The 72089-nt window shown below is 36.8% G+C and overlaps 2 protein-coding genes across 2 annotated transcripts; both read left to right on the top strand.

The window, feature by feature from the left end:
- The first annotated feature begins 41725 nt into the window (after window positions 1-41725).
- LOC140160061 (von Willebrand factor-like) lies at window positions 41726-53820 on the top strand. The gene is made up of 9 exons (XM_072183331.1): window positions 41726-41731; window positions 41815-41922; window positions 42726-42878; window positions 45156-45309; window positions 46661-46837; window positions 47786-47997; window positions 50139-50319; window positions 52594-52710; window positions 53576-53820. The coding sequence occupies exons 1-9, from the start codon at window positions 41726-41728 to the stop codon at window positions 53818-53820; spliced, it is 1353 nt and encodes a 450-aa protein (XP_072039432.1).
- A 1379-nt stretch (window positions 53821-55199) lies between these two features.
- On the top strand, window positions 55200-70737 carry LOC140160060 (IgGFc-binding protein-like). The gene is made up of 17 exons (XM_072183330.1): window positions 55200-55214; window positions 55650-55812; window positions 56809-57002; window positions 57642-57975; window positions 58177-58224; window positions 58726-59022; window positions 59866-60024; window positions 61352-61531; window positions 62035-62240; window positions 62859-63045; window positions 65102-65215; window positions 65974-66182; window positions 66712-66819; window positions 67643-67798; window positions 68479-68632; window positions 69181-69360; window positions 70514-70737. Exons 1-17 carry the CDS (start codon window positions 55200-55202, stop codon window positions 70735-70737), a joined length of 2928 nt encoding a protein of 975 aa, XP_072039431.1.
- The last annotated feature ends 1352 nt before the right edge of the window (window positions 70738-72089 follow it).

Raw genomic sequence — 72089 nt, 5'->3', positions numbered from 1 at the left:
CATGGATTATGTTATGCCATAAAATGATGAACTTGTGTAACACTTTATGTATAAATCCAGATGTGCTGTTAACCCTTCAATGATTTTTTTATGATTATTATTTTGACTATCTACTGAAGATAGCAATTACGGCGAGTTTATATAACATAAAGAAGAAAATATATACGAAAAGATGTTTTAACAGATTCCGCATGAAGTACTGATTATTTTCTTTGTAGAGCCTAAATGCTATTTTCAGAACAGAAGAAAAAACCATGAAAATAATAATATTCCAAATGGACATTTTTAGGCCTTAAAAACGTTTTATTCTGATTTTGTAATCGGCTGTGCAATAAATACTTAAGTTTCATTTTTTCATTTTCCTTCCTTCCTTCCTTCCTTCATTCATTCATTCATTCATTCATTCATTCATTCATTCATTCATTCATTCATTCATTCATTCATTCATTCATTCATTCATTGTATTGTTCTTTCTGGTAGGTTTCCTTTCTTTCTTCGTTCATTCGTTCAATATTTCATCTTTTTTAAACATTTTAAACTGGTATGAAAATAATTAAATAAGTTTGGCAGTGATGGTACATGTATACCGTAAACTGGAAAATCAATTTAGGTTGGTATTTTGATTTTGCACTTCTTGAGATTCATTTTTGAAAGTTTTCTGTTCATATTCAGCATATCGAGTTTTCTTTATAGTTTACAAGTTGTTCAGGGGCGTTGAACTCGTGTATTCGTATTATGACAATACAACGTGAAAGCAATGGCAACAAAATACCAAATGATGCACATCAAATATTATTATTGAAATGAAATGAACCGATCATTTGTAAAACAAATATAGTAGTAATTTGTCTGGTAATTATCAAGGTCGTGAGTTCAAGTGTATTCGGACGTTCATCCTAATTAGGCCTATCAAGTTAATGTTCACATAATTTACAAGCGCATGATTCGACCGATCACCGTAGTGATCAGAATGTTGTGGGTTCGAGCCCCGCCCCGTAACGTCAGTGCCAACATGTCGTGTTGTGTCCTTACCTTTTCTCACTCCACCCAGGTGTAATATGGAGCTGTTCATTGACAGCCGGCCATGTGATCGCATGATAGTGACAGCGGAATAAGCATTATGATATATTTATTTATATAAGGGCAGCAAGAAGAAACGTTTACATAGGCCTATGTTGCACGGCATCTAAGCAAATTATAGTAAGTACAAAAAAGGTGCCACAAAATGTGTAGAGAAATGCATTTCCCCTTTCGATCCGCCAAAAAGTGCTTACCGTGCCTTTTTGCCTGGCCACAAATGCTCGCGCCATTCTTTAAATTCATCCAATTTTGTATCAGATCTTGATCGTTTGACCCAGTTTAATAACAGAATCGCAATGTCACAATTTCCTATAGTCCAATATAAATCATGTGTATATTATGCATATTATGCATGAATGGTGGTATGAAAATAATTTTTTAATTATTGTTTTTATTATTTTTCCTTAATTTTTTTCAGTCGATGCATGTATATAGGTCAGGTTAGGTCCTTTATGGGTCCTCTATGTGCTCCTTTATGGGCGTTTCAGGCTACTGGCATTAATCATGAATTCAATGATCACAAAGGAGAAACGTGATACACTCTACATGTAGGGTTATCATTCCTATTGAAAACTTGGACTTCCCAATTTACCTGTATTGAATTCCCATCCATTGTATTTATTCACCATGTTCATTGCACAGCCCGTTCAAGCAGAACCAATTTTTGCTTAATTTGTCAATATTAATTATACACTCTAATTTCACACTTTCATTTTTTTTTAAATAGAATCCCTACTCAATTATTTTTGATCCCACGTTCAGATGGATGTACTGTTCAAGTGAGATATACGAGAAATAAATTGCCATCCTCCCTGCGGGAAATATACATGGAAAAATAGTGCCACGATCGACGGGGAATATATAAAATAAACATAATTTTTCACCAGGTTCGTCGATAAATTAAAAAAGATCGCTTATGGGTTCGTATTTCAGCCTGGCTGTCTAATCACGCTCCTGTGGCTGTGTGCTTAAGGCACAGAACTAATAAACACGAAGTCCCGGGTTCGAATCCCTGGCGGGATCAATTTTTCTGATTCATTTTGATTCAAATATTTGAATAGATGCTTTTGAAAAGATTCTATTAACACCCTCGGAACAGTTATACTTGTCCAATTTGAATAGATTCTATTAATTTTTGAGGAGTTAATTTTAAGAGTGTACATATTTAAAATAGTAGCAGCACGTTCTGTGCAGGGAAGTGAGAGTAAGTAACACCCCGCTGTCACGCTTTCTTTCAGAAGTTCCCGTATGTTCCTCAATTAAACCGGGTCTGCACTATAGGTCAAAATGATTGAGATCGGATATTGGTGTTAGAACCTGGTTGCAAACCAAAAAGATCATAATTTTCTTAAAACTCGGACCTGCAATCGTTAAGGATATACTTGGCACGTTCGAACCCTACACGAGATGGGGACGTGTGGGTATTTGTTGCTACTTTTTACGGGTGTAATATTGGTGGTAGATTTTGCAACCGCCAGTCACTTTCGAGGAGTAACTATGTCTTGGTTGATCGCTGGGCCACCCGATGCTCAAAGTTATGTACCGGTAAGTGATGGAAATGATAAGTGTTATACGCTGTCGGTTATCACAGTACAGGTGCAGCCGATCCCTGTGTGAGTGGTCGATCTTTCGTCAGATGTGTCTCAGACTTCATTAGGACTATGATGACTAGGAGACACATCTGACGAAAGATCGACCACTCACACAGGGACCGTCTGCACCTGTACTTTGATAAAGGGTGCAACCCGTCACTCAGAAGACCCGGTATATATAGTCAGAAGACCCGCTATTCAGAAAACCAATTATTTAGAAGATCCGCTGGTCAGAATTTTCTGAGTATAGCGGTCCTTCTAAATAACGGACTTTCTGAACAGTGGGCTTTTTGTTGTATTTTATGTAAACTTTGGTCCCGCTTCTCAGAATTTTGCTGACTAGTGGGTGTTCTGGCTAGTTGACTGTATCCGTTACCCAGAAGACCCGCTACTCAGAATGCCCACTGTTCAGAATTCTGACTAGTGGGCTGTTTTAATCATTTGGAAGAACTGATTTAGCCCTAACCCTAGCCCTAACCATAACCCTAGCCCTAGCCCTAACCATAGCCCTAACGCTAACCCTAACCATAGCCCTAACCCTAAGTTCATAACCATATCCCAAACCCTAGCCCTAACCCTAACCATGCCGGAGAACTGGGGATTTGTGAGTGGCGGGTTGTCTGAATAGAGGGTGTGAATCTGCAAAGGGCCCGTTAATCAGAAGGCCCGCTACTCAGACAATATTTTCTGAGTAGTGTGCCTTTTGATTAAAGGGTTTTCTGATTAGCGGGTCTTCTGATTAGCGGGTCATTTTAAATGAAAACAAGCCCGCTATTTAGAATCCTGAATAGCGGACCTTCTGGGTGACAGGTTAGTGGACCTTCTGGGTGACAGGTTAGTGGACCTTCTGAGTGACGGTTGCCCCCCCCCCTGATAACATAACCGACCTGGTTTACTCACTCGCAGAAATGAAATATAAAATAATGAATTCCCGACGAGAAAGTCTGTGATGATGATGAAGTTCATATAATGCTGCTGCTGTTGCTGTTGCTGTTGCTGCTGCTGCTGCTGGTGATGATGATGATGATGATGACGATGAAGTTCATAATAGTATTTCATTTAATCCGATAAAGAAAAAACCCGCGGGGAAAACAAAGGCTTCTTATCTTAATAAAGAGAGTAATATAACGTGTCCTGATGGAAAAGTGCAGTGTTGACCCTATAAAGTAACATAATCATCAACTTAAAATAATTGTACTAAAATCTAAGATGTAAGTCAGGATATTTTGATTTTCCAGACAATTTTCAACTGACATTTAACCGGATTATGATATAAAAAGTTCAATAATTATGATCAAGATCTGGTACATGATATTTTTTCTATTGAACTAAATTTAATGTTGAAGTAACTGGAAAGAACAATAGTTGAACCCAATGACTTTGTTGGCTAAATATTAGATTTGTGTCGTGTGAGCGACGTGTCAGCAGAACCTTCAGTTCAAATTCGTCTGAACACGTACATTCGAGAGCTTTGAAATAACAGGAATTTTCTTAATGTAGCACTTTTTTGCGACTATCCATGTGGTTTATGGTACAAATTTTGCGCTCGAAGCACGCAAAAAATGGCATATTGAAGCTAAAGTGGTGAAATATGATGCAAAAGTGGAATAAATTCGCGCACTGGGCACTTTTTAGGCTAAAATGGCCAAATATGAGGTTAATTTATTCGAAAACCACATACAGGCATCAACATGGGGGGTGATTGTATGGACCATCCCCCATCAAAATATTGGGGGATTTACCCTTCACCACCCTCCCCACCCCGGATCTACGCCTATGATTAGGGGTAAATGTTCGGTAAATAGTCAAAATGATCTGCCAAACATTGCTGGCCGCCCTTTTGACGTGCCAACCAATCCCTTCGACGTGTCATCTTTACCCCTTTTAGCTTTATGTCATTGGTTACCCGAACTTAAAACCTTTTAAAAATGGTCTTTGCATATGACAATGCGCAGAAAATTATTTGAATGGTTTCTTACTGTTTTTCTACATCTTATTCTTAACTTGCCAACAAAGGTGTCCCTTTCCACCTGGCATAACTCAAGTGTAATGGGCAATTAACGCGTGAACAAACCATAAAATGTTAGTAAATTAATTGCCTAATTAACTTTTGGAATTTCATGCTTAAAATAAGTATTCCACCCTAGTTTTCAAATCAGTTTGACTAATAATGTATGTACGCTTCATTTCTTTGCTATTCAGTCGACTGTGCTGGGCTGTAACCGGCATGTAAACCTAAAGAACCTTAAATATTTGAACCATTGTATGCAATGCTATGTCAAAAACGACTTAAGGTCGAGGACACCACTTGTACAATAAGAGGCCCGTCGAGAATCCTGTAGCATTTTCTGCCCATTTTCTGCAATCGCTTAAAACTGATAGATAACTCGGGAAAATACCCTTCAACTATTTTCTTTTCTGTAATATCGGCAAAATATGCAGAAAACTGCAATGAAATGTTATACGTCCGTTAGGTCGGTCGTACCCGGAATTTAAAAATACAAAAAATTCCACCACCCCCGGATTTCGGAAATAAAGGTGAGTGCCTGGTATTTGCACGAATGTCTTTATGTACGGGTATAAAGAATTAAGATTTGTCTCTCTGAACAGAAAATGCAGTTAAAAATTCTTTTTAAAAAAAAGAAGAAAAAAAAAGACATTTGTGGAGAGTACCGTAAAATGGGGTAACTTTGGGCACTTTTCAGAGTTTTTAAACCACTGCTTCCAAACAAAACCAATTATATTGCTAATTATCTCTTTTTTATGACAATAGGGTTCCCTTCTACACCATGAAGTTGAAAAAGATTTTCTAATAATTTTGTAAGGGTGCCCTAGGGGTTCAAAATAGCCTGACCAAAGTTACCCCGCATTTGGGAAAACTTTGGTCAGAGCATACATTCCATGAAGAAAAAAAAATCAAAAAAATTGATCTTCGCTGTATAAGGGCAAGTTGTTGTTTTTTATTACATTTGACCCCTTGCAAAATTAATTCAGCACACATCCTTGCTCACAAATATCGATATTTATTTTTTCTGAAAAAAATGTAAAAAATGCTAATTTTTGGTCAAAAATCCCGATTTTTTCATAAATTTCGAGGAAATTGGACATGAGCGACTAATATTTCTTCCAAATATATTTCTGAACAAATTGACACCAAATATGACTAAAAACAATATCGCTGTACAAAAATATGACCATTTAAAAAAATATATTTGACCGACCAAAGTTACCCCGCTGACCGAAGTTACCCCATTTTACGGTAGTGAAGGGCTGACGGATCTCTCAATGTCACGTTAAGGGTAGACGAGGTATTGTTGGTCGAAGCAGCCAAAAAAAAAAATCGATTTTCATTATATTAAATCATGTATGTATTTTAAGGGAATACGATATTGTTGGGAATGGTAGTGAGCTTTAGCAAAAATTGCATTGCTCAATTCATATATAGCGAGCGTGTATAGAAGAATTCAAATATCACAGATATACTTTTGTAGATGTGGTTCTTGAGTTATGTTGTAAAGAGTGCTGAAACCACAACACTTTTATAAAACGTACATAACTCATTAACAACAATAAATTAAGCAAGTTTTCAAAGTATATGATTTGTAGAATGGACTTTTGCAAAACACCAAAGTGTTATTTTGCAAAAACATATTGATTCGGATAATGAAAATTTTTTTTTTTGCTGCTTCGACCAACAATACCTCGCTTATGTTTTGCAAAAGTTCATTCTACAAATCACATATACTTTGGAAACTTGCTTGATTTATTGTTGTTAATGAGTTATGTATATATACGTTTTACAAAAGTGTTGCTGTTTCAGGCTCAGCCCTCTTTACAACATAACTCAAGAACCACAGGACCTACAAAAGTATATCTGTGATTTGAATTCTTCTACACACTCGCTATGAAATGATCAATGCAATATTTGCCAAAGCTCACTGCCATTCGCAAGATGCTGTAAACTACCAAATCGCAACAGTTTAAAATAGTTGCTAACCTTAAATCCAATCCACTCGAATAACAACTTCATTTAGAGGCCCATTTATGATTTTTCTTATTCCTGGCATTTATGGCACACTGTTGTTTATTAGTAAGTATGGTAAGCATCCTATCATTCTCAGATTCAACTCCGTATCCGATACAACTGGCGAGGTAATCATAACATAGCTGCTCCGTGTAAAGCGGGAGATTCGAACCCACAAGCATGGCCGGATGCTGTGACTCTGGAATGTCAAAGTCCCAACTGTGATGACGTCTTTGTACCCAGTCAGTCATTCTTCTGTACAGATCATGCGCAGTCACCTGGTAGAGCGGGAAATGCGAACCCCCAAGATATATGGGCTTCTACCGAGGAAATTTTTGACGTTATTGATGATGTATTTTTGGAAGGACATATATATGACATCGGGTAAGTTTTCAGTTCCAATAATGTGTTAAGGCTGTATTCTTGAGTGTTCACTGATTTTACGAATGTAATTTAGGCCACACGTCACAGGAGGTCAAAGTTGACCAAATTGTCCAAAAACGTCTGACATTTCGCAACATAATGTTGTGTAAAGTGGTCCAAAGCTGCATAACATTGCCATAATGAAAGATTTTGGACAACTTAGCAAAATCCGTGCTGGCTTTACGCAATTGTACGCAGGGTGGAGCAATTTTGAATAATTTTGAAACTTTTTGAGCGTGTTCAGCAACTTTAGTCAATTTTGAGAAAATGTTAAGCAATTTTGTGAAACTTGAATAACTTTACGGGATTTTGAGAAAGTTTAAAGTAAGTTTGTGAAACTTTGAATAACTTGTCGTTTGTGGGTTTCTTTAAGAAAAAAATATTGTAGAATCATGATATTTTAATGCACTTACTTTGTATTCGTGGTCACGTCATGATGCAAAGGACTAAGGAGAGAGGGTCCCAAATATACGGGGTCATAATTATTTTCGATAACAATAGAAGGGGGTCATAAAATTATCTAAGGACGTGAACTTAATGTCATTCAAAACTATACGGCCGAACTGCAGTCTCCATACAAATTTTCGCGAGCATAAACGAGTGCACTCTTTCAAAATAAAATAGGACAGGGGGCTCATTAACACATTTTCTGACCTTTTTGAATAATTTGTCATGTTTGTTTTTGGGTATGTGTGCGGAAGGGGATAATATGATTATTAATTTTGTTTTAATTGATTCTGGTCACTAACATATTTTTTTTCTGAATCTAAATTTAACGTCATTACATTAAGTTTAAGACCGAAGAGAGAGTTTGAGACTAGAATGCAGCTTAAAACGGGAAAGAGAAGTTTAGCTGGGAAATATACACGTCAAAACATAATTACAACAAACAAAAACCCACCAAAGCAAACAAACAAGCAAATTCACGGAAATGTCGGGTATCTTCAACTCTGTCGACCCTGTCACGTATTTATAAGATATAACAGATAAACCGCATTGACTTAGAAAGATTTTCAACATTTGGGGGGGGGGGAGGCTGAAATTTGAAGAAAAAAAAACATTGGTGGGCCATCCTGGAGTCAGAAAATTTTGCAAAATATAGGGCCAAAACACCCATTTTCCCATTATTTTATTCCAATTCTTTGACTTCACCTGGGATTATTGGGGGGGGGCTGAAAGGTATTCCAGCTCCCGCACCAAAAATTATTGAAGGGGCTGAGCCCCCCAAGCCCCCCCCCGGTTCTTAAGCCTATGAACCGATACAATATTGCGACCATGATGCAGTCATGTCTACAGTAGAATTCACCACGACCTTTGCAGGACTTAAAGGGGCATTTCGTGATCCACGGCCTCATCCCCCCACTTTTCTCAAAAAAGTTGAGATTTTTATATCACTGGAAACCTCTGGCTACATAATGTTTATGTACAAAATATTTCTTGCAGATAAATTCGTTCAGCAAAGATATCAGGAAATTTGAATTTCGTTCTGGTGCACCAGAACGAAATTACAACGCATTGTCTATGGAGCAGTGTAATACACATAATCATGCATAACTCGCGAACGCAAAATCGGAATCAACTGACATTTTGGGAATAGGTTTTTTTCGTGGATATCTAATGAAAAATGACATAAATAGAGGATGCTAGGATCACGAAATACTCCTTTAAACCCCATTAAAAGCTATTAAACCAAGATAACACTCATTGAAAACAGCTCAACTGATTAAATCAGATCTTCTCTGGTTAAATCCACACTACACATGTTTCTGTTTTACCTGTGCAATGAGCAATGAGCTGATATTATAGTTTCAGTTGGCTGAACGATTATAAAGCGAACGCAAGATAACACTATTGTGTGGGCTTTTGTTTACGAAATGAGACAATAGTGTGCTTATTGTTAACCAGCGTTCTTGAAAATGAGAAGCATAATGGTTTGCAGACTTAACACGGTTTGGAAATAATTTCTTCATATTTTTGGTGTTATCTGTCGTTTACATATCCTTCCTAAAACACAAAAGTGCGAATATTTCCAAACATCTAAATTAGCTAAAAATTTAGGACATGTTACAAAACTATATTTTCTAGAATTTCAGAGAATACTTTAAATATTGGCCGGTTACTTTTCACACAGTGACGTTAACTAGGCAATGTCCTATTACCTATAACATACACTAAAACACCAAAGTGCGAATATTTCCAAACACCTAAATTAGCTAAAATTTAGGACATGTTACAAAACTATATTTTCTAGAATTTCAGAGAATATTTTAAATATTTGCCTATACTACTTACACTACTTGTAAAGGTCACGCGACAATTGTGAGAGCTTAGTGTATTGTGTATAGGAAAACGGGCAGTAACTGCAGTATGCATTCTTGCAAGGTATCACATACACGCAGTAAAGTAAATCATTACAAAAATATGTTTAATCATAATTGATCAATTATTGTTTGTTTATTTGTTTTTTCAGATTGTATGCTTGTTGCTGGTGGTTTGATGGCGGGAGCATCAATTTCTTTACTCGTATAAATCTACAATCTTTGGATCTTAATAACTTATATTCTCCCCAAACACTGATGGCACCAATTGTACGCATTAAAAGGAACTGTCCAACTTCTTTTGACATACCGTGTAAGTATAGACGAATCCAACGAGCCAAGTCATGGTCAGGATTTGGTCGGGCATGTTTGGGTCCCCGCAGCACCAAACCGATGTTGTGACTGCCCATTCGGGTGGATTAAAGCCGCTTAAAATTCGATGTTAGATTCTTTTGTGTTGTAAACTGTCATCATTCTTTTGTCTACGTGTAACACGGGTGATAGAATGCAGTTTAAAATACCCTCCAAGGCCGCATCATTTCACATTTTAGGTGAGATGGAGCCGACGGGGACCCAAATATGGCTGCCATTGACGTGTAGGAATGCGTGAAATTTGATTCGTCTATAGCGCCGCACCGATAGCCACTGTGACCGATCGAACTGTCACAGCCAAACCATGACAGACCGGTAAATTTCACTGCCCCGATATTATCACGTATAGCACCGGTATGTAATACTGCATGGGTTCATTCACTTCATTGTAATGCGAATTTACCACTTCCCGCGTTATCCTGCAGTGCACCTGGGTGTGGTGGGTGTGTGTGTAGGGGGGTGAGGTGGGGTTTAGGGGTGTGTATGGTATCATGACACAATACGGTAGGCCTAAATGTCATACTGAAATGAAAACAGGTCCCAAGTTACCCTCTCTTCAGTCTCACTGCGGTAAAATTTCAAATGTTACATTTATACAAATATGAAATATTGACGATGATCTGCATTGATTTCTCTGTAGTATTTGATCTGGACGGAGGAGCAGTCACCTGTCGTTGGGCTGATAGCTATGAGTGCGGTAGCTTTTGCACGTATCAGGCATACTTTACTTTATCTCAAGTAAGAACAGTTCATTTCGTCCGTTCCCTCTCTTGCTCTACCCCCCCCCCCCTCACTCTCTCCCTCTCTATCTCCTTCCATCTGCCCTCTCTCCCCCTTCACTAAGAAAATTAAGCAAATAATTTGTGTAAGGATGTGGGGGTGTGTGTGCGGGATGGGGTGTGCGAGCCTGCGAATTGTTATGTAGGGGGTGTGCGTGTCGTGATGTGTGTTGTGATGCATGATACATGAGGAAATCTTGTGCGAGGACATCCATAAACTGGAAAGTCTACTTTGCTGTCAATGTTGCTTTTTCGCATACAGAGAACTTGGAATGTTTAATTCGTTATGTATTATTGTTTAATTACCGTGGAAAGAAGATGGGTTTGTTTGTGGGGAAGGAGAGGGTTGCTCGCTCGTATGTGTAACTAAGGGTGGTGTTGGGTGCCGTGCCGGGGTTGGGTGTCTCCGTGGGTGGTGTGTTTGAAACACGTGTGTTGCTTATCTTCGAGTTTCGAGTCTCGAGTCAAATTTTCGAGTCTCGAGTTTCGAGTCTAGTCGAGTTCGAGTCTCATATTTCGAGTTTTATATTTCGAGTTTCGAGTCTTATATTTCGAGTTTCGAGTTAAATTTTTCGAGTTTCGAGTCTTATATTTTGAGTTTCGAGTTACATTTTTCGAGTTTCGAGTCTTATATTTCGAGTTTCGAGTTTCGAGTCTCATATTTCGAGTTTCGAGTTAAATTTTTGTGGCGATGCATGCTCCCGTGTATGCTATAATTGATCAGGATTGTTACTGTGAAGGCATCCATAAACAGGAAAAGCTACTTTGCTGTCACTTGTGCGTGCATGGAATGTACGTGTATATAAATAGGGCGTGAGGTATATGTTTTGTGTGTCTCTAAAATATGATTCGGATCATGTTCGGATCGGGTCAGGAGTCAGGACTCTGTTTCTTCGTTTCCCTTCAGTGGGTCTTTGGGCCTGCTCATTGTCTGATTTTTCTAATTAGGATTTTGAAATGGAGTCTTGACCTTTGGTTCTAATTGTACATTTTCCTGATTGTTTTATATGCTTTATCTCCCCAACAGCTCCAAGTACAGATAAAATACCAAAAAAAGAAGAAGTATTTTGTGTGTCTTTCGGGACGGTGCGGACGGTTCATTAGGGGATTTATACATAATTGGAAGTAAGCTATTAAAATAGGGAATATACCAACACTGACTAAGTTACAATTTAATATATGTTACATTGTAGGATGATGATAGCACCTGTCAAATCACGAGGCGGAGCGATGTAACATTGCCGTCTCAAGATGATTACGGAATAGCCATCATGGTGGGAGATGAGAGTGAATACACGGTACCACTGCAGTTTGTCATTCAGTATTACACAGATACTGTTGATGCTGAGTAAGTATTTAGATCTAAATGGCTATTAATTGTATTTTTTTTTTTTTTTTTTTTGGTGGGAATATTATTCTGGGAGGTTCCGAAAATTGGCTTACAAAATGTCTAGGCCTATCGTTTTTTGCCAAAATTGTGTAAGTATCCAAATTTCCTGTTTTTACTGAAGAAATGTGTGGGGTTTTTTTTGCAATGGGACTATTTACAACATTTATTCGGGGCGTAACCAGGAGTGGGGACAATTTGAAGAAAACGTGACCAGTACATATTTTGACATAAAGTCCATTTCCGATGCTGTCGCACGCCTGGACGTTGTTATTATTTAAGTGAAAGTGTGTTTCTATCTTCACGAAATTGTAATTATCTTTCCAATTAATAATTGAAATACGATTTGTTTTTTAATCACAGGTGCTCTGTTATTCCTACATTAGTAAGTCCGACACCGACTAATGGGCAGATTTTTAACATTGCAGACAATCAAGACGATATCAGCGATTTTTATTTTCAAATTCAAGCGAGAAGCTCAGTAGCTTTTACTCGAGCTGGGTATGGACATTTTATATTTTAATATAATAGTTTTTTACAGGTTTGACAGAATATACCATCCACACTGGATTTAGGCCTATATTTATATTTTATTCCCCATGAAGCAAGTCGGAATAACTGTAATACTATTTGAAGTCAAGTTGGCAAAATTATAACTTTGATAAATATATTTGGTGCGGTTCTCGCGGCTTGCTGGAATGAGGATTTTAAAAGGCTCCATTAGGTCTTCAACCTCGATCTATCATTATGCTTGAAATTCCTCAATTCAGAAAACGATTCCACTCTTTTATGGGTCATATCAGTGCGTTGTGAAGACCTCGTACCAAAAATTGTCGCTTCATTTTTACCATATATTAAACTTGAACCCTATGACATGAAATTTTCTTGAACTCAGAAGTCAGTGCCACTAGTAACCCTGCAAACACAAAATGTTTTACAAAAAAACCCGTTTAAATGTTGAGTTATATAAAGGGTATATAACAAAGTTGTTGTTTTTATAGCATTCAAAAAAACATTTTTGAAAACTTGATACAAAACATTCTAAACAGAATGTTATTTAAGTGTTGACAAAATATTTTGCAAAAATGTTTGTCCAAAATATTTTACAATAACGTTTTAAAAACGTTTTCATGATCTGAATATATAACCCGACATTTAAATGTTATTAAAATGTTCTGAATAAATGTTTTAAGAACATTTTTTGTATTTGCAGGGAGCATAAGTTTTCACTTGTTTATTCAACCATTTGTATGTTTCTTTTAAGACTTACAATAAATACCATAACAGCAACTGAAATCGAGAGAGATGGTGATATCCAACAAGTCTCATCAACTGATGTGATCCTGACATTGCAGTTTGACACTGGTTTTACTTTGTATGGTCCCTCTGCATATCAAGCATGCTTCTATGCTGAGGATGTATATGGGTAAGATCAAAATAATTTTAATTAACATCTTAAAGGGGCATTTCGTGATCCATAGCCTCATCCCCCTACTTTTTACAAAAAAAGATGACATTTTATACCACTGGAAACCCCTGGCCCCATAATGTTTACAGGTACAAAAAATTCTTGCAGATTGATTCGTTTATCAAAATTATCGTCAAATTTGAATTATGTTCCGGTATACCAGAACGAAATTGCAACACATTGGCCTCTGGAGCCGCGTAACACGTAATTGTGCAAAATCGGAATCAACTGAAATTTTGGGAATAAGCTTTTTTCGTGGATATCTACTGAAAAATGTCGTAAAAAGAGATGCTAGAATCTCGAAATACCCCTTCAATAGAACATAAATAAAGCATATCCTTGTGCTTGTTCATGTCTTAAAATAAATTTCATCATCAATAAACAGAATCAAATGATTATGCCTGTAATTTTAAGATTCAAATCTTAAACCAAACTGTATTAAAAACGACCATGAATGAGACATGAAATATGTATACTATAAAACTTCATCGTCATATTGAAAGTATCTTTGGACTTCATTATATATTCCGATAGATGTTATTATGTAGGCCTATGCATTTGTTTTCTTGTTTGTTTGTTTTTAAACAGTCGTGCAAGTGAAGTTAGATGCGTGACACTTGTTATAGGAGGTAAGTAAGACATCAATGTCATCGTCCTCATTGTCCTCTCCCTTCCTCCCCTTTAGAGTCCTCCTCGTCTTCCTCCTCCCTTTCATCATCACCATTATGGCATCATCCTCGTTACCGCCGTCATCCGTTTATCATCATCGCCGGGAAATACATAACATGTTTAATGACAAAAATTGCTTAGATCAAAATATTAACAAAGAAACAAATAAATACATATTCAAATAAGCAAACAAACAAAATATTTAGTAACTATCTTAAGAGAAGGGTATGAACGTTTGGACAGTATTTATTGTGGGACATTAGAGCACATCAGACATATCGAATTGCATTCTGAATACGAAGAATGTCCTTCTGATATCAGATAATTTTGGTTTTTTGAAATTCACAATGTAATACACATTTTATGGCAAATCATTAAAAATTGATATTTTTGATATTTAACAGTACTTGAAGTAAACTTTATAAATCTGATGATTTAGACTTAAAGTGTATGTAGGTGGGATGAAAAGCCGACGATCAATTGAAAATTTTGACCTTTCGTATTGAAGATATGGATTTTTTCCCAAAACACCAACAACAAAAAAGGTCTTTTGGGAAAAAAAATCCATATCTTCAATATAAAAGGTCAACATTTTCAAATGATCGTCGGCTTTTCCTCCCAGCTACATACACTTTAAGAATATATCATTAGATTTATAAAATTTATTTCGAGGACTATTATATATCAAAAATTTGAAAAATATCAAATTTTAATAATTTGTCATAAAATTTATCGTGAATTTCAAAAAATGAAAATTATTTGATACCAGAAAGACATGCTTCGTATTCAGAATGCAATTCGATACGTCTGAGCACGTCTGAGGTGCTCTCATGTCCCACAAAAAATACTGTCCAAATGCCATAAACGCTCATTCTAGATCGATTTGATAGTTCACCTCATCTTGTGAATGGTAGCGAGCTTTGGCAAAAATTGCATTGATCATCATGATCATTTCATAGCGAGTGTGTAGAAGAATTCAAATACCCGTTCAAATATCACAGATATGGTTCTAATTATCTTGAGTTATGTTGCAAAGAGGGCTGAAACAACAACACTTTTGTAAAACGCACATATCTCATTAAAAACAATAAATCAAGTAGAATGAACTTTTGCAAAATATCAAAGTGTTATTTTTCCAATAATATATTAATTTAGATAATGAAAAGCGATCAATTATCAATTATCATGTATTTTTTGCTTTTCAGACACTGCATTGTCTTGTTCACCAAATCCGTGTGAAAATGATGGTCAGTGCGTTGATGATGGGCAAGGATTATTTGTTGAATGCAATTGCATTAATGATTTTAGTGGAACATTCTGCGAAATAGGTAACACTTTTTAGATTGCTTAAACTTTTGGTCTATTTCTAATCTTTCCCATTCCCAGGCTTTCATGTTTTCTATTAACCTTGCCTTTTTGATGAAATGTGTTTTATATATTTAATTGTTATTTGTGCTCTTTTTGATGTATAACCTGCATGGGTTTGGGTAGACTATGCCATAGTCGAATTTTATTAAAAATATGTTATTATTAGTCATGATGAACCCATTTCGTTGAACTCAAAATTATACTGATGTTTATTAAAATTAAAGTATTCAATAGTGCAATGGTCATAAAGAGTTACAAATATCAGATGATTAGTGACAATAAAAGTAATTGAATGCAACATTATCTTGCATAATTATAATGGCTCACTTTAATACTGAACAATTCTGATTTTGGAATCTACCAGTTTATTGATAGCGAACCCCGAAAATTCACTTGGGAAGCTAACAAAGAGAGGGAGTAGACTGAAAAGATCAGATGTGAAAATCTATCAATTGTGCACACATTAATTAAATCAGAGTTTTAAGCTTAAATACAATATCCAGAGTATGCATGGGCAAGTGGACTACGGGGTAGTCTAGGGTTTGGGTCTTCCCAAACCCTGTCCTGGGTTTCATGTTTCCATTCTTTGTGTTTTTAATGAATAAAGAGTGATATATAATTATCTGGAGTGAAATTATGCGTATTTGTATTAATTAAGAATTAAGACACAGATAACGTATCGTGCCCCCCCTAAACATAATCCGTATTTCGGGTTCCTATCCAGAATTTGTATGCAATCTTATCAATTCGATAAAAAGTGATCCTGCATGCTCAGTACACAGTCCCAATGTGAAGAGTTTGTTTCCAAAAGGCGCTAAATCCAATAGGTGCCTCGTGTAACATTTTTTTCCAATGCAAAGTTTCAAAATGGCTGCCATTGGACTTAGCTCCTTTTGGAACAAAAACAAATTTCTCTTATATTTATATTATTTTCTTCTCCGTACGTGGAAGGTTATAGAGATTTACAATTATTTTTTAAAGATAACCAAAAAACTTGTTATAATTCTAGTGGTCCAAATTGGCAAGGTTACTGCTACTCTTAGGAATATCTTCAAATGAATTTTACACAAAGCACAAAGCAGCCTTTGTAATTAGCACCTTTTGAACCAAACTCTTCATACATACTGACTGTTGATCGTGGCTCTGAAAAGAGCCGTTCAACTTAGTCTGAATGATAAAAATAATTTTCCCCTTAAAATGTATGTGCGTGATTCCTCTGTTGTTTGAAAGCATTTTGCTCTGAAAATCAATTCATTAACATGACAAATTCTAAATTTGTATTACGTTTTCAGACAAATAGATTTTGTTTTCAGAAAGTATGTAAATTTACAGTGGTTGTTCTGTTGTTTGGAAGTATTTTTCTCTGAATACCATTTCATTGATATGACAAATGTTAAAACTGTCTACTATTCACTATATTTCCACAAAAGCTGATGGTTGTGATCCCAATCCATGTCAGAATGACGGTGTATGTGAATGGACAGCCACTGGAGCATTTGATAAATGTGACTGTATCAATGAATGGACAGGGACACATTGCCAAACTGGTAAGTCATGCATCAAATAATTGAGCATTCAGCTGGAATTATTTAATTACACGCGAATTATTGTTTTGTTTAATACTTGTTATATCCTATTGATTTATTTTCTTTATTCAGTTTATTTGTATAAAAAGTTCGTAAAAAATATTTGAACAAATTACTTGTACAAATCAAAATAGTAATATTAAAAAATCATTATCTAGAGGGAAGAAAGTTACTACTCTCTTATTTTAGGTATAAATCGATTTAAAGATTTATAACAAAATAGTTAATAACATATAATAATTAATAACAAATTTTTAAAATTTGTTTAATGATCAAACCATACACAAGTCCTAGGGCCTATGAAAATGTAAAATTTTTGACCATTCAAATAATAGGCCTACTACAGGCCTAGTACAGGCCTACTACAGTGGTAACATATTAAAACATCTTAGATTTAAATCACATGTTACTTATGTTGAATATTGTACAGTTGTTTGTTTATTTGTTTAAACGGTCGCTCTGTGTGGAAACACGCTTGGGTCCTGATGGGACCAGACTCAAACAAAATGCTCAAGCCAGGCTAATAAGCCAAAAGCATTTACTACATATGTACGAACATCTGGCTATGTCAATATCGTTGTGATACTATTAGGCCTACTAAATAATAATCATAAGAAAAGGATAGAACAGAGATTCTAAAAATGGGAGGTGAGAAAAATGTAGAAGTTGAACAAGAAGTGCATGAAGACGGTTGGAGAAGAAGCTAGGAAGTAGATCGAAGAGGAAGGTCGAATATAGGCCTACTAGAGGAAATCGAAGACGAAGATCGAGAATAAAGGTTGAAGAATACCAGTGGCGTAGCTGGGATTTTTTTTCCGGGGGGGGGGAAGGCATTATGGGGCGGGGCCCAAATCCACCAAACAAAAATGGGGGTAGGTGCGGGTGGTGCGACGCACCCCAATCGAAAAGAAAGTGTACTTTCGGAATAAAAATATCAAAGAAAAATAAAAAACAAAGGAAATAAGTTTAAATTTTGCAATACAGTAGCCCAAGAGGGAAAATGGTAAACTGGGTTATTAATTACTTTTTCAAAGAAATTGTGCGCTCCACAAAAAAAATTGCTTTATTACGGTACTAAAGGAATTTTGGCCATAATTCTTACTAATTTCCTGGCTAAAGTGCGCACGAAGCGCGCTAAAAATTTCCAATTTCAGACAATTTTAGCCCAAAATGAAGGTAAATTTTCCCGGTAAATTTTATGTAAAGGCCATTCTCCTATCTTTTTTTTTTTTATAGTGGAGTGTGCCCTTAAAATTAAAAGTCCCGGGTCTCTGTATATGCAGCCCGTAGTACAAACAGCGGCGTCTGCAAAACTCGGATGCAAAATTGGTAGGCAATATTATTTGGAAATAATTTATCTTTTACTCCTTCATTTCTGCAACCTTCATGGTAGCAATAGTTACTTATAGTGAATTGACACTATCTCATGTCAGAGTAAACATAAACTTGCCTGTGTTTTTAATCATGTAATTTTTGTAATTTGTAAAATGTGTCTGAAATTTAAGCTTACCTAGTAGTGGGGATTATATGCACTTTTAGTTTCCCACGTTTTTGAATGGGAATTACTTTGCCCGGGGGGGGGGGGGCACTGCCATTACAAGGTGGACACCATGCTCATGTATGGACTTTCAAAATGGACCCTAAACAAGTAATTATCCTTCGATCTCAGAATACCCTAAACAAGTATTTTGTCATGTTTTCCACAAGAGTATTTTCAAATCAAGTCTGAAATTATACCCTTTTCAAGTAAGCCTTCATTAATGTTTTGCAAGATGTTCTTAGCAATTATATAGGCCCTACTGCCCTTTAACAACACATTTGCTATCTATCACTATCATGCATTTCATTTCACTGTAAGGTCCTTCGCACTTGATTATTAGTTTCCTGTTTACCACCCGCATCCAAAATTGAAAATCTCAAAATAATTAATTATTTTATTTTTATTTCTAATTTTCTCCTTTAAAATAACTTTCAACTACTTCTACTTTCCATTTTCTGACTTTAATAATATCAACAATAATGATGAATGAACAAAGAGTACAACTCCACCTTCACTTATTTATAAAATCAAATATTGTTGTGAAATAATTAAATGCCCGCTCTAGTCAAAACGAGTCAATAGTTGCTTGTATTAGTTCAAACTAAATAAAGAAAACAAAAGATAATTAATAATTAAAAGTCACCTCGTCCCTTTTTCAAAATCTTAAACAGGAAACTAATAATCAAGTTTGAAGGGCCTAATGGTTAAGATATCTAACTGTACATGTCAATAAATGCTTTCTACACATGTATACCCTTTACACGCAACCAAGCTGTTGTAAAAGTATACCCTTTTCCCCCGATTTTGGCAATTTTGACACCCTTTGCACTGTACGCGCGTACCCATCGCCCGTCCGTGAAAAACTACCCTTTTTACACGTTTTTGTACACGAGCATGGTGTCCACCTTGTAATGGCAGTGGCCCCTCCGGGTTACTTTGCCTACTCGCCACAAGTTTAGGGAGCAAATTTCTCCAATATTTTGACAAGTTGACAGCGAATTATCTATTCTATAGTGTTTGGTAATGTCTTTTGCCAATATTATGTTTGAAGTTGTAATTTTGTGTTTTTGATAGCAAAGATCGGATACTTTTATTGGTATGAGAGTGAAACGTCAGTTAACACATTTGCTAGTCAGCCAAAATCACAGAATTAAAACCAGAGAACCAGGACTCGACCGCCATCTTGATACAGGCATGGATCAAAAATTGGGGGTATTCGGTTTCCCTTCGGAATACGCTCGAGGCATTCGTTTTCATGCAAGCGCGCATGCATGATGGGCGATTTGAGAAACGCACTTTATGCGACCTGTACGCGAAAGTACCAAGACGCTTCAGATGAGATGCAGAATTGTTTTCGTTCGTCTCCGCAAGACAGTCGGCAAGGACCCGAATACCCCAATTTTCTCCCCATAGCTGACGGCGCGATTGTACGTGGCGGTATAGGGAGTCCCGGTTCTCCTTCTCTAATTCTGTGGCCAAAATGGCCTAAACCGGCAATACAAATTTACATTGAAATTTAAAAGAACCGCTTGCTCAAGGAAACCTACATAAATATGTTGTCTATACTTCACTTGACCCAAATATATGATTATTTTTGGTGATGAGAGACTCGCACATGGAATTTCAAAGGGATTTTGATAGCAGTTCCATTAAAAAAAGCTGCTATCGTCATGAGACGAAGATCTAGAAACACCCCCGAAATGCTTTTTTGGGGAATTTTGCTAGCTGAATCTTTTTGATGAAAGTCAATGACTAGATGTAATTTTGCTACGGAAAGTGCTATGACAAAAAGGTTTTCAGTGTTGGCTTTCTTTAAGGGCTTTAATTTGATATATAAAATGATGCAGTTTGATGGCAAATTTGAATTCACCTGGCATACCTAATTTTTATTCCGGATTCAAATTCTGAACCCTTCGCAAGGGTTCAGAATTCGGCAGAACTTTAATTAATGAGTAAGGGGCTGTGCAATAATTATGAGCCCGGGGGAAAATTTCCAAATGGCTCGCCAAAAACCCTTGCCCCCCCCCTCTTTGCCCGCCAAAAATCGCTTGCCCCTTCCCTCTCTCTGCCTGCCAAAAAATCTTTGCCCCCCCCCCCCCTTTGAACAATTTGTAAACTTTAAATGGTCTATATGCATGTTGCGAGCGCAGCGAGCAGGATAATTTGCATATTTAAGCGTTTCCGTACTGTTTTTCTAAGCCTTTTTAGAGCGTTTTATTAAAAAGGTGCCCTGTGAATGTGTGCCAAAATTGCTTGCCCCCCCCCCTCTCGGCTTGCCAAAAATTGCTTGCCCCCCCCCCTTTTCTTGCCCCCTCCCAATTTTACCCTCCCCACAGGGCTCATAATTATTGCACAGCCCTCTTACATGTACCTAAGATTGTACCTGCATATATAGGTAAAATGTGTGTAGTTAAAAAAAAGAGGGCTACCTGATGATTCCTGCCTGACTGGATTGGTACACATTGTTGATTGTATTTTGACTTGCGTTATATTTACCCAAACTCATAAACAATTATATGACTTGGTACAGACAATAACAAAGTTTGTTGTTGTAGTCTCCTAGAGGTCCAGTGTTGACATGACATTGTCAATCATCTTTTTTGTTTGCATTTGCTGAGTAAGTTGAAAGTGCTTATTAAATTTGTGATTTGAGGGTATCAACTCTGATGTGATGCAGGTACCTGTTTATTCAGAGGATTATAACGTCCAGATACAGATAAATATTACAGCCGCATTCCTACCCCTCTTCATTCTGGCCAAAAGCAGACCTTCACACCTTCTTTAATTGATTTATGGAGCCAATAATTTACACAAATTTCACAGAAAATTTGTTATTTGGGGGTATATTTATCTTAAAATTTTGTCATTTTTTACAGACAAGGAAGATCTTTTGCCAATTTATGTGGGGTGTGTTGCACACCCCATGCCTCCCACAGTGGCGTAGCGTGGGTCATCACATTTGGGGGGCACCAACCATGATTGGGGGGCACCGGGTCTGATCGGGGGGGGGGGGGCACAAGCCGTTTTTTGGCAATTTTCCTATGGGATTTTTTACAATTGCAGATCGATTTGGTCCCCCGTGCCCCTTCTTCTTCTTGGTAAGTGTGTGCTTCAGGAACTGAATATAGTCACACTGCAGTTGTACATACCTGCTATGACGAATATGGCTGCAGGTAGAATCAGGTGCAAAATATATACAAGGTGATGTGCGATAAAAAGGAAGGATGCCGGCTGGTTACATGGAGACTTCGCTCAATGCTGCCTTGAAGGCATCGAGCGAGGTGAAGTCTCCTGGGTCCTTCCTGAGAGCGTTCCACTCCCTGCTGGTGTGTGGGAAGAAGGAAGCCAAATAAGTATATACACGAAAAGCATAATGTTAACACCAGACAAGCTGCGACAAATTTATTGGCTCTTCCGCCTTGCATGAATGGTTATGATACTGAATATTTTAAATCATCTTTTTCGTACAGTGGGGTTGAAGTTTGGAACAAGCTGAGTAATGAATTAAGAAGCTCAACAAATATGCAGACTTTCAAGCAAAGATTCAAGTCCTAAAATTGTGTGCATATACTTGTAAATGATGTGTTTTATTTACTTTGAAAATTGTATGTATTTTAAATTTGTATCTAGAGTTGTATATACTATATAAATTGTATGTTGATAATTGTTGATTTTAAACTATTGTATATATGTGTAGCAGGGCCCCATGTTAGACCAGCTATTTGGCTGAATTGGGCTACCCTGGATAAATATGATTAAAATAAATAAAATAAATAAATAAATAAGTCTGGGAGCTGCAGTATGGTGTCCAGATGTTAGATGTTGCTACGGTTAGATGTTGCGCCCAGTTGATGGCGTAGCCCCTATGATGCTACGCCACTGCACCCCACCCCCCACTGTCCTTCTGGCTACAGGCATGGGGTGGTTGAAACACATTCAAATCAAAACTGATTGTAACAAACCTGTGATACATAGCACAACATGTATGTTGATTTTGGCTAATGGAGGTGGGACAAACCTTTGCTTTTTAGTTGCAAAGCGGGTTGCAAAGATAACAACTTGTCTACCAAAAATACTCATGGACCAAGTTCAGATCTGTCAAACATATTACTCAAGGATTTATTTATATTTCAGCTCTTGGTTGTCAAGGTAGTCCATGTGCAAATGATGGGCAGTGTATGTTTAATGAAACTACAGGTGCTTTTATGAGATGTGAGTGTACAGCACAATGGTCTGGAGATGACTGTACTATTCGTAAGTTGACTATATTTTATATTCTGTATCGGTGTGGGGCAAAGAGAAAGAGAGAGTGAAAGAGAATAGTTTGCACTATTTGTGATGTTTTGTTAATGAGTTAGTGGAAAAGAGATGAATTATAAGCCCACATATATGTGACACGATCAAGGGAAATGAGTCGGATGTTGCTAATATTGATTTTGAGATATTGGCAAAGAAAGTGTTAAAATTCTTTTGTTTTATATTGTTTTCAGCGATTGACAAATTGATGCAACTTTGCAAAGAAAAGTTGTATCAACATGGCGTTTTCAGTTTCAGAAAGCTCTAAATGTCCTCTATAGAAACATGTAAAACTCATTTTCGACCAGGGTCGACATGTGACTCATTCCCCTTGATCATGTCACATATGTCAATATATTGAATATATTTAAATTACCATTGTCCATTTTATCTTCTTCCTTGGTAACTTACCATCACAGCATCCCTGAAGTGAAGTGAATAATTTGTGTCAAATTTTATAACAATCTAAACAACTTGTAATTTTTGACTCCTGTGCAACCTGAAAATTGACCTTGGACCTTATTTTGAAACATGACTCCTCAACCAAAGATCATACATGACAAACTTGACATTTTTGTGATTCTTGGAATTGGGCAAATTATAATAGGGATATTTTGGCGAGTTTAATGTTTGACCCCTGACCCTGTATATTACCATGCACAGATTTAGAGGGGGCACAGCCGGCCTGTGCCCCCCCCCCCTTTTGGTGGATCCAAAAAAATAAAAAAAGAAGAAAAGAAAGAGAAGGGAACGAGGGAAAGAAAAGAGGAAAAGAAAGAAAAGAAAGGGAAAAAAGAAAAGAGAAAGAAAAAAGAAAACGGAGCAACGTAAAAAGAAAGAAAGAAAGAAAATCTTCGGGCCTAGAGCCTAATAAATCTGTAGTGAGTAGGCCTATCATACACCGGGGTGGCACTCTCCAGGCGCGGATTTAGGGGGCAGCGCATACATTTCCAATTTTACTAGAAATGAATGAAACTGTTTTGTTGCAGCATTGGGTTGTGCCGATATTACATGCCAAAATGGAGGTGATTGTGTGCCAGATAACAATGGAAACTATGATTTCTGTGATTGCCAACCCGAATGGGCTGGGGAATTCTGTCAAATAGGTAACGAGTGCAGTGTTTCAAATCTTAAAGGAGAATTTTGTGATCATAGCATCCACTTTTTATGACATTTTTCAGTAGATATCCACAAAAAAGCTTATTCCCCAAATTTCAGTTGTTTCCGATTTTGCGTTTGCAAGCTATGCATGATTATTATGTGTATTACACTGCTCCATAGGCCACTATAATTTCGTTCTGGTATACCAGAACAAAATTAAAATTTAACGATATTTTTGCTAAACAAATTAATATGCAAGAAATTTTTGTTACATAAACATTATGTAGCCAGAGGTTTCCAGTGGTATAAAAATCTCAAGTTTTTTTGAGAAAAGTGGGGGGATGAGGCTGTGGATCACGAAATGCTCTTTTAGTACTATTATTCAAATAATATCAAGAGAATTAATACATTCTAAATTCATTTTCAAGATGAATACAAATGTAAAAGGCAAATATTAAAGTATCAAGGGGGTAGAATTGTAGCATTAAATATACAAATATTGAATGTTTATGAGTTCAATGGTAAGAATATATCCATGCAGTGAAATATGGACTGTTCCATTCAACAAGGCTTTGCCAAATTGAATGGAACAGTTCATATTTCACCTCATGGAAATATTCTTTCCACTGAACGAATGTTTGTTTTATATAACTCATATATAAGTTCTGTTTCTTCCACTTCAGTTTATAAATTACCAAGAAAACAAAATAAATTTAAAAATAAATTTATTTTATAAGAAACACCCATAGCTATAATTGGCGAGTCGAGGTGGAAACCTCACGCTGTACGCTCGCGCCATGATCTGTCAGCGTTGCTATGGTAGCTCTGTGTCAGTGCAATAGCAAAATGACTTTTGCATGGGCACTGAGTTCAGTAGTCTGGCCACTAAAAACAGCAGAAATAATCAATAGTAATTGGCCAATCAAATGACAAGAAACTTTGTGAAGTGTGCTGAGGCTTGTGGAGCACTATAAATCACTGCGCATTACGTAGGTTATTCTATCTACTTTCCTCTGTAATCTTTGACACAAACTAATTCTGATGTACTAAAAAAAAAAAAAAAGCGCAGTGATTTATAGTGCGCTACGCACAGGCACAACGCCTAGACGTTGATCCACAAGCCTCAGCACACTTTACAGGTTGTCGCTGACCACTACGGCCCCGCATCATTCCACAAACCATTAAACAACAAATCAGGGACTTTGCTGCTTCAAGAGCGCACACCCTAGACATTCCACAAATAACCATCGCAACCAGGATCAGCTCCCGAGTTTCAGTGCGGGTTACAACGAGACAAATTAGCAGTGAGTTCCTTGTCCAGGGAATTTCAAGCTAACTCAATTTTTCCACGTGAGCGTATAGGCACCGCCAGGGTTCGAACCCGCAACCTCTCGTACCACAGTCGAACGCCTTATCGATTGAGCTAACTTGACTGCTATGTACTCCTTTTATTTCCAGGAATTGGTTGTAATCCTGACCCATGTGATCAAGGAACCTGTGAATTTGATGATGCAGATGGCACCTTTATGAGATGTGATTGCCTTGAAGGTTGGACGGGAACATATTGCACTATTTGTAAGTTTTGCCCTCTTAGGGAGAGTATGAGTATATAAATGGACCTGCGTTCAATCTCTAGCAGTGACAACATGCTGGTTGCACATACTGCGATCTTGTTCATATATTATGCTCTAGTACGTGCTACATACCATGATACTCATGCCTCAACAAGTGTCTTCCCAGTTGCTACCATCTACCATGTGGTAGACAGCATGCAGAAACCAATGTTATTCAGCGCTAACAAGCTAAAGCCACATCCACTGACTAAGAATTATTAACATATTCTACATTTTGAATTGTAAGAAAAAGTTACCGCGCTGAATTCATATTCAGATCATATATTTTGCTTTCATCTTGTTTATGAAATAACCTTTCAAACTTATTGTTCTTTACAGCTCCTGGCTGCAACCAGGATCCTTGCATGAATGGTGGTGTATGTGTACCCAATCCAGATGGTTCATATAGATGTGACTGTACGTCACAGTGGACTGGCACAAATTGTGACATTGGTGAGCAGACTATCTCATATCTCAGATGGTTCAGTAAATACCAAGCGAATGGACAGGGGCCCAGATCAAAAGTGAAAATGAAATAAGCAGGGATAAAGAAGATGTTAAAAGGACCCCACATGGCTCCTTGTCCATGGACACCCATGCGCTTGCTATGCCTCTGATAAAATGATTCAGTTTATTAAACCATTTTTAAACAACTTTTGAAATGCCACATAACCTTTTTGAATGGTTAAAGCTGCTATAATCAAAATATTTAATTCTTGATCATGAGAGCTTGTACCTACTGCATGTACTACATCAATCGCACTTTCGGGGAATGACATGATCACAACTACACCCTTGACGGCCATTTTGACGATCCTAATTGGTCAGTTGTCAAATAGCCACATAGCTTATAATCATTGCATTTGACACAAATATGCGTGCATACCGAGTGGGCTCAGATGATCCAGAATTAGATATTTTGATTTAGGTTTATTCTTTTATTTGATCTTGAGAATCCCTCAGGAAAACAATGTTGATTTACTTGCTTTCTTTGTATGTGATCAGCATTGGTTGTGATCCTGACCCATGTGATCAAGGAATCTGTGAATTTGATGATGTAGATGGCTCCTTTATGAGATGCGATTGTTTTGTAGATTGGACAGGAACGTATTGCACTATATGTGAGTTGTGTTGTCCAAAGAAAGGGCGAGTGGGCGGGCAGGAAGGTGGGTATTTGGTTGGTTGGTGTGTGGGTTATTGAGGGATTGGTTTGTGGGTGGGTTGATCAAACTACAATGCGAACGCATGACCTTGGATACAATACTAATCAATCACAAGTATGTTGGCATGGTTGGATTCACTTCTGCGTTACCCACGCACAGTCGAACACATGCTGGCGTACATCATGCAGTGTACGCAATAAATCGTCATGCTATGTCAGGCTGTGTTCATTCAATTGAAATTTCCACTGTAAGTAAGTGGATGACTTACTGATCGCCTGCCTGATTTATATATTTTTGAATATATGGCATCTTTGTGTTATCCATACAGCATCTGGATGTGATCCTGATCCATGTTTAAATGGAGTGTGTGTACCTAATACAGATGGCACATTTGACCGATGTGACTGTACAACAGGATGGACTGGGACGTACTGTACTGAAAGTAAGATAACACTTGCAAGAGAAATTCATACCTCAAATGACAAAAATGATGTTAAAAAAGATCAGTTTCTGTCTGTACTTAATCACATATAAACTACGTATCAGTAAAAGTGGGTAATGGTGAATCCAACGGACAAGGACATAAAAGACATCAAGGATCAATAAATGATACAAGAGGATACATTGAATATGAACAACTGGAAAGAACGAGAGCAGGGTACACCGACTTGACGTGGGGAAACAAGTAAAATACAGACTAGACGGTATGCAGACGGGGAACAAAACAGCAAATGTAGGCATTGGAAGAAGGTAAAGTTTGATAGCCAAAAATTACCAGTTCCAAGGCCCACAGAAGTGCTAAACCTATAGAAACCTTTGAAACCTGTGAACTTTACCTTCTTCTATGCATACTGTTGCTGTTTTTGGCCCCCCCCCCTCTGTGTACCGTCTGCTCTGTATTTTACTTGTTTCCCCACATCAAGTTGGTGTACTTTGCTCTCTTTCTTTCTACGTATCAGTAGGTTGAAAATTCTTCCAACATGTTGTGATATGCCCTATATGTTCAAAATTCTGCTTAACCCTTTTCTAACTTGTTTCAATGAAATGGATTTCTTCATGTTTCAGTGATACTTTGTTAGATGATCCTGTGTAGGCTGTAATTTGTAGAAAGATCTCTCATTTCATAAGTTCTCATAGAGATATGCAAATAACAAGTGAAAATACATTTTGTCAATAGAGTCTCAGTAAAATTATACTTGATGTAAATTCTGTCAAATTAACAGTTTACACATTCAAAAATAACAGCATACCCAGCAAACACAAATGTGTTTTTAAAGCATTATAAATTGTTTTGGTTTTGCTCCAAATGTTTTAAAAACATTCAAATGTTGGGTTATATTGTGAAGGAAGTGTTATAAAAAAAACCAACAACATTTTCAAAATATTTTCAAAATGCTATTGTAAAATATTTGTTGGTCTGTGATCCTCAATATCCCGTACAATATGGGGGCCTTCCCAGCCGACTACTGCTCCCCGATATAAAATGTCCCCAGGATACTGAATACTGGAATATGAAACATTTTTGGAAAAGTGTCAGTTTCCTGATTAAGTCTGATGTTATGATATGCAATGTAGCAAGTTGTAAAAGTAAGTTCAGGTAAAAGATTTAATTCTAACTTTAAAAACAAAGGATTGTAACGACTGGATGACTGAGCATATTTACTATTTTGTGATTTTTGCAAAATGTTAGTACGTTAGAATATTTTGCAGCAATTTTTCAAAAATGTTTTTGAATGTTATTAAAACATTTTTCAACATTATTAAAACATTTTATACCCTTTTTATAAACCAACGTTTAATTCAAACCTTTTCTGTAAAATGTTTTGTGTTTACTGGATCAATTTGATTTTAGATTTTCAAGCACAGATTTAAAAACTAAAAACTAAATTTTTAATGAACTTTGTACTAATTTGTATGTGTTTTAGGTGATGACTGCACACCCAACCCATGTGCATATGGTGGTGTCTGCAAGGCCAATGTAGATAGCACATTTGATTACTGTCAGTGTCCTTTAGGATGGACTGGGATATATTGTACGGAAGGTAGGTGGAAAGAGTGTAATGGGTTATTCCATTTAAAAGCCACACTACCCCTGTGAAAGATTTTGGAAATATCTTCCACAGGAGGAGTATGAATTTCAAATGGAATGAGCACATTAGGCAGTTCCATTTGAATTTTATACTCCCTCTGTACAAGATATTTCCAAAATCTTCCACAGGGGTAGTGGAATAGCCCAATGTGGATGGTGCATTGGCAGACATGCATATCCTGCAGGGTAAAGTAAATATGTGATCTGCTCCCACAAAATGAGCGTAAAGATGCAGGTTGAGAGTTTTGAGACATTCCAACTGTTGAATTGATGTTGTTTGAAGACACCTGTATTGGCTGTGGTATGTCCTATGTGAATGGGGACAAACTTGAATACAGAGTATAGCATATTATGTATCCATTCACAAAGGACATACCACTTACCTTAAAACAAAGAACATCAACTCAACAGTTGGAACATCTCAAAACTCCCAACTTAACGAGTTTGCACTAATTTCGTGTGCGCTCATTTTGTGGAATAGGTCACATGTTGTAGGTACAGGAAAATACTAAGATAAATGAAAATACTCATACTGTTTTCAACATCAGAGGTGCAATTTCAATTTCATTGCAGCAAAACATGACTCTCATCAAAGAATTTTGGGAGAATCAACTGATTTTCATCTAATTACCCAATTTTACCTAATTACATAATTGTTGTTTATTAACATTTTTACACAGCTCAATTTTGATTCTCGCCAATCAATTTTAAGAGAATCATTGGGAGATTTGATTCTCCAATCCTTGTCGAAATTATGTTCCTGGAACTACCTTCAAGTAGTTTGTTGTTATTCTTGTATTTTTTTCCGGCAATTTGATTCCCTATAGTTAGAGCTGGTGGTGGGAGAGAAAACATACAACATTGATCCACCAGCTCCCAACACTCTAAGAAGGTCTAAAAAGTGCAATGCGCAATGCGTTTTTAAAATTTTATTTTAGAATACAAAAAACTGAAACATGCAATGCTGTATTTTTTTAATTTGAATAAAACAAGAAGGAAAATTAAGAAGGAACAAATTAAATGATTGGTATCCTTTTAACATTTATTAAGAAAATAAAACAGAAAAAAAGAGCTAGATTTTGCAAATTGTAACGCGATCATTCCTGGTTAAACACAGCTGATCGTAAATTATTTCTAGCTTTCTTTTCTTTCCTTTTTTTCTGGTTTTAATAAATTTTTGAACACAAATATTACAAAAAAGCAATATGCAAAACCTGTTTCATCAAGATCAAGCTTCTTTCTTGGCCTAAGCTTGAATTTTTTATTATATGTATATATTTATATATATTGTAATTGAATCACCATTAAACAAACAGGCGATCGCCCTCAAGTTTGCGGCATGTCACAGACGAACACTGCATAGGTCTAAAAACTCGATCCTCAGTTCGTCACCACTAGATGCTGTAATAGCTCAGTGGTAGAGCGCGGCGACTAGTAATGCCGAGGTCGTTGGTTCAAGTCCTCCTGTCAGTAAAGTTCATTTTTATGATTTTCATGCTACGCTACGATTTGTTCAAATTTCTTTCGTCTTTCTATTTATTAACGTATGAATATATAATTTTGATTGGATCATAGTTGTATGAATGTGCTTACTAACCAGATATATTGTGTGTTGTGGTTGCAGCTGTATCCTGTGGTGTGGATAATCCATGTCAGAATAATGCACTCTGCTTTGCTGATGAGAATGGAGACTTTGCTTATTGCAGATGTCTGGAAGGCTGGACAGGAGACCACTGTGATCAAGGTAGTATTAATCTTCATCTGACTCAGCAAAACTTCACTATGGGCTATTCCAGTTGAAATCTATACACCCTCTATGTATCGAGGTTGGCCAAGAATGACGTAATTTACCTATTGTAGGTCTTGCATGGGCAGGGGCGGATTTAGAGGGGGGCGCACCCGGCGCGCGCCCCCTCTATTTTTTGCAGATCGGCGTCTGACTATGTGCATTTTGCAGGGCGGCGCCTGACTTTGTGTGGGCGCCAAGCCGCGGCGGCGGCTTGGCGCCCCCTCTATTGAAAATTCCTGGATCCGCCCCTGATGGACAAGATAAAGACTGTATAGAGATGAAACCGTATAAGGTTGCTATAAAACCATAGGCCTATATATATCTGTGTAATCAGTGCAGAAAGAATAACTTTACTCTGAAACTAAATTTCACAACATTGTAATTTTACCAACAGAACGAGGATTGTGTATAGCCTGGGGTGATCCTCATTTCATCACCTTTGATGGTGTCTCCTTTGACTACCAGGGTGAATGCCAGTATGTCCTTGCAAGAGATTGTACCAATAGTATAGGAAATCGAGTCTTTCAGATCATTCTACAAGCTGAGAAGTATGTGGAAAACCCTGCAGCTGCTACCACTAAGGAACTCTACATCACTGTGAGAGATCAGACTGGAGTCACATGGGTATGTAAACAACAATAGCAATATAATATCAGGAAATGTAACCAGAACTGTACAACAATATTTATATAGATTATTTTAATGATAGCAGGTAGAACCAATAATTGTTAGACGTTCCTGGTCTGACTGCAAAAATTACTTATATGAACATTAAATTGTAGAAAGGGACATGTGAAGTACTCTCTAGTAAGCCATTTATTTTTCTCCCTTGATTGTTGGGCCTTATTTTTACTAGACTTATGATCATTAATACTAAATTATACTGTCTTTGTCCATATTGAAAGTGTTAGCTGCTGCTAGTTTCATACTTTCCTGCTGCTTTAATTGCCACTCTGACAACAATTTTGGTTCACGCCCAGTCGCACCAGAAATGCTAGTGGTGTCCAGCGGCAAGCCAGTATATCAATCACTCCTCCGCTTTGCCTGAAAGTGGCAGATCGCTAGGAGTCAACTCGGGAGCGGCGTCACTCTGACATATGAGAACAGGAAACAATTTTCTGTGGTGATGAGCGGCTACATTCGCTTTCATAGTCATGCCGCTGCTGCTCAGCGGTGTTCTGCTCCGCTTGCAGAAAAGTACAAGCAGAACGAATAAGCGTCACACCGCAGTTGCAAGCGGCAGAAAGTTTGAAACCAGCATAACTCATGAATATTAATATGGTGCAAAAATTCTTTGTTGTACCATGTAGAGACCTAAAGGCAGCCTAAAGATGGCTTTGAGACCAAAAGGTGGCCTAGAGACCTAAAGACGCCAAGTTAGCTCAATCAATAAGGTGTTAGACTCGGATGCATTAGTGTGATCTAGAATCCCTGGGTAGAAGTAAGTCCCGTCCCTAATTAGTATTTTGTATAGTGTGACAATTAACCTATATTTCTGTGTTGTCTGTTTAGAAATTTGATTTTCTGCAAGGTAGAGGTCTTAGGGTGAATGATGCTGGAACACTCACCACACCACCATTTTATGAAGAAGATATAGCAATTGAGCATTTTGGACATTTTCTGGTAAGATATTCATACAGCCAAAATTTTCACATAATAAGCATACATTTTCACAATGGTCTTGTTGTTATTCCTCATAATAAGCTGACTAAAGAAAGTTTTTAAGATGTTACAATTATTTTGTGATCATGAATCGATCTAATCCCAAACGGCATCATTTTGTTGGTGCACACAATCGTGGATTGCTCAATTTTCCTTAAGGGGATTTGCCATTTGGTCTAATGCCATTTGGTCTAATATCCATTTCGACTACTTCCATTTCGTCTAAACCCATTTGGTCTATATCCACTACGTCCAATAATCATTTGATCATTTAACCATTTGGTCCGATAACAATTTCGTCCGATAACCATTTAGTCTAATAACCAATAAGTCTAAAACCATTTAGTCTAACAACCATTTAGTCTAATACCCATTTGGTCTATAATCAATAGGTCTAATAGTTATTTGGTCTAATACTCATTTGGTCTACAAACCATTTACTCTTACAAGCATTTAGTTTATTAATAAATAGACGAAATGGTATTAGACTAACTGGTTATTAGACCATATGAGTATTAGACATAACGGTTATTAGACCAAATGGGTATTAGACCAAATGGTTATTAAAGAAATATTAGACCTAATAGTTATTAGACTATATGGTTAGTAGACATATTGGTTATTAGACCAAGCAATATTAGACTAAATGGACATTAGACTATATGATTATTAGACTACGTGGCAATTAGCCTTTCTGGTAAAAGACCAATTGAATATAGACTAAACGGGAATTAGACAAAATGGTATTAGACCAAATGGCAATAGACCTTCCTTAATATCATTAAACTTGAATGATTGAATTGTTTTATCGATGGCATACACCCCCTATGGAAGATGTGGCCTTAATCATCCACAGAGATGTGAATTCAAAAGGGGTTATCTTAATGGGTGACTGTATTAATCTCTTCCATAGGAGGTGTATGAATTTCAACTGGAATAACCCATTCCAAATTCCACCTGGTTTATTTGGTTTAAACTAGCAAAGATGTTTTTACATCATTTTAATAAGCACTTTAGTTCCTTTTATAGCATGAAAACCTACTACAGTCAATTGATGGAATTCAGATTTACAAACTGTCAATTATCAAGTACCGTATTCATCCGAGTATAGTCCCACGTTCGAGTATAGTCCCACCCCCCATTTTTCGAAAAATTCCAGAATTTTTTTTTATTTATTTTTTATTTTTTTATTTTTATTTTTATTTTTTTTTTTTATTTTTTTTTAAATTCGAGTATAATCCCACCCCCAATTGTGAAAAATTTTCACCTAAAAACGGGTGGGACCAATACGGTAATTTGTATCCACCATATATTTGTGCTTTTGATGAACATGTATAATAACAAGACCTATTTTCAATTCCCAAGATATTTAAGCTAGGCTCCATACTTGAGGTTACCTGGGATGGCGTCTATAATGTTGAAGTACGCATCAGTTCTACTTGGAAAGGCAATGTATGTGGATTGTGTGGCAACTATAATGAAGATAACACAGATGATTACTTGTCTCCCAATGGGGTTCTTGTAAGTATAGAAGGATTAAATTTAAAAAAAATTGTGATTCTTGCAGTTTAATTATAGTGGGAATTTCAGTTGAATGAACACAGCTTTCAACAGCTGTACTCGATCCAATCGCGATCGTATATTGCGTATTTCAAACAGCAAAGCAACCGCACAACCTTGGATACAATACTAACCGATCACGAGTGCATTGGCATGGTTGGATTCGCTTCCACGTTACTCACGCACAGTCAGATAAGATGGCGTACATCGTGCAGTGTATGCAAAAAATCGTCACGCTATATCAGGCTGTGTTCATTCTATTGAAATTTCCACTATAGTTGAATGAATTATTAATATGAGATGGTAATATAGGTATCCATAAGTACAATTACATACAAATGTTCTTGTCAGTGGATACTTCATTGACTTTGTGATGTGATCATTGTGATCGTGGTTCTGAATACAGATAGTGTGAACCAGTTGACCTGGCAACAATAAATTTTGACATCACACTACGACAGCGAATACCCTGCTTGCCATTAAACAAGTTGTGAATTGAGACTTTCAAGAAATGGAAATATTTTTAAAACTTTTCTTTGGCAAACTAGTACAACAAATGAAATTTATATTTTAAATATAACTGCACAATATTTTGTACTCATAGGAATATTCCCTTTCCGGCAAGTCCAAGATAGCCACCATGGCATAAGCTCATTTATGTGCCATGTGCAAAGAAAGTGTTAAATGCATGTACCTCCCACTGTATCCTGACCAGGAGGCTAAGCAGGGGGTGGCAAATGGGATAGGATGCTCCTTCCTCCTGATTTTGTTACGGGTAAAATTGGGATGGGAATGTGTTTGCTCATTATGCAATGTTTTTGTTTTCGGCTATTCTCTTTTTTTTTGTTTCTGTCCAGTTTGCTGATGCATCTGATCTTGGCAATAGTTGGACTTACAACACCCATGAATGCACATCCAATGAGGACCCAGTAACTGACCCATGTGACAGTGATGCTAAACAACAGCTAGCAGAGTTGGTGTGTAACTTTATTATAGATACAGGAGGTATGTCTAAAGTTGACTCTAAAAGATCTGAATTTTAGTGAAAACAATGGATCTTAAAGAATGTTTTGGGTGTAAAGTAATGTCGTAAGGAACTAATGTTGAATGAGTCTGTGAAAGCAGTTGTCTTACAAAGTTACTATTCCTGGGTAAAGTAAAATGTTATCTTCAGAGAAATATGCAAATCAGGGTTTTTAGAATTAAATAAAATCACAGCTTTCTATAAAATGCTGCTTAGAGGTTTAACTGAATTTTGCTTAAATATAAAACTTGGAGCTTATTGGACTATTCAATTTCATTTGAACTCTACCATACCCGTATGGAAGATTTAAGAAAAGTCTTCCACATATGGAGTTTGTTTTTCAAATGGAATTGGCTTGCCTTAATTATTATAATTTGGTTCACCTCAAGTTTGGTAGTGACGTCAATGCCCTTTCGCGGTTGCGCCGCAAGCGTGCCGACAAACGGCCCATGTACGCGTGCGTGTACACCCAGGGCGTTTAACTTTACGCGCGCGATTCGATATTGCGGCGAGCGAAATACGCACGTACGTCACTACCGAACTTGAGATGAACCAAAATATAATAAACCATACTCCTCCAGTATGTGGCTTTCATACACTCTTTGATAGCAAGAACCAATCAGAGCAAGCGTTAGAAAAATCCAAAACATGCATTGATTGTGTATATTGTGCACTCCGCCTACTACTACGCAGTGTTGATGCGTCTAATGCACTCCCCTTCGGCCTTGTGCATTAGGCGATCAACATCAGCGTGTGCATTATTTTGTCTAATTTCTCTTCCAACAAGTAATACGCGTTCATTAACCTATAATTAACCACATCTTGCATAACTGGAGTATTTCAAATGGAAGTTACCTCTATTCTATTTGAAACCCATACTCTCTCTGCAGAACTCTTTAGCTAAATCTCCCATGGGGCGATGTGAATTTTAAATGGAATGGCCCATTCCAATTTTTAAACCTGCATCAGTCAGAAGTCCTAGTACTTGCAGAGAGGTACAAAATGGGAAGGTTGGAGCATTGATTGCTGCATGTGTAGCCTATCATTCAGTGAGTGATCTTATGATGGAGTCATTCAGAACCTTCAATGCAATAATTTATTCCCTTAGGTCTGTATGCACAAAACAGGTTAGACAAGGTCTAACTTTAGACCTGGTCTAAACAATGAGGTAAAGCAAAGAGTACCAACTTCACATGTTTGTTTGTCACTTATGGAGAGCAGAATAGTGCACCTCCAGATTATTTTGCTATTAGTTGGGTAAATATTCCGGAGGTGCAATTTTTTGCACTCCATGAGCATGAGTACTACTCATTGAGTAGTGACAAACAAACATGGAAAAGTTGGTACTTTTTGCTTTACTTCATTGTTTAGTCCAGGTCTAAAGTTAGACCTGGTCCAACTTGTTTTGTATATACCAGTCTTAAGGTTTTCTTTATTATATGTGTCTGTTGGTGTTATGTACCTATTGATGTAATTTGTTTTAATATGTTTGTGTGCATTTTTTACAGATGTTTATTTATTTACTTGAGTCACTTACACAAATTTTAATTTTTACTGTGATCTTACAGGACCATTTGGAGTTGGTGCTAATTTAGCACTTGCAAACCAATATTTTCAGAGTTGCATATATGATTCTTGCACTACTCAAGAGTTTGCTGATGATGGTCATTGTGAAAGTATAGCTATATTTGCACTGTATGTGTCAGGACAAGGTCTTAACTATGACGATTGGAGGGCAGCGCATCCCGAATGTGGTATGTATTGCTGGTTTTAAAGTTTGATCTTGTAATGTTCAAACAAGTGCTAGATATTTCGTAATATGATGGTGAACAGTTTTAATCTTTTATGTTAAACAAGAGTGTCATATGCAGAAGTTGTATTCATGATATTCAATTTCTACCATTTCTTTGTGTGTTTGTATATTATTTTATACTTCTCAATCTAAGCTGTTGAGTGTCCTGATGCTGGAACCATCTACACACCATGTGTCAATACCTGTCCTGCAACCTGTGATAACCCAGACCACACCCCCTGCTCTCAAACCGGTATCTGCCGTGAAGGATGCAGATGTGAAGATGGGAGGATTCTTCAAGGAGATGAATGTATTCTGCTCAGTTCATGTGGATGCAATGTGAATGGACAGCTCTATCCTGTAAGTTGATGTAGTAATGTTATTAATTGCAAACTGGTAGCTTTTTCCCGGAGGGAGGTACTCAAGTGCTGCTAAAAATTTTAAAGTAAGGGCATCTATATACCCATTTTTCATGAAATCAAAGCAAATTGCCAACATTTTTTCAGTTAGGCAAACTTGGGCTATTATTTTTTTTTAAAGGGGGAAAATTTAAAAAAACTGACCCATTCATTTGCCCAACCATAATATCTGAAACAATATTGATGTGAAACAAGCATACATAACTGAATGTAATAATGAAAATGATGATGGTATTGAAAATAACAATTGTAATAAATGATAAATAGATTTTGAGTACATCCATTATACTGATGCCTGATTAATTAATCACATCTTTTATAGTCTGTATATGTACCTCGAGTCACCGGCACAAGCTTTGATGTTCAGCGTGTTCTGCATTAGCTTAGCGTTACTTGGTGCGTGTACATACTTTTATGCGTGCGATCAATGTTCTGCATATGTACCCGCAAGAAACCACGCTAAGCCAATGCAGCATACGCTGAACTTCAAAGCCAGTCCCGGTGACTCTACATAGATATATAGACTATAAAAGGCATTTAATTTCATTCATTTGTTTTACATGTATTAAGTCTGGATCAGTTTGGACTACAGCAAACTGTGTAGAAGAGTGTAGTTGCTTTGGTGGTGTTGTTGATTGCCAGGCGATATCATGTCATGAGAATGCAGTATGTGAGCAGAGAGATGGGGATTGGGATTGTTTTTGTAATGAAGGATTCAGAGGGGATGGAAGGCAGTGTACACCAGACATGTGTCCAGTTGATTGTGGTAAGAAGACTTGGCTATGACTGCTTACGTTAAATAAGAAATAGTTGTTATTGTTTGCTTCATCCATGGACCATGAAAACATACTGCCAACTTAATTTTATTTCATCAAATTGCACCTAAATTTTACACTTACAAGTCATTTTTACCAAGATCCCTGTTTTAATACAGGCTGTATCAAAATGATTGGTATTGAAAAGCCTGCATCTTTCAAAAGTAATATAGGATACTTTTTAAATGACCAGAATATATAGTTTATGACTTTTTATGACAATTAATCTATGAATTATTATAAGAGTTTGGTTTAGGACAACCGGGATACCGAGTTTCCCCCCAAATCTAGGTTTGAAGCTGAGCTAAAATAGGTTTGCATCAAAATCTTGAGACAAATTCAGCCAAAACCTATAGTATAGTCATGTACAGTCTGCCAAGTATGTTGAGAGTAGCATTTTTGAATTTTGGAACTAGCCCAATGAAATTTAACCCAATAAACCCAGACTATGAATTTCAACAGAATGGATATCTGCATTTATAGAAAATCATTTGCACACTTTTTAGTCCTGCCGATACTAAATCTTGTGTTATTATGACAGGTTACGATACAGTAGACGAATGCATTGGTGCAGAATGTTCACAGGGATGTTTTCAATCCATCAACTATCCTGAGCCGTATATCTCTGCTAAAAGCGCCCTCTATCTGGTTGAAGTCCCTGAAGCAAATACCATCACATTTAGATGCAATGAGCATTTTGAAATTGAGGAAGGCAAAGATGTGCTGTTTGCTGGTGCTGGGTTTGGACCACCAGGAGATTTGAATTCAGCAGGGATGCATGCATATGATGGGTATGATGCTCCATCTTTTACCATAGATGGCAATGCAGCTTGGCTGGTGTTTGAGTCGGATAGGAGTGTAAATTTGGCTGGATGGAAATGCTGTTGGTTTGCAGGTAAGGCCTAAAAAAATTGTTTGATTGGAAAAAAAAAAAAAAAAATTAGGGTAGGTCGGTCGATAATTGTTTAAAAAAAAAAATTTTTTACACACATTTTCAGCTGAAAATCATGATTTTTTCTTTTTTTTTTTAAATTTTAATCTTTTTGGATTTTTTTATTCATTTTTTGCACAAAAATAAGAAAAAAAAAGTCTAGGGTCGGGCCTATTTTTAGGGTCGGTCGGGTTACGCCAATCAAACAATTTTCTTTTTTTAGGCCTAAGAATTGTCAATGGGCTATTCCAGTTGAAATCCATACACCCCTATGAAAGACATGACCATAATCTCACACACAGGGAGTGTAGATTTCAAATGGAGTTGCCTATTTAGGTAACCACATTTGAAATTCGCACTCCCTGAGATGATGGTCATGTCATCCATAGGGGGTGTGTGGATTTAAATTGGAATAATACAATATTAAATTGCTGCTTAATATAGCTTTGTTCTGTGTGATTGAACAGAACATTTTGGTTGGGTCCAGCAGAAGACTGTGGCAAGATAGTCTTGCCAGTAAAATGCCAATGTCACATCAACAGAGCTACCTTGACATCTGTATGACTGAATTAAGGACTGAGAGTTTTGCAGAGGATCAGTGGTTTCAATCACAACCCTGTCAAGATGATCTGATCAGATTAACTATAGACTATATTTAATTGCTATATGGGTCCTGCAAAGTGACATTCTTTGGTGTATAATTTAAGATTTCCAATATCAAAATTTATATAGGGTCAAAATTGAGAAGTGATCACATTTTGGGAGGACACAGTGGCTCAGTGGTTACGACCTTACATTCATCTGAGAGCTTGCTCGACATGTGTGGGTTTGAGTCTCTGTCCCACCACCGTGTTGTGCCCTTGGGCAAGGCGCTTTGCCTCACTTGCCTCACCCCACCCAGGTGCAATGGGAAGCTGTTAGGAGTAGTGACAGTCGTTCTACTGATGAACCCTGCACCATTTGTAGGCTGCAAACATGGTTCCTACATATTCTAATGATGGTGGAATAAATGTAAAGCGCTTTGAGGCTGTTTATGGCATAAAGCGCTATAGAAATGTGTACATTTATTTTATTTTTATTTTGTGTAAATCCATACCAAAGTATTCCTGTGATCATAAGGATACATGTGTAATATAGTTGGATGTGTCTTCAACTGTTCCAGAGTTTTGAGTAAAAAGGTAAAAAGTTAAATATGCGTGTCCACAGGTGCATATTACCCCATTCATTATTCATCTTCTGTTAATTACTGTATTGTTTTCAGATGATCCTTGCATAGCAAATCAATGTGAAAACAGTGGTACATGTGTCACTCTGGATAATGGTGAATCAACATGTGCTTGTACTGATGGATGGACAGGAGACATGTGTGAAATAGGTAGGTTTACAATCAAAAAGAGTCCCATAAAGGGATGGCATTTTCTTCGGAAAGGGGGGGGGGTCCCAAATATGTTGGGGGTCATACATTTTTGGGAAGAAAAATAGGGGGAGTCATAAAATTTTTGATGACCAAAATGTAGGGAGTCACAAGATGACGACAGATAGTGTGTTTATTTTATTCAAAAAGACTGATTTCGATACAATTTTAGCCTGTTTAGGGGGTTAGTTGGGGGGTCATAAAATTTTATTGACGCCAACTTTTTGTAAATTTGGGACCCCTCATCCGAAAATGCCAGCCCCCTAAATCAATTTCCTGAATAGCAATTATAATACTGAATTGTAGCAGAGCAACTCAAGAATCTTCCGTTTATAGTATTTCATCCTTTCTGTGTGGAACCTTGCCTCTTGTGCTGTGGTAAGCTTGATTTTGACTCCTTGCATCTGTTGTATTCATTGTTCTGAAAAGTACAATAACAGTAATAGAAATCACACTTTTTGCAACAGGAGCAAGAAATAAAAGTTACAACAGATGGTTATCTCAGTCAAAGGTTAAATTTCTGTTAAAGCTAGTCAGTAATAAACTATGACTGGAGAGGAATAATGATGTTGGTAACCTCATCATTTCACCATTAAAATCACTTATCACTGAGATACTGTAACTATTAGCCTTTGCATGGATCGTCTATCTTGCCCACAAAACAAGGTTCTCTCCCTGAATGTGCATGTGCAAAAAGCATGTTTCTAGTAACACCCCAAAACGCTTTGCAAAGTGTACATGGTAATTAAGCATGCATATGAAAGGTGAACGCACACACAGCACACACTTTGGGGGTTGAACCTTGTTTTGAGATGACATATCAACCCATCATTTAAGTTGTCAGACCTATCACTAAATTATGTAACTATACATATCGACCTACCATTTTATTTCACCTGTCCAGAGTAAGTAGCTCCTCTAGGTTTCCTAAAATCAGACAAGTGTAATTATTATAAGTACATGATAGTAATGAATGTAAACCCATCTTTTAAGCTGCCTCGGACACAACACCCTTTCAGGAAAATATCTACCGTGTCAGGTCTATTCATTTAAATCTTTAATCATAACACATGAAAAGTATTTCCCCCACTTATTTTAAGAGTCTTATAAGAATTGTTACAATTCTTATGTTTTTCTTTATTTTTTTTGAAAATTCCCTAAATTTTTGCTTATGTTCCAGAACGTTGCAAGGCAAGTGCCAGTGGAGACCCACATTACAGAAGTTTTGATGGCAAGAAATATGACATCATGGGTGATTGTGAATATGTTTTCTGTCGTGGATCATCACAAGATGATAGTTTTCAGTTTGAAGTTCTGATGCAAAATGAAAAGTTTACGCGCAATCCGAGGGCAGCTGTCGCTAAACACATCACTGTCAGGGTCTATGGCTTTGTAAGTATTATATTTCATAATAGTAGCAAATTATTTTGTAACCACTTAGTCAGAAGATGATGACTGTTTTCTATGCATCCTTATAATGCATCCAAATACACAGGGTGCAGAAATATATCCATTATAAATTTTTTTTGTCCTTTTACAGGAAATCCGACTGGAAAGAAACAACTTAGTATTTATTGATGGTATTCAAGTCGCCTGTCCTGTCTGGCCTACATCAGATTTGCATATAGTGTTTGATGCTAATGATATGGTATGTATATTCAACTGCTGCCGGTTTTCACACTTTAGCTTAACTTGAGAATCTAGAGCACAGGTTTATAGTAGACGGCATCATTAAAACACCAGATATGACATCCAGTCCACTCAGGTTAAAGTCATATTTTTTAAATTATTTTCAGGTTTACATGAAATAAAAAATTCCCTTTCTCAGTACAAACGTCATGTTTATAACTGATTTGGTTGTGAAGTTACAACATTTTTACATGTTCATAGTCTAACTACGACTAACTATAACCCTAACCTATTTCTGGCTATATCTCAGTTTTGTATTTGCTAATATTTGTGGACTAAATCAGGTCACAAATGATCAATCTAACTATAATGAAGTTTCAACTTCAGTGTTAGTAAATGGCAAATTGATGCTAATATTGATATTGATGCTTGTTACAAATGAATTTTAACAATAAAATGCATTTCTGAAAAACAATTCAGATCTGAATAATTTTATTACAAAACTTTTAGAATTAATCATTATTATCCCCAAATCTGTAAAATAGTATAAAATTTCCTAGGAATGGCAAAATTGCATGGTCTTGTCTTGCATGGTAGTCCACTTCTGGAATTACCTATGCTGTGCAATTTTTATACTAATTTTGACCGTTAGTTTGGCCTATAATGAGGTACATTTTTGTCTTGAATTGTTCTGAAGGGAGATGAGCATCACAATTTTGGTCAATTTGTCATGTCGCTCCCTGCTTAAGCCTTTGTATCCCTTGTACCTAACACACTGAGTTTGTCATAGATATAATGTTACTTGTTATTGTGTTTTCATAGGTTGTTAGCACAGCAGATGGCTTAGAAGTAAGATGGGATGGCCGGTATGATGTGGAGGTATACCTACCTAAAGATGGCTGGCAGACTGAAGGCTTATGTGGAACATGTAACGATAACACCCAAGATGAGTTTATGATGCCTGATGGAACAGTGGTAGGTAACTTACCGGGTGAGGGGGGAATTAAAAAAAAAATTAGTATTTGTAATTTCTAAGAAATGTGATTGCTACTATTAACTGATGTTCTGATGTTAAGTACTGGTCTGTGAATGTAAGATCACTTTGAAAGTGTGCTGTGCAGGGCATGTGATCTGTTTATGTATATGACCTGGGGAATAAAGCTGTTGTCCCGGGGGGGGGGGCACTCACATTTCCCAGCTATACGGGTATGTGCCGCGGCGACGACCCCCTTTTTCAGAGCCGCTGGCCGTTCCCTAGACCCCCTGAATTCATTGATTGCCGCTCTTGATGACCCGATGTTTTTTCTAGCCGTTCGCTAGACTCACAGAATTCATCATCTCAGCTCTCATTGGCATGTTTTCCGTTACTACGCTTACAAGCCCAAAAGCTACTTTTTTGCAAGCCCAAAAGCTTCCTTCAATGGGGATTTTCCATCATTTTCTTCCCCATTTAACACATTGTAAGGAATAAAGTGAATTTTGGGCTCCTTTTTAGGCAACACTGGGCCAGTTTGTGATTGTTTTCAAAATGTAAACATCACTCGACCGAGCGAGCTGTGTGTGTGGTCATGACATTGAAAATCATCGGACTTTTCGGCTGATGGTGACATGAACATTTTGATGAATTGAGACCATCATTGGGAATTAACTGGAAGTAAATATTATGACTGTAGTACCTCAAATATGTACACTTCATTGGCTGGCCCGAATAGTGAATTTAGAAGTGATTTTCGATCTATCAGCCTGGTGGAAAGACTGCCGAATTCTGCACACTTGACATTCATGGCTCCATTCATTCACATAAAAGTAATCATGTTTTTCTTCGCGGCAATATTGAGAAGGAAAAACAGTATAGATGGGTTTGCTCATCTTAATTCTCAGGTTTGCTTGTAGGCCTACTGCTATAATTATTCAGTATGAGAAAGTAGGGCTATTTGGCATTTTTTTATGATCTGGATTTTATAGTAGGCCTACAAATCATACCTAGAATATGTTCTCAATTTGAATTTTATCCTTTCTAGATGATCCACCCAAAAATAATCATCGTATAGAATAGATCCCTGTACTAAGGGAGCGATCGTTATTTATGGCAGGGGGTAATGGGAAAATTTAGGGGAACACAAAATTTTTGGGGTCTTGAGAGGGGGAACCTGAAATTTTTAGTTGAACCAGGAGCTAGAAGGGGGATTGTGAAGTTTTAAATGGAGAAATTGGGAAAACAAGGGGGAACGCGGACATTTTGAGCGGACGGGAGGGGGGAACACAAAATTTGTTGTCGATATATTTTTTCCAAAACGCCCATTCCCCACCCTGCCGTAAATAACGATTGGTCCCTAATCTGGATTCAAGTGTGATGCCCGGTGTGATGCAGACATTCTGCTTGGAATGATCCAGGTCCAGATGTTGAGATAAATTTTATTTATTTTTCATCCTGATATACTTAATTCGATGCACAATTTTTGACAAGAATCGAAATTTATTCTTTCGAAAATCTGTGGCAAAAATGCAACCAAAAAAAATTGAAAATTACCCTGGATCAGTTCTCGAGACCCCCATTGGCGGCTGATCAGTTCCCAAGACCCCTTTTTGACCGGCCAATCAGTTCCCTAGACCTCCTTATTTGACGGGCGATCAGTTCCCTAGACCTCGAGTTTGAAACTGGCGGTGGCACACCCCTACCCAAAAAAATGTGAGTGCCCCGGCTGTTGTGTTTACTCTGTTAATGTTGTGCATCTATTGACTCATACAGCACTTGTCATGCTATTCAACCTTGTTCTTTGATATGACAAAAAATATTGGTATTCAGGTCATATAACAAGAGGTGTACATCAGAAGCTAAAAGTGATGCACGTATTCTCATTTCTGTAAATGTCTTTTATTCAAATTAATAGTAAAATTAATTGATATATTAATCAAGTTCTGAATTTGGCGTCAATCGTCCAGTTGTCAGTGAATGTGAATAGTTAGATCAGTACGTATGGATCAGTGTTATTCGATCCTTACTACAGGTAAATTAGGTATTTCTTGGCCGAGCTTAAACATATATGTTGCATCCACATAGTGTACTAAGCATGTATGCGGTATAAGAAGTGTGCATGTGATCTTCATGTGTGTCTGTATATCATGGAGCTATAAGTGTGCTAAATATTCCAGTTTGGCTAAGTATTACCTATTTTGCCTATAATACTATATTATCTCATAACATGTGGCTAGTAAGCAATGAATTGATTTGTTTTTATATTCCCTCACCAGGCTGACAACCCCAGTGACTTTGGCAATAGTTGGATTGCTAGCTCCAGTATGTGTGATACTAGAGAGAGACCTGGTGATTATCATCCGTGTGATGAGATTGGAGATTGGGAGGATTCAGCGGAGGAATTCTGCAGTATCATCAGTGATCCAGATGGTAAGCTTATTCTTGCTGTGAAAGTGACTTTAATTTGTGAACAGTGCATTGAAATTGTTTACTTTATGCTGTTTAAAGCTATAGTTTGATCAGCTCGTAATCGGCGGGCCTTATAACATCGCGGATTAATATCCATATATTTTATTTGGAGAATTGTCTTGTGAAATCTGGCCAGAAGTATTACAAATTAATATTTGAAGTTATATACTTTGTTTACTTTCTGTAATAAAGACTAGGCAGGTCAGTAATATTCTTCTAAACGTGGGTCTACTTTTTGGCATAGTGATAAAAGCCTAAAAATTCCTGCCGATTATGAGCTGATCAAAGTATAGTGGTCTTCTCACTCGCTTTTAGGTGAGTCTACTTTTCGGCGTAGTGATAAAAGCCTAAAAATTCCTGCCGATTATGAGCTGATCAAAGTATAGTCAAATATGTTTGAAAAGTGGAATGTGTGAAAAGTGTGGAAGGTTTTGTTAATCTTGAAATTTAGCAAAAATTATGATCATTCTTAATTTCTTTATAAATATTGAGCAGAATCACATAGATTATTAAAAGCTTTAGTTAATTATTTTCTTCTTATATAAAATATGAAATAACATTTCACAGAGCAACTGTGAATAGTGGTCATCACCCCCCTACTAAAGGGTTCACAAGTTTTAAGCCCCCTCCCCCATAAGACACTTTAAAATGAATCAAAAGTTTTTTACAAAATTACAAAAGGTATAGGTAGCCTATTTAGTTTCCTACAGCTGGTCCAATTTACAACTTTGCTGCATTTGGTCACAATAGCTCAGCATGTAAGAAAAGATGCAGTTTTAAAGTTGCACCTTGGTCCAGTCAACTCTAATAAAACATGCAGAGTGTAACACCTGAATAGGACAGGCCTACTGCATTATAACTTAAATTTTTGTTAATTTTGTAAAGAAATTCTTCAATTTGTTCTAAAAAGTTTTAGAACTTGTGAACTCCAAATTTCAGAAATGTAAATTTTCATGACCATATTTGGAATCAGCATGAAAAATGCATTAAAATGAGTACAAACAAGTCTAGTATTGATTCAGTAGTTCTTAATATAGCTCTTGATATTTTGAGAAAATATTTCAAAACTAAAACTTGTTCCATTGAAGCGCATGGCTAGCACGTAGAGCATTAAGATACTATAGCCACACTTCTAACTTTAAAACCAAACCCTAACCCTAATTTCTTGACTTGAAGCAGTTATTTTGAAGTCTACCATTTTACCATGCTATATGATCACTAAATGCGTTTATATTGGGTATTTTGCTTTTGATCACAAAACATATGATTTTGTCAGGATTTATATGACCAGTGTTTTTTCCCCTGTTTTCAGGTCCATTCCAACTTTGTCATGATGTAATATCTCCAGACCTCTACATAGATGATTGTACATTTGATTGGTGTGCAACATTGGAAGAGGCAACAGCATGTAGTATGATTGCCAAGTATGCTGAAGACTGCAAGGGAGCTGGGATTGAAGTGTTTGACTGGAGGAGTGATGATTTCTGCTGTAAGCATACATTTATGTGCAAGTCTTATTTGACCGTAAAGGATATTTCATGATCCACAGCTTCATCCCCCACTTTTCTAAAAAACAATTGAGATTTTCATACCATTTATGTGCAAATTTTTTTATCATATTCATCTACTTGGCAAAAATATCCTCACATTTGTATTTTTGCTCTCTTAAAACACAGTGGCATATGGAGCCTACGTAATGTACATAATCATGCATAACTCGCAAACGCACAAGTGGATTCAACTGAAATTTTAGGATTTTTCATGGATATCTAACTAAAGCATACCTTAAAAAGAAGATGTTAGAATTGTGGAATGCTCTTTTAAATATGATTGAAATCTGGAACAAATTATAATAGAGTATCCATTCAAATATAAACCTTTGTACAACATATGTTCAGTCTTAGATGTGAGTCAATTGGCTTTACCAGAAAATAGATGTACAGTAACTATATAATTTGGTTCACCTCAAGTTCGGTAGTGACGTAGGTGCATATTTTGCTCGCCGCAATACCGAATCCCGCGCGTAAAGATAAACGTGCTGAGTAGCCACGCACACGTACAGGGGCGGCTTGCCTGCACGCTTGCGGCGCAACCGCAAAAAAGCATTGATGTCACTACCGAACTTGAGGTGAACCAAAATAAAGAGGCGTAATTTTTGACAAAAGGAATATCTGGAATTCCAAGCTAACTTTTTGGAGATTTATGTAAAATCATAGAATTCTCAAAAAGTTCACATCCAAATCAGGATTTGTGACTAAGATTAATGATATTTTGCTATATTGTTGCAGTGAATGGAAGCTTTTATTTCAAGTGAATCAAATGTTTATTTGGAAAGGGGCAGTCTTTAACAGTTTAATTTTGAATCTGTTTGATATAATATTAATTATTTTGAAAATTGTATGCAGAATCATGTCTTTTGATTTGTTTCTATTAACAGCATTTACATGTCCAGAAGGGTCTCGATACAACCCATGCATCAGAGAGTGTCCATCTACTTGTGTTGATATACGGGACTCAGGACTCATTGAAACCTGCTATCATCATTGTAGAGAAGGTTGTCAATGTGAGGATGACTGGGTTCTTGATGGAGTCACATGTGTACAACAAGATCAGTGTGGATGCTTAACAGATTTAGGTGTATATCATAGGGTAAGTATTGCATTTGTAAAGCACTATTACAGTACAATTTGTCTGTCTTGTCCATTCACACAACACACCCATTCATGTTTTCACCGACAAACATAGATCTTATGTAGTTACCAGCATAACCATTATTACGGATTCTTAGTCAGTGGGAGTGGTCTAGTTCGTAGACACATTTTTGATTGGACAATCGCAAGATTTTGGGTGCCGCTTATCAGGCCGTAGACGCGACCCCACGCCATCATGCGCCTCGATAATGCCTTACACGCTTGTATAGGTGCGCGTATGCATTGCGCTGTAATGCGTAGACTAGTGCGGAATACGCGACGCGCTAGCAGTACGCGCAACAGAATACGTGCAGTTGTAAACAAGTGTCGTTCAGGGTATAATGAGGGCAGTGTTTAGGGCGGTAACTTAGTTTTTGCTTTAAAAAATTGTTTACAGTTATTAAAAAAATATTTAACTGACTATGATAGACGACAGGCAGGTCCAATATTTTTATCGTAGTTGATACCGGCTGCGCCGGCAACCACTACTCAAAATATTGGACCTGCCTGTCGTCTATCACACGGTAGAGGATAGGCAAAATAAAAATTCCTATCGTTTATTCTCTAAGTGTAGCACCCTCTGTCGCTCTCTTAGGACTGTTGTTGTCCATGGTTGTTCTAGGTTCACACTATATGATTGAAATGTTATAAGTGGGTCCATGTTTGTTGGTGAAAACAAACGCACCCACTCACCCCCACCCATATCATTGTTAAGACTTGCAAACGATGACTTACAACTTTTTCTAATCTTACTGAGAAGCTACAGTTTGATGAGTTCGTATAATTGGCGGGCCTTATAACGCCGTGGATTAATATCAATATATTTTATTTCAAGATTTGTCTTGTGACAACTCATCAGAAGTATCACAAATTATTAACTAAAGTCCTATACTTTGCCTACTTTATTTAACACACACGATATAGATCAGACAGGTCAACTATATCACTCTTAACGTTGGTCTACTTTTCGGTGCAGTGGTAAAAGCCTAACATTTCCCACCGATTACGAGCTGATCAGAGTTTAAGCTCCAAACTGTGCATACATCTGACTTTTTACTATCCAGCTGAGACATGACCCTACACAGGCAAAAGAGACATGATCTTGTTTGCATTTTTGCATTGTTTGCGATGAATGTCAAATTGGTCCACTTTTGGTGACACTTAGTTTCCTGTATTAATTTCCTGTAGTTCAGAGGATATTAACCCCACTGGCACCACTGCCTTTCTTACAGTGCCTCTAATTGGTTCCTTACATGATAAATAATCTAAGTAGTCAATTAAAATTGAGCTTTTAGATGTCTTAGCACCTTAATTCTTACCATATCTCTGATTGGCTTAATTTTTGATATAGCCCTCTTTGTAACAAATCAAAATAGTTCTTGATGCAAATAACTCAGTTGGCAGTGGCCATGGGCAATTTGTGCTACAATAAAATATTGGCCCTGCAAAAATTAAGTTACCATCATGAAAACTCCCCTTATTCTAAAATGGTTGAAACAGTGCAAAAATTGCACAAAGTGCACCCCTTGCGACATGCCTGTTCAGTACTGCAAATATATTACGGACTGTACCTACATCTGCAATATGCAACGTAAGTGTGCTCGACAAGCATGTTCTTCATTATCAATATTCGTGATGACGTAGATAGATAATACCCAAAATAAAATCTGATTATCCAATCAGATTTTCTGTTTACAAATTAGACCATGCCCACTGACTATGAATCAGTAAACTGTGTCACATCAGGTTATGATGTTATCTTGTTACATTTGCCAAGAAATAACATGAACAAATTTGATTATGTATTTTACATACAAGTATTTTCAGATTCCATACAATCAGAAAAACAGATTACCATATCAAATTGTGGAGAGAAAAGATTATATCACTTTGTTATATTCAAATTCTACAGATCCAAGATGGCATCAACCAAAGGCAACTCTGGTTATATTCTCATAAGAGTTGCTAGTGGAGGAGAAAATACAGTGAATTGTCACATTTTGAGTTTTTAGACAGTTTGTGATTATTGAATTGAATTATGATATTTTATTCAATAGTGAAATCTAATGATCCCATTGTATTATGTATTTCACTTTTCAGCCTTCAACAACATTCTTAAGCAGTGATTGCAGTGAGGAATGCACCTGTCAGCCTGGTGGTCAGCTGGATTGTATCACTGTCACACCTGTTTGCCCTGATGACAGCACCTGTCAAGTATCAGATGGTAGACACACCTGTGTATGTAATGATGGATGGGTTATGGTTGATGGACAATGTATAGGTAAGAGTTTATTCTGTATTGGCGAAGCAGCAGCCCCCTACCCCAACTGATAACCAACTGAAGTCAAACTGCATAGAAAATTACTTCACAAAACCCTGACTAGGTGCAAATTTCCAGACTGGCAGACAAAAGTGGAGTTGTGGACCAATGCCACTGATGAGTTTTTGTAGGAAGGGAATTCCCAATAGCTAATGCAATGAGTCCGGACCTAGAACGGATGATATTGGGAGACCTCACAAATCTCCAAGGAGCTAAAAACAACATGGGGGGAAGAAAGGCCCTTGACTGCTCATGTAATTTTTGCGATTTATCTATCGGCAAATTATTGACAATCATCAGCATAACTAATTTGTTCTGATCCAATCAATCTGATAAAATTGAATTGCATGCCAAAATATGATTATTGCAAAACAATAAAAAACATAAGAAAATTGGTCGTCATCAAAATGGGCATAATTTTGCAACTGGTATGTTTGACAGTTTTCATCATACAAGGTTTATTTATTTTTAGGACATAATTTTGATTATGATTTCAAAATTGTTTAACTTATAAAACTGGACAGATTGGATTGTGTCACATATCAATGATAGGTCTAAACAAATATATCTTCTGTGATTACAAAGTTGAGAGGGCGAGATGGCCAAGTAGTTCAGGCGTTGCTCTGTCGGGCGGGAGAATACAATTGTGAGAGTTCGAGCCTTGTGTTTGTCTAAGGTTATAGTTCTCTTTCTATGTTCCTCCTGTAAGGGTGGAAATCCTACAATTATGTTTTGTTACTTTGTAGAATGTAATTGTCACCTTTTTTCTCACCCCCATACACTGCTTTAAAAAAAGTTAATTCCTTCCCAAGCCTTTCGGCCCATTGGGCAGCCCCTATCTCCGTTTCATAACCCTAGGCCACAGCAGGGGGCTAGTCCACTGGTAGCTATGTGTTTAACTTTCCCTACTCCATGCTTTCAATGCCGAATGCCTGGTAAGAAGGCAGTAAGTACCATTTTTAAAGCTTTTGGTATGGTCCGGCCGGGATTTGAACCTGTGACCTCCCGATCGTGAGGCGGACGCTCTAACCACTAGGAAACCACGCCGGTATACACTGCTTAACATGTGCAAATATTCTGTAGAAAGCCATCTAGCCTTCTAGAAGGTTCCACGCCACCAAATAGAGTTCCTATTCATTTATGTGTTAAAAGGTATGGATGAATTGGTCGTTTTCTCATTGTTAAACCTCCCTGGTTCATTCAAAACACCATTTTACCTAATGTTTAAGATATCTTCTACCATATAACCAACAAATATTGGGTAGGTAAGCAGCTCGATTTTTCGCAGTGACGGGTCGAAAACTATGTACACCCTTTCAATCTTACAGCACACTGATTCTATGTAGTGACGTCATCTGGTGAAGAAGAACAAAAAATGTGCCTCAAATTTCAGAATTGTGACAAATGTAATCTTTTTATGCTTAGATAATGAGAAAACCATCCACAAAGTACAGCTATCTCAAAACAAATAGGCACATCAGCCTTCTTTTCTAACTTTTTATTCCATTAAATCAACCCTGGTGTGGTTCTCACAATAAAAACACTGATTTTTTTACCAGCCATATACCTTGGTGGTGTGATTTGGTGGTGTGGACTCAGAAGGTGTCTGCCTTTCATTAATAAAAACCTCATTTAGCGGCATATATGCTTGTTGATTGAATTCTATGGTAGGAAGTTTGTGCATGTCTGGTGGTTTGGAAGTCACACAAAGCCCTGTGCATGTTAAGTGTCAGAGCTATTTGAAAAAGAGATAGGTGGCTATCCCCAGTTCAGATACCTGTAGTCAATCCTAGGTTCCAGGATTGTGCATAGGTAAACTGTGCACGTAAATCATGTGTGATAGTACTCAAAATTAGAGGTACAGTATGTATATTATAGGAAGAAGAAAGAAGAAGAAAAGGTAGGGATGCAAGTTCATGCAACAACATCTGGAAATCGGCCAACTGGTGTGTAGTGATGCACCTTATTTATATAAAAAACATTAGTCTAATGTAACCTTATGTAATGTATTCTAACTTAACCCAATCTAACTTAACCTAACTTTATCTGGTCTAATTTAAGATGACCCATGTAAAGATCCAAACCCATGCCAGCATGGTGGATGGTGTGAAACTGACTCGGAAGGCAACCTTATGCGCATGTTCAGAAGCTTGTGTGGGACATTTCTGTGAAACAGGTATACAAACTCAACTTGATCAACTGATTTAAATATAATCTAATATAATCTAATTTCAGATGATCCTTGCAAAGATCCAAATCCGTGCCAGCATGGTGGCTGGTGTGAAACAGACTCGGAAGGCACTCCTAAATGTACATGTCAGAGGGCTCATACAGGACCTTTCTGTGAAACAGGTATGAATACTCAGGCTCTTAGCACAACTTACCATATTGTTTGTAATAAACAAAAATGCAAACATTTCCATGCTATATCGTAAGATTAAAACTGGCATCAGTCAGTCTTGTCAGGGACGATTGGTAAATTGCATGGTCAAAACCTATTATGACTCACATTTCCATTCATTCCATTGCCTAATTATGGTAGAATTTCAACAGATTCTTGCTTGGTGATGTACTTACGGGTGTAATTTTGATGTATTCACCACAAAAATGATATTTTCCATGGGCGTCGCCAGTAGTATAGCCGTAAATCCCTCCTTTCTACAGGAGCACCATCAGGTTTTTTTCACTCACAATTCACCTTCAATTCTCCCCCCTTTTGGAAAAATGCAATGCCCCCGGCGTTTATTACAAACAGTATGGTATACAAGCTTTAGCATTTAAAATGTTATCCATACCTTAGCATGAAAGTTCATCTGTGTTGGTAGACTACATAATTAATTATTCTTGGTAACTTGTATCGGCCTGCTTTGGTTGCCTTGGGTCACTTGGGTTGCCAGTCTCCTGATGAAGGTTAAAGTTGTGACTGAAAATTTGAGGTATGTCTTAATTTTGTGTTGAGATCATAAGTTTAAATAATTAATTGATGTTTAGATGATAGAATCACACATCCATGACTAATGTATAAGTTGCTATCATATGAAAAAGAAGATGTAAAAATGTTTCAGTGAGTGTTTTCAAAGGCTTCAGTGTGTGTTTTTAAATGTTTGAGTGAGTGTTTTCAACAGTTGTCAGTGACAAAGTGTGCAGTGGTCTGTGAGTATAACATTGTGCATTATAAATCACTAAAATTTAATATGTGTATTTGACTTCCCTACAGTTTGGGGATTATGCAAGGTACATGGAGATCCTCATTATGAAACCTATGATGGCCATTTCTATGACTTCCAAGGCTCCTGTAGATATGTGTATTCAGAACACTGCCTATCGGATGAAAGTCAGGAGGATTATTTCCGTATTGAGGTTGAGAATGAACCTGTGCCAGGCAATCCAAGGGTGTCAAGATTGAAAGTTATTTGCATCTATGCACATGGTTTGGTAAGTAGACAGGGTTACTTCAGTTAAAATTTATGTATTTATTGTGGAATATACATGACTTTAATCTCCAACAAAGGGATTGTAAAAAATTTATATACTTTTTATGGAAGACATGACTTTAATCTCCCACATAGGATTGTAGATTTCAAATGGACTTACCCATTTGGGTAAACTCCATTTGAAATTCACACTTCCTGTGTGAAAGATTAAAAATAAAACCTAAAAAAACCCAAAATTCTCTAATAAGATGTACAGTATTTCTTTGCAAATATGTTTGTGATATGGCAATTGTTTTTCTGTTACAAATGTGTTACCTTACTCCCATGTTTTTGGTTGGTTATCAACAGGAAGTTTGTCTCCATCATGGTCCGGTAGTGAAGGTTTTTGGGCAGACAGTGGGACCATTTAATAATGGTGATATCAAAGTGGACCTTGTCAACGGTGATGCAGTAAGTATGAATACCAGTAGAGTAGTTTTTCATATTTATTTGTTATATATGTTACATATTATTGTAAATTTCTGTTAATTCAGTGTTACAAATTAGGAAAAGAAAAACAAATTTTACCTTGATTCATAAAGCCATAATGTGTGATTTTCTGTCAAATATTAATTTTGTTATTCTTTACCCAAAATGTTGAAATAGTATTATTGGAGTTTTAAGAAAAGGTTAAAGGTCATTGGACCTCACCATTGTCCGAAATAGGTAACAGAATTAAGTATTATTGATCTCTTCCTAACTGCATAGTGTGGAGTCAGTGAGCCTGTCAATTGATAATAATACCTGCACAACAAGATAACGCGAAAAAAAACCCTACTTGCTATTGGCCGTTTAACATGGATTTCTGTGTGAATTATGACATTATGTCGAAAACTGTTCTGTTAAGCTACAAACACAACGAATATGACTGATTGTATTTAGGTGCAATATAATATTATAAGATTGTACATCATGGCTTTAAGGCAAATATGCATGCCAGGATCATGTACTGATTGATATATCTAACTAATGTCATCATCAATATTTTGAATTTTGAATTTACCATGAATTTTTAAAATGTGAACTTTATTTTACAGATAAAATTGCATTTCTTTCTCTTTCATATGTAGCATTTTCTTACTTAGCTTTTTATTCTTCTTTTGAATAGACAGTGACAGTGCGACTTAGCTCTCCAGGTCCACCTCTTCTAGCCATACAATATGATGGTCAATATAACATGAATTTAGGTCTTGTCAAATCTGAGTGGGCATCTCGGGTATGTGGTTTGTGTGGAAACTTCAATGATGATCCTGCTGATGATGATTGGACCAGTCTTCAGAATGCTGTAAGTGAATATCTTTATTTTTTCAACCAGTAAGAGCTTCTGTAACATATGTAAGGTGGTGCATTGCAATGCCTACAATTACAATGAGTTTGCTTGATGTTATTTTTCTATACTGTTTCGATTAGTGTCGTGCTAAGATGGGCATGCCAAGTAGAATCGATCGGTCAGGATTTTTTTTTATTCTGGAAGTGGCTAAATGACTATAAAAATCATAGATATCTTGAAAAATCAGAATTTTTTAAAAAAAATATTGTGATTGTTTTCCAAAAATTTTCAGTCAAAATCAGTCCACTGTTGCCAAAAAAATGGCTGTTTTTAATTTTATAAGGCTAAAAAAACCTCAAATCAAATCCCCAAATCTGGGTCGGTCTGGGCAGTAGAACTTGTAGTGTGTTTTTTTTTGTCACCTTAGGGATCAATCTGCGAACTGTTAAGCTATAAAATATGTTGCACAATCCTAAATCCAGTATGAACTTACACCTCAAAGAAAGTCTTCAAACTTTAATAATCTGTTTTGTGATTCTTCCTTATAGGATGACATACTAGCTGCATTCACTGTGAACTCTGATAGGTGTGAGGAAGGAGGTTTTCCAGAAGAGGGCCATCCATGTGATGATGCCAGTAGAGAAACTGTTGAGGAAGCCTTGGAACTGTGCTCTATTATTATAGAGGAAAGACATGTCATTCCACAAGATGGTGAGAGGCACCTGTTCATTTTTGTGTGGTAGAATAACTCAGGCCCGTACACAGGGGGGAGGGGGGTGCGAGGTGTGTGATGCACCCCCCCCCCCCATTTGGAAAAGTATACAAAAAGTCCCAAAATTTCAGAATTTGCGAGCGTAAAAAAATCAGGTTTTTAAAGCTTTTTTGGATTAGTGATTAGATTTTGTCCACTTTTCACAAAATTGCCCCCCCCTGGAAAAAAAGTCCACTTTTTCAAATCAGCACCCCAAATGAAATCCTGCATATATACGGGCATGGTAGAATTATAGTATGCATGATGTTGATAACATAACATTTATATACAGTAGTGTGGGTTTAATCTGATATGAAGATTTGATGCTTGTTGCATGTTGCATGTATCAATGCAAAAAGTGTGCAGTATAAGAAAATCTAGTATGGTTAACCTGCAGTATTATAAATGTGATGCAATCAAGAAAAATGAATCTGATGTCGATCAAAATCAAAATTAATTTTTCAAAATGATTACATAAGCCATTCCTCAGAGCTTTATTTTGCTGAAACCCCCATCATAATTTGATTTACATTTCCAGAGATATGACCATTTTAGTGTTGCTCAGAACAAGGAAGTTGAATACTATTATTGGCTATATCTGAAAATCAGTATTCCCGACATCGGACTCATTTTGCTTGATCGCATAAAATGTGTGCTATAGATAACAAATATGTGCTATAGATAAAGCTTCATACATATTATCATACACAATTTCACAACTGAAATATAGTGGTGAAAATGAAGATGTCTTCCAGGCACATTAATTGACATTCATATATTGATTGTATCATTCTTGTAGATTGAAGCCTTGTATTTAAGGCAGTATCAGGAAAACATGGCGCCAGTCTGAATAATTCATCTCCATATGATGTGTACAGTCAGACAGGTGGTGAGAATGAAGAAGTCTTCTAAGCACATCAATTAACATTCATCTATTGATTGTATCATTCTTGTAGATTGGAGACTTGTATTTAAGGCAGTATCAGGCAAACATGGCACCAATCTGAATAATCCATCTCCATATGATGTGTACGGTCAGACGGGTGGCGAGAATGAAGATGTCTTCCAAGCTCATCAGATGACTGTTGATTATCCAGGACATTACAAACACTCTGATGTTGACGACTGGGAAGATTTGAATGTGCAAGAGGTATGGAAAGCTTCCACTTAGTAGTAAATAAAAATGATCTTAAGCAGTTAAATGAAAGTAGTCTTTGAAAATCTAAACTGGGTGTGACTTTCCTGAAGAAATAGCCCAAAACATCAAATGAATCCCAATATAAGAAGTATATGAGGACATAAAACACAACATAGATGAATAAACATGATTGAATGTCAACATCAGCATTTTGAGTACAAAAAATACCAAAACAACAACACGATAACATGTTGAGTTGGTGAAAAAGCAAAGCATGAAAGAATAAGAAAGTTTGACTTGCAGCTCTTTGGTGACCCATGGAGACTCATCTGTACCGTTTTTCACTCTAGCTTGGCAGTGACGTCAATGTGATGAGGTGTGTGTGCGTATGCCAGCAATTTAAGCAAACACTTTGTGATTTGAACCTGTATGTAATGATATGTGCATTGATGTCACTGCCAAGTCAGAGTGAAAACTGGTACAAGTTGTCCACTATATTACAGCAGGTGAAGCACTATTGCAGATGATATTTGATGGACAAGATTCCACCAACTATAACTGGATATCTGAAGACCTTTTATAGACACTCTTACAATGCCATCACAACAGAAACAAATGACTTCAGATTTAATGTTTGTGTGTTGCTTTCAGGTACAAGTTGTCCTCTACAGTGCAGCAGGTGAAGAACTCTTACAGATGACATTTAATGGACAAGACTCCACCAAATACAATTGGATGTCTGAAGATCGTCTCATAGACTCCTCATACAATGATATCACAACACAAAACTTCTTCTCTGTTCAAGGGGATGCAGGATCAGATAGAAGGTTCTTTGTCAATAGGAATTCTGGGAGTTGTACCTCCTCGTCTGGATGGATGGTAATGGTAGAGGGTGATACTTGTGATTGGGAACAAGAACCAGGATATTTGCCAGCTTTTCTCTATAGCAATATTGATACATATAACAATTGGAACAATTTTGATGGTAAGTTTATTTTTATTCTTTTTTTCCTATCATACAATCTAGAGTCTTTTGTGAATATTATGTATGACATGATTGTAATTCATGTCATACAATTCTCATATTTAGACACTCCTTTTATATTAATGCTAATGTATAAGTATTTGTCAGCTAACATCTTTATATTGTTTAATATAATTCCATCTTTGAATCATTTTCTTTCAGATGTTGGTGAAGCAGATATTTTTGCTATATACATCAGAACTGACAAAGGTATGTGATGAAAAGTCCAGATATTTTAGTGCAATTAAGATAATTAGTGCAGTGCTATATTAGATTTAAATGACAGGTTTGAAACACAAGATAACCATTAAAGCTACTTACATTTTTATTGATTTCCAAATATTCAACAGGCTTTTTATGTTAAAATGTCAAAGTAGAGCAGTCTGTGATTATAGATTAGATGAATTTAAGCCACAGCCGAGTTATGATATAATGGTGATTTAGAAGTAAATTCAACATAATAAAAGCAGCAAAAATTTTAAATTATTTTCATCCCAGTCAGACTACTGCACTTTTAGGTCACAATTTTTACTTGGAAAAGAAACATTGTGATATTTTCTAACTTGATGTATTATTTATCAGTCTTGGTACTCATTTTATGTTTAATAATCTTATCTGATGCAATATATTTCAAATGATATTGCCAAGATTTGTGAGTTCTGTTTTTATTTGATTGACTCAATGGAGATTTTATCATCATTATAATTGCAGGTCGTAGCTTATGTCCCCCACACTGGGAAGCATTTGAAGACAAGTGTTACAAAGTCATAGCAACAGATCCACTTAGCCAAACAGAAGCTGAAAATCTCTGTATTCAAGACCATGGTACACTTGTAGAGATAGAATCACAAGCAGAGAATGACTATGTAGATGGGATAGTCCAAGCTGAATGCGGAGGAGAATGTTATGCTTGGATTGGATGTGATGATAGGAATGCTGAAGGACAGTGGAGATGTCCCACAGATGGTCATGAATGGGAAGTCGGTGGTGCTCAAATTGATTACTGGAGTAAGTTAGTGAAAAATGTGATATGTTATTATAAGTGTTTGTGAATTCATACCCGGGGGGGGGGGGGGGGGGTACTCGGTACAAATGACCATACTGGGACATGCTGCAAACATGGGTAGCATTTTTGGCCTTTTGGTATGTCAATGACCCCTTTTCAAGGCCAATTTTGGTATATGGATAGGTCCTTTTTTTCAAAATTTTCGCAATTTTTTTGGAAAGTAGCCCATATTTACATCAATCTAGCCAAATCTTTGGTAAATTTCAAAAATTTTGAACTTTTGGTGTATCGATGGGTCCAAATTTCTTGAAAAATTGGTATATTGATTTGTCCACTTTCAAATTAACAGCGGTACACCCCTACCAAAACCAAACTTGAGCCCCTCCCTATATTCACTCATTTCATAACTTTTCAAAACATTTCATAACTTTTCAAAACATGTTTGTTTTTCAACAGGAACAATTTTCAATTCACTTTTTTACATATTTCTCTTTAATCACAGGAGACCTATACTAAGTAAATGCATGTACAAATTAATCAACAATTAGGATTTCATATTTTTTGAAAGATAAGCTTGTTACATCATGGAATGCAGACAACTCATGTTGATGGATCAGCGGCACAAAGATGTAGGTCCACTATTTGCTGCATTTATAATTGTCTGTGCTGAATGGTGCATTCTTTGTTTAGGAGAGTGTGAGGGTATGTACTATGCATTAGAGAACCCATGCATATCACAGGTAGGCTTTCATATGGCAGATTATGAACCATAATATGCCATAATGAATATAAATACAAGCTAATATTAGTACTCATCATTATTGTACCCTTTGTTAATGTCACAGATTGGGCCTCTGATCAACCAGATAACAATTCAAACCAAGACTGTCTGGCTTTGATGGCTACTACTGGTACATGGTATGATAAGAATTGTGTGTCAGATACCACCATGTATGCTGTGTGTCAAAGACAACCAGTAAGAGTAGCAGCTGATGGTCCTATTGGTAAGTGGTGGATGTGTGTGGATGTGTGTGGGGTGTGTGGTGTGTGTGTGTGTGTGGGGGGGGGGGTTAAGTGTACATTTGTAAACATGACAAATAGGGCACACAATCCAAAACAGTATGAGAATGCATTTTACTATACCTCATAAATATTTATTAGGTAATCCAGACATCTTATTGGTTAATAACGCTAAGCGTCCGAAAGCACGTATTTTGACTACTTCCCAGCGCCTGTGCAATTACTGAACGCGGGAAGTAGTAAAAACTTCCGCACCCTACTACCACACGGTGTCTTGACCCCGCCCGTCACCGTTCCTTCAGACGTAGCATTATGCTACACAACGGCGATTCTGCAGATGCGTTTATCGTGAAAATGGCGTCGGCTGCAATTATTTTACCGAGATTACCGATGGATAATAACACGCGAATTTGACGTTTTATGAAACAAAATGTTATTTATGGAAAGTTAAAAAGAAAATCTGAATAATATAGGCCAAAATGTAAATATTGATTGAACAGAAATCCTGCAATAAAATCAGGAAAGCAAAATATTAAGCTTATTTACCATGCCGGCCGGCACGTTGACTGGTGTGTGTTTTGACTTTTGTTTACGATTTTGCCGTGATAGTGAAAATATTTATGAGGTATAGTAAAACAAATACAACATGTTTCATTTCGAAGTAATCAAAACTACTGGTCCTCGGTGTTGGATGATTTGACTACTTCCCTCCGATGACGCGTCGGAAGTAGTCAAATCATCCAACACCTCGGGACCAGTAGTTTTGACTACTTCCCCTCAAAACATGTTGTATTTGTATAATAGCTATTAGCCACATTTGGCAGTGTAGGGTCAGTCTATTGTAAGGGTGAATAAAGCGCAAATATGTGTGTCTACAGTAAGATAGTAAAAACTCCAAGTGGTGTCCTCGTCGTTTGTGGGTCGTTTACACATATTTGGGGGTGTTTGTTTTGGGATGTGTGGGGGAGGGGCATATTAAGAATTGCCACTAAACCATGTTGCATATTTGGCTTCTGATAATATTATCAAGAACATACCTACAAGGAATGTATTTGAAGGTATGTCCTTCCATGGGAATGTTATAAATGTTAACAGTTAGCCCATACAAAAAATAGTATGTATCAAGTCAGAGGCTTGTTTCATTAAGACTTACAATCACTTTTATGATTGATTTAATAGGGATTATGTGTGGTAAATCTGATATGATTGATCGTAAGGCCCCAGATATAATACTGTCATAATGGCAATTTTGTGTCATTGCTCTTTGAGCGTCATTTTATTTTAACATTTGCACATTGTTTTTCCTTGTAGGTCCATTCTACGACTGCCACAGTGTAATTGATCCTATACCATTCTTTGAGGGATGTATGTATGATATGTGTGCAACTGATCTAGATAGGAATGATCTATGTAGCACCTTGGATTACTATAATAACCACTGCCAACAGAAGGGAGTTGATGTGGAAGTATTCAGAACTAGAAGTTTCTGTCGTAAGTTTCAAATTGATTGTAGTCTGCTATTGTATAGACTGTTATTTTTGCAAGGATTTATATGTGACCATCCACCACAACTGAACCTGGATGTCTCCAGTGCCACTATTGAGATATGCTCCATTGAACTTAACAATAAACAATAGGGAACAAAGGATTTATTGACTGTTTTATTGATTTTTCACTACTTAAATGTCAAGTACTATAGACATGATATACATCATTTTAAAGCTAATTTCAAGCAGAATATTTTGGTTGAATATCTCAAAAATGATGATTGGCGACTTCAGGGCTCAGTTGTGCTGGATGGTCACATATGTGAATTTCGTAAATGGGCATAAAAATGCATTGATAATATCATATGAAAATAAATATTCAGTAAAATTGCTCAAGTGGATGTAAGGGGTTTTGAGCTAAGCTCTTCATATATAAAAGAAGACAAAGCATTCTATTATATCAATATTATGATGGCACAAATGTTGACATTCAATTTTAATCCACAGCTCCTCAGTGTCCAGAAGGTTCATCATATCGTCCATGCATGGCTCCTTGTCAAGCAACCTGTACCAGTCCAGAAGGACATCCATTATGTCAGAAGCCATGTATAGAAGGTTGTCTATGTGATGAAGGGTTGGTACTGGATAGGAACCAATGTATCCCTGCAGATGACTGTGGCTGCTTTGATGCTGTGTCTGGTAGATTCCTCAAGGTTGGTGTTTTCATTTTCTGGTGGAGAGTCATGGCAACTGTTTAGCATCAGGATTAAATCAGCTAATTTTGTTTACCTGAATGCTATATATGACGTATAAAGCCATCAACCTTCATAGCTTGATCAAGGATTCTCACAGTGACAGTAGACGTGATGCATGAAGGTTCGATTATTTTACAATAATTTTTAAATTAGTCCATTAATAGCCAAATTTTTTTATTTTTCAGATTTTATACAACATTTGAAGTGAAGACATGAAATAATATATAAGTGACTTTTGTTGCAGAGTAGCACATCTTTTGATGTGCCCATCGTGTGCTGTTATTGCCCTTTGCACGGATCCACCACCTTGCTACAAAAATGAGGTTCTCCCTGCAATCGCATTTGCAAAAATGCATTTTTGTTTTTGTGCTTTTCAAGCAATGCACCAGAAGGCTTTTTCAAAGTGTATGCAGTAGGCATGTTTGTACATATGCAACACACACTTGTGTGTAGAAGCTTGTTTTGAGATGGCCATGCCATGAGTCAATAACAACATCATGCACTGCTGTTCTAAATTGCATTGATAAATATGGGCTGACCTTATTTTTTATTGAGAGCTCTCTTTTCATCCTACAGATTGGGGAAAGTGTGATCAGAGATGACTGTCTAGAACTCTGTCATTGTAGACAGGGTAATGATATGCAATGTGATGCTTATGATTGTGGAGACAATTCTGAGTGTGTACCTGAACCTGTTGGCTTGTCTCATTGTCAATGTCAAGAGGGATTCTTTGATTTTGGTAATGATGGACGTGACTGCAGAAGTGAGTAATATTGATAATCTGCATACCTGCCAAGTGTCCCGATTTTGGCGGGACATCCCGATTTTAGACCCCCGAAAACGTCATAAAATCGGGATGTCCTGATTTTCTATAAAAAATTTAAAAAAATTTTTTTTTTTAATTTTCAAAAATATTTTGGCCAAAAAAATCAAGTTATAGGCCCTAAATTACTTGTTATTGAAGGTTGGAAACCATTGAAATACTGCTACTTTTTTTTTTTAAAGCCAATTTTTTTTTACAAAGTTGGATAAAGTTGTACATTTTGATTACTTTTGCTTCTATTGAACAGTCAGGGACACATTGAATTAGTATACATTGCTAGCTGTTCAGTAGAAGCAAAAGTAATTAAAATGTACAACTTTATCCAACTTTGTAAAAATATATTGGCAATTTTTTTTTAGTAGCAGTATTTCTTTGGTTTCAACCTTGAATAGCAAGTAATTTAGAACCTATAACTTGCTTTTTTGGCCAAAAATATTTTTTTGAAAAAAAAAAAAAAAAAAAAAAAAAAGAGGGGGGGGGTCAAAAATTTGTTGAATCATCATTTTTATATTGCGCATTATATATATATCAATTTCAGCCACGTAGGCCATGTTATTAGGCAAAAAAAGAACTTTGAAGAATGTCTCTCATGTACAAAAGTATAGGAAACAGAACATTTGAAACCACTTTTTTAGGATGAAGGAAGCATTTTTTCAAAAAAGTGTAAAACAAGTTTTTATGTCAAAAGTGGTCACTTGGGGTGCTAAATCTGCTAACATTGCCTGGGCTTAGGTACCTAATTTGCATATGTTACGGTATAATTTTGAGAAAACAAGTCAAGATAACAGCCTTGAAGAAGATTGCATGTATTCTTCAAGGCTGTTATCTAGGCTTGTTTTCTCAAAATAACCTTATTTTTTAATCCGTTTAAATGTAATTTCCCCTCAGAAATGGTGTCTCCTGTAGTGTAAAATGTGTAGAAACCCTCTGGCTTCGGGGGGCTTCACCACCGCGACCCCACCAGGGGCCCTTAACCGGGCCCCTGGACCCCCGGCCGTAGTCGCGAGCGCTACACTCGCTTCGCTCACTCCGCTTCGCAAGTGTCCCTATTTCTAGTTTTCAAAAGTTGGCAGGTATGAATCTGTAAGACTCTATCTAGAGCTTCCAACTTGTACTGTTTTCAACATTTTTTACTGATTTTGCTGAAGAAAACTGAAAAATATTGCAGAACACTGAAAATGTTAAAGATACTTTTGTATATCGTCAGCCAGCTATGCTAATTGCTTAAATCATTTTTTGTAATTTTGAGAAAAAGAACAAAACATGGTTCAAGTATGCATCAGTTACGTAATCACCCTAATTATTTCGGATTATTCCCTTTCATTTGTATCATTATCATTTGTTCTTGTGCAAAGATTGGTGAATAAATATGTTTAAATGCATGCTTGAACAAGTTTTAAGGAACATATTGATTGTCTTGAGAATACTGAAAAGTATTTTTAGAAAGTTGGCAGCTCAGAATATAGCTAATTTTGAGTAAGGCTGCAACTTAGACGTTATTTATGTTCTTCAAGATATGGATTTCTCACAGTGCATGTCAAGTTAGCTCAGTTAGGATGATAAGGTGCTTCAGTGCTTGTATGTGTAATAATGCATGTTCAAGCCCTTGAAGATAATATTAGGTTACTTGCGTGAAAATATCAGTGTGAAATTATCATAGATATGGCATCTCTTAATTGTCCCAGTTTACCAATATGAAAAGTTGGGAAGCTGATTCTGGGTGCAATGGTTATTCTAGATGTAGGCTGATCAGGGTAATGTACATGTACATAGTTCATGCTAAATGGTTTATGCATGGTCAGTAATGTTCTTCAGTTTAGCTTCTAAATAACTTTAAGTGAGCCTCAAATTTAGCTATTGTGATAGTTTATGATGTTACACAGTTAAGTATTTTGTGATTATTAGTTTGTTTTTATGAAAAGATTTGCATGTTTGTATATTTGTTTGAATATGATGTAAATATCAAATAACATTATATTTTTGATTCTGTTCATAGCTGACCCCTGTCTGGATGAGCCATGTAATAACGGAGGTACTTGTGTACCCAGGGGTAATGGTGAATACTACTGTTTGTGTAGACGAGGCTTGTCTGGAACACATTGTGATGATGGTAAGTCATAGAGACACTTATGTACCTAGGAGTAATGGTAAATACTACAGGTTTGTGTAGGTGAGGTGTAAAAAGGAGCTATGGGTGGGCAGACATTTTTTTAAAGAGACAGGAAAGCACTCAAATGATCCATTTTGGGGGGCATTTTGAAAACAAATCCTTTGCCTCGATTCAGTCTTGGTTTCTAACTTCTTATATGAATCGCTTCAATAACTTTTTGGGAAAACCTTTCTTTTCCCGTTCAAGTACTTAAACATTTTCCTAGTCAATCTGGTGGCTTTTAGATCTGACAACTTGCTCTCTGAGGGCTGATTTGGAACTACCAGCAGAGGACTTGTGTTTTATCTTTTTCTCTAGCTTTCTGGCCTATGAATATCCACTCGTATACTTTGCCCATGTTTTTAGCCCATTAATCCTAACCCGACTTATAAAGGCTAAAGCTCACTATGGAAACCACTGCCCATGCATGGATTCCATGTGATGCCATGATGCAATTAGCCTAAGTCATATCTACTCACACAATCCCTGTGGCTACAGGTAGGTGATCTTCTGCAAGCCATGCAAGGGGTCAGAAGTTCGAATCCCGGGGGTTCCAAGTGATTTCTTTATTCATGTTATCTCCCTTTTCCATCCGATAGCAAAAACACCATGGCTTGGGTTAGGGTTAAGCCAATATGCCATTACAGCCTAGGGTAATATTGCTACATCTTGGTATTAATTAAGTTGACAATCTTCTGATTATTTTTCACCATCTCTAGGTCAGTGTCATTGTTCAGCCTGGGGTGATCCCCATTACACAACCTGTGATGGTGTCAAATTTGACTTCCAAGGTGATTGTGAATATGTCCTAGCAAGGAGCTGTGGAGATCAGGAACCAGCATTTGAGATAAGACAAAAGAATCAGAAGTATGTACTGAACCCAAGGGCAGCTACAACCAAGGAACTCTATGTCTTTGTATATGGATATGTAAGTGATGATAATTTGCTGAAAGTGAATTATTCTTTCAAAAGAGTCATGATTTTTCCTATGCCTCTTAGTTGTTACAATCATCTTATTAACATGGTTCCAACAAAAGAATATGGGTGATCAATTTTCTTTTTAAATGACTTTTATCATTATTGAGCAGTGTGATTTGCTCTGTGTAATGGGAAGATTAAATATATTTTAAACATATTAGTGAAATGTTTATTATCTTATTTCTATTGAAAGGACATGGTCTCCTTACCATAATTGCTTGACATTTAAACAAATTATATTTAAACCTTGTTTTCTATGATCTTGTGTAGGAAAGTAACCATTTGTACCTTAATGTTTGCATGTTTGTACATATCATCAGCCATTTCACATAACGATGTATCAACATGAAATAACACATGTTGATATGTCACTTTGACTTTGTGAAATGGATGAGGATATGTTGTAAACATGTCATTTTACAAAATCTATATTACACACCACATAATGTACATTCCTTTTTATCTCCATACTTCATTAGCGTATTGATCTCCTGCAAGACAGAAAAGTGAAAGTGGATTATGTGTTTAGGACACTGCCTGTAACAAACTTGAATGGAGTTAGGATTTCCATCAGTGGGCGTCAAGTGGTATGTAAAAAATGTCACAAAATTTGTTAGAATAAGCCACTGGTTAGATAAAATTATTATTTGCTAATCCTAATACTAACTAATAATTGGCCTTACCAATCCATGTGGTAATCAAATTTTAAGTAAGGTTTAGTTAATGAGAACAATGTAAAAAAAGAAGTATCAATTAGAATTATAATATTCAAGCAAGCCTTTGTTATGATATATCAAGTTGATTTAAATTAAAATCTAGTCAACTGGACTTACTATTTATTGACTGGTGACGTTTCACTTCCTATCCTGGATGCTTCCTCAAACCGCCTGATTTTTCGGCGGCGATTGGTCAGTGACCCGTGACGGGGTCACAGAACTGAGACGTCGAGGTATCTTTTGGATAGCAGAACTGTAGGGCCCTGCCAAGTTGTGGCGCAGACCTCCTCCTCTGTTCAGAGATGACTCCTCCCGCTTCACATAGACAGCCTCTTTCACACCTCTTTCAAACCACCGAGATTCTCTGTCCAATATGACAACGTCCTTGTTACAATGTATCAAATGTGTAGTTTGTACTGTTGAGATGTGAGTATACAACCGGATGCGCTTGCTCTTCTATGCTGATACATGCGCTTGGCCAGCGGTTGCTTAGTTTCCCCTATATATACAAGTCCTTGCAAAAATCAGACGGTTTGAGGAAGCATCCAGGATAGGATGTGAAACGTCACCAGTCAATAAATAGTAAGTTCAGTTGACTAGATTTTAATTTAAATCAACTTGATATTTTATATACCTGGATGACTGAGAATATACACAAATATTTTGTTATGATATATTTATTAATCTTTAACAGGTGTTAGAAACTGACTTTGGACTGAAAGTGTCTTGGAATGGCGTATATAATTTTGAAGTGATTATTCCTGGAGCTTACTTTGATCAAGTGTGTGGTTTGTGTGGTAGCTATGATGGGGTACCTGGTAATGACTTCATCAAACTGGATGGTACATTGGTATGTAAAGATTTACACTTCATAGAGGTTTAACAACACTAGAGCAGTCACCTTTTGGGGCCAAAATGTGTTATAATGATAATGATTAAAAGAGACAGCTTTCCTGCATAATCATTGAGATTCAGTTCTGAAATTCTGAAACAATTTTCTGACCCATCTTATCAGGTGAACCAATTTATACTATTTTTTAAAGTTGATTGTAGGTTAGTTAATGTTTAACACTGCTCTTGAACAAAGAATAATGTTTACCTGCATAATTGCAATTATTTTCTTAATAGAAAATAGTCAAAAACAAAGTGACAACATTTTTTCTCTATGTATAGAGGCCGTCAGTGTGACATCACAGTGGCCATTTTGTGGGTACAAGTAAACTCTGTTCAAAGTTTCAGGGCATGAACAACAAGTGAATTAGGTATAGAGCAATGCCAGCAGTCAGTCAATCTATAGAGGTCAATCATATCAAGTAAGTGAATGAGGAGCTTGTGGGTATGAATCATGTATACAAGCACTGTTGTCATGAGTTACACTTGAAAAATGCTGATAGCCTCTATTAACTCTCTGTGCCGTACAAGTCCTGGGAATTGATTCTGGTCAATAGAAAATGAATAATAAGCAGTCACTTGCTCATTTAATTTGGTATTTCATATTTTTGTAATTTCCCTCCAACATGTTTTCAACAGGCGAACAATGCAGCCCAGTTTGGGAACAGTTGGCGTTTTTATGGAATTGATGACTGCACAGATGAATCTGATGAACCCTATGACCCATGTGAAGAAAATGAACGATATGCTGATGAAGCAAGCGAACTCTGTTCAATACTTATTGATGCAAATGGTAAGTGTATGATAAAATTAAGTAGAAGAAAAGATATCCTGTAATCCATGTGTCAATAAAAAGAATGAATATGTTGATCTAGCCAAAGAACTCCCTATGCTGTAGAAGTGTATACATTTTGACATTTTAGAACAACACAGTTATGGAATGTTTAAAGAAAGTGGTGAGTAATCATTATCAGTTGAGAGTAATGCCTTTTTTGATTTTTGCAGTGGCAGATTTTTGTGGGGCGTATCCACATGCATAGAAGGGTGATGGTGGTGACGCAACCACGCAAATGCCCTGCTGATTAGAATCTGCCACTGTGAATTTCAACGTGGTGTTACTCTAAAACTTAATAAGAGACACACTGTAGTCCCAGTACACCTATGGCCTGTCACACATTACCCAAAGCACAATTATCACAGGTGTTGTGCCCAACTATGTGCAGTGCATTTATTATTATCATTATTTGTATTATATCTGTCCACGATGATATGAGTCTTGCCATTTATAAGTTGAACAAAGTATAACTAATAAGTAACGTTTCATCTTCTTGTTTGTTTCAGGTCCTTTATCTCCATGTCATGGTGTTGTAGATGAACAAGTCTACTATGACGCCTGTGTGTTTGACATGTGTGCTACTCTACCTAATCAGAGAGCTCTGTGTACTGATATAGTCAGCTATATAGATGTGTGCAGGAGTCTGGGAGTCATGATTGGAACATGGAGGACTCAAGAGTTTTGCCGTAAGGAGTTTAAATGTCCAGAAATTGTTTCTGCAAATAGGGATTATGACATTATCTTCTTAAAATGCAGAATTGATTATGCTTTGATTTTAATTTAATCAAATTTCATGAAGGCAATGTGGATTCTGCCAATTTTAGCCTATTGTACAGATTGTATATTTGAAATTATATAAATAAGTTATGAGGGTGCTTTGTCCTCTGGAAGTGATTGTATGCCACCAGTCATGTGTACAAAGAACCACATTTCATGTAAAGTCTGCACAAAAATAACGCAGCTGTTATAAATATGCCTATAGGGTCAGAACTAATAATTGTGTTCACAACATGTTAACATAGAGAGAAGAATGATTTATTTACGCATATTTTGATACCCCATTTGCCCAATTTCATTCAATATTAACAACACAGCAGCGTTTTTAAAGAGAAATACTCGAATTTAAAAGTTGCAGCTATTTGTATTGATTTGAAGTCATCAGCGTGAAGAAAATGGAGGGTTTTACGTGCCGCAATGCTTGCGAAATAACCATTGCTCGCTGTGTAAACTGCAACCTGTAAATTCAGGTATTTTTCTTCAAAGGCACTACTGTGTTGTTAATATTGAACAACATTTGACAAATGGGGCATCAAAATGAGCATAAATAAATCATCCTTCTTTCTATGCAGAAATATTGTGGAAACAATTATTAAGTTATAGGCGTATTTATAACAGCTGCGTTACTTTTTGTGCAGTCTTTACATCACAATCATTTAACATGTGCACACATGTATGGTGACACTCGGCTGTCGTCATCCTGTCCTGGTTATATCCAGGGACAGGCGATTCTTGCGCGAAAAAATAGCAAATTGCGCGAATTGCGCGAACTTTTTTTTCAGTGCAAATCATGTATACCTAAATTGCGCGGAAAGAAAGTTCCGCGCAAATCACCTGTCCCTGGTTATATCCCAGGCAACCCATAGGGACATTGTTCCATAGTGAGTGTAATCATGGTTATCAATAACATGCACACTACAGGTTGTGGTAAAGTTGATTTTACCTTTTGTTCTTTGCATTTTTCCAGCTTTATAATATCCTGTGCTAAATATGTGTAGGCCCTTCCATAATAAAAATGTCTTATCGTTTGACTTTTGTTATTCATTATTATTATTTTTCCAGCCTTGGAATGTGCTGACAACTCCCATTACAACCCCTCCATGTCAGCTTGTCCTCAGACATGCATGGATGACATGCCAACTGATGCTTGCCCAAGACCAAACATTGAAGGCTGTGAGTGTGATGAAGGATTTGTATTAGACGGGGAGAGATGTGTGTCACGTGAGGAATGTGGCTGTGTGGATGAAGCAGGCAATTATCTTGAGGTAAGAGTACTCTCTTATTAGACATTGCACCCATACATTGAAACTTATAAAATAATGAGTTTATTTATATTAGGCTTTGGAAATTAATCATCCTGTTTCCTTAATAGGACCTCCCGTATTAGTTTGTATTAATTTTTCAAATACACAATTATATTTATTAATTTTGTATCTTATAAGGTGGGAAGGTAATCAGGCTTGTTGTATGAAAGGAGTAACGCACTCACCACAGGAACATTACAGATAGAGGAGTCTGGCCCAAGTAACTTAGAAGAGTGATGGGCACTCCAGCGTGTAAACACAGCCATGAATCTCCACCTTAATATAGCAATGGGCTAATACATTTAAAATCCACACTCCCCCTGTGGAAGTTTTTGGAAATATCTTCCACAAGTCCAAGTATGAATTTCAAGTGAAATGAACACATTATGCAGCTCCATTTGAACATCATACACCTTTTGAGAAAGATTCAACCTTAATCTTCCACAGAGGGAGGGTGAATTTTAATTAAAGCTGGTTAATGTGCTAATTCCATTTTAAATTCATTCTCCCCCTGTGCGGGATGGATATATCCAAAATTTTTGACAGGGGCCAAATGGAATAATCCAATTGCACTGTTTTTGTTTCTATTTACCAGCCTGATTCTGAATTTGTAACCTTGGGTTGCCTGTCCCTGTGTACCTGTAACCCTGGTGGTCAGATTGAATGTGATGAGGACTATCAATGTGATTATGAAAACAACGCTGAATGCGGTATTCATGATGGAGTCTATGGGTGCTACTGCCAAAGACCATTTATGGGAGATGGTCAGCAATGCTCATGTAAGTCAGATTGTGTATTAGTATTAGTATTTTGTTGTTATTGATGATTTGCACATATGCAAAATAATTACTTTATGATAACCTTTGATCCCGCTTGTAATGTGTTTGTATTTACCTGAAAATTACTTTATGTGACAGTTAAAAAATATTATTTCCTATTTTAGTATTTTGTGTGTTCCTATACATGTTATTTGAATAGTATCCAAAAAAATTTTTGTTTGCGATAATAATATGTCATTATTGCTTCACAAAATGATCAATAAGCACAATTAGGTAAACTTGACTGTGATAGCTAATATTTGTTTACGGAAAAAAATGGATCTTTTTGCTGCAAATGTCTATGATTTATTCCAATGATCATGAATCACATTACACTTACATTAATCTTAACTCCCACAAACTGCTTGTTACCCAATCCTAATGTATTTCTGCTTTTGTAGCTAAGGGAAAGGGGGGAAGGGCAGAAGAAAGAAAGAAGATGAAGAGAAAAGTTGTTTTTATGTGCGGTTTTGAACCATTTACCTCTTGGACATTGAGCAGGTAACTGGGCCTAAT

This window comes from Amphiura filiformis, chromosome 9 (assembly GCF_039555335.1).
Source record: "Amphiura filiformis chromosome 9, Afil_fr2py, whole genome shotgun sequence".
Taxonomy (NCBI): Eukaryota; Metazoa; Echinodermata; class Ophiuroidea; order Amphilepidida; family Amphiuridae; genus Amphiura; species Amphiura filiformis.
Note: the sequence above shows the minus strand (reverse complement) of the source record. Positions and strands in the feature narration are given on the sequence as shown.

Excerpts from the sequence above, each read along its gene's own strand:
- LOC140160060 (XM_072183330.1), top strand. Across the intron at positions 57,976-58,176 it reads CAATTGGAACAATTTTGATG|ATGTTGGTGAAGCAGATATT; the intron begins GTAAGTTTATTT and ends ATTTTCTTTCAG. Across the intron at positions 62,241-62,858 it reads TGTCTGGTAGATTCCTCAAG|ATTGGGGAAAGTGTGATCAG; the intron begins GTTGGTGTTTTC and ends TTCATCCTACAG.
- LOC140160061 (XM_072183331.1), top strand. Across the intron at positions 45,310-46,660 it reads TATCATCAGTGATCCAGATG|GTCCATTCCAACTTTGTCAT; the intron begins GTAAGCTTATTC and ends CCCTGTTTTCAG. Across the intron at positions 50,320-52,593 it reads GGTTGATGGACAATGTATAG|ATGATCCTTGCAAAGATCCA; the intron begins GTAAGAGTTTAT and ends ATCTAATTTCAG.